At 37.3% G+C, this 67,687-nt stretch overlaps 1 protein-coding gene and 1 long non-coding RNA gene across 3 annotated transcripts; one reads left to right on the forward strand and one right to left on the reverse strand.

Moving 5' to 3' along the window:
- Positions 1 to 13,135: 13,135 nt before the first annotated feature.
- Positions 13,136 to 50,784, reverse strand: LOC124170193. 2 transcript variants are annotated; one of them, XM_046548891.1, is made up of 5 exons: positions 50,702 to 50,784; positions 50,367 to 50,527; positions 48,606 to 48,743; positions 40,880 to 41,035; positions 13,136 to 14,416 (listed from the first exon to the last, which is right to left on the reverse strand). In XM_046548891.1, exons 1-5 carry the CDS (start codon positions 50,772 to 50,774, stop codon positions 13,328 to 13,330), a joined length of 1,617 nt encoding a protein of 538 aa, XP_046404847.1. In that variant the 5' UTR covers positions 50,775 to 50,784; the 3' UTR covers positions 13,136 to 13,327. The 2 variants fall into 2 exon arrangements, with proteins under 2 accessions (XP_046404847.1, XP_046404848.1); XM_046548892.1 differs by lacking the exon at positions 50,702 to 50,784 and having other exon boundaries at positions 50,367 to 50,695.
- Positions 50,785 to 54,337: 3,553 nt separating this feature from the next.
- LOC124170177 lies at positions 54,338 to 58,254 on the forward strand. The gene is made up of 3 exons (XR_006867341.1): positions 54,338 to 54,378; positions 55,049 to 55,120; positions 58,213 to 58,254. It is a non-coding gene; the product is annotated as an uncharacterized LOC124170177 (long non-coding RNA).
- The last annotated feature ends 9,433 nt before the right edge of the window (positions 58,255 to 67,687 follow it).

A 67,687-nucleotide genomic window follows, 5' to 3' on the forward strand; every position in this document is an offset into this window, starting at 1 on the left:
CATTTAAATTTTTGTCGTTGACATTTAAATTGTTGTCGCCATTAAAATTGTTGTCGTTATCATTTAAATTGTTGTCGTTGTCATTTAAATTTTTGTCGTTGTCATTAAAAATTTTGACGGTTTCATTTAAATTGTTGTCATTTTATATTCAATTGTTGTTGTGTTCATTTAAATTCTTGTCGTTGTCTTAGAACTGTTGTCGTTGTCATTTAAATTGTTGTCGTTTCATTTTAATTGTTGTCGTTGTCAATTAAATTGCTGTCGTTGTCATTTAAATTGTTGTCGTTGTCAGTTAAATTGTTGTCGTTGTCATTTAAATACTTGTCGTTGTCATTTAAAGTTTTGTCGTTGTCATTTAAAAATTTGTTCTTCTCATTTAAATTGTTGTCGTTTTCATTTTAACTGTTGTTTTTGTCATTTAAATTGTTGTTCTTGTCATTAAAATTGTTGTCGTTTTCATTTAAATTTATGTCGTTGCCATGTAAATTGTTTTCGTGTTCATTAAAATTGTTGTCGTTGTCATTTAAATTGTTGTCGTTGTCATTAAAATTGTTATCTTTGTCATTAAAATTGTTGTCGTTGTCATTGAAATTGTTGTGTTCGTCATTAACATTGATGTCGCTGTCATTTATGTTGTTGCCTTGTCATTTAAATTGTTGTCGTCATTTTAATTCATGTCGTGGCATTTAAATTGTTGTCGTTGTCATTTAAGTTGTTGTCGTTGTCATTTAAATTGTTGTCGATTTCATTTAAATTGTTGTCGTTTCATTTAAATTATCGTCGTTTTCATTTAAATTGTTGTCGTTGTTGTTTGATTTCTTGTTGTCATTAAAATTATTGTCGTTGTCACTTCAATTGGTTACGTTGTCATTTAACTTGTTGTGGTTGTCAGTTAAATTGTTGTCTTTGTCATTTTAATTTGTCGTTGTCATTTAAATTGTTGTCGTTCTCATTAAAAATGTTGTCGTTGTCATTTAAATTGTTGTCGTTGTCATTAAAATTGTTGTCGTAGTCATTTTAATTGTTGTTGTTGTCATTTAAAATATTGTCGTTGTGATTTAAAATCTTGTCGTTGTCATTTAAATTGTTGTCGCGGTTATTTCAACTATTGTCGTTGTCATTTAAATTGTTGTCGTTGCAATTTAAATTGTTGTCGTTGTCATTTAAGTTGTTGTCGTTCTCATTTGAATTTTTGTCGTTTTCATTTAAATTTTTTTCGTTGTCATTTAAAAATTTGTCGCTGTCATTTAAATTGTTGTCGTTTGCATTTCAATTGTTGTTGTTGTCATTTTAATTGTTGTTCTTGTCATTTAAATTGTTGTCTTTGTCATTTAAAATGTTGTCGTTGTGATTTTAATTGTTGTCGTTGTCATATAAATTGTTTTCGTTGTCGTTAATATTGTGTTCGTTGTCATTTAAATTTTTGTCGTTGTCATCTAAACTATTGTCGCTGTCATTTAAATTGCTGTCGTTGTCATTGAAATTGTTGTCGTTATCATTTAAATTGTTGTCTTTGTCATTGAAATTGTTGTCGTTGTCATTGAAATTGTTGTCGATGTCATTTAAATTGTTGTCGTTGTCATTTAAATGATTTTCGTTATCATTTAAATTCCTGTCGTTGTCATTTGAATTGTTGTCGCTGTCATTTAAATTGTTGTCGTTGTCTTTAAATTATTGTCGCTTCATTAAAATTGTTGTCGTTGTTATTTAAATTGTTGTCGTTGTCATTTAAATTGTATCGTTGTCATTTAAATTGTTGTCGTTGTCATTTAAATTGTTGTCGTTGTCATATAAATTGTCGCTCGCAATAAAATTGTTGCCGTTGCCATTTAAATTGTTGTCGTTGTCAATAAATTTGTGGTCGTAGTTATTTAAATTGTTGTCGTTGTCATTTAAAACATATTCGTTGTCATTTTAATTGTTGTCGTTGTCATTTAAATTGTTGTCGTTGTCATTTCAACTGTTGTCGTTGTCATTTAAATTGTTGTCGTTGCCATTTAAATTGTTGTCGTTGTTATTTAAATTGTTGTCGTTTTCATTTAAATTTTTTTCCTTGTCATTTAAAAATTTGTCGCTGTCATTTAAATTGTATCGTTTGCATTTCAATTGTTGTTGTTGTCATTTAAATATTTGTTCTTGTCATTTAAATTGTTGTCGTTGTCTTTTAAATTGTTGTCCTTGTGATTTAAATTGTTGTCGTTGTCGTATAAATTGTATTCGTTGTCCTTAATTTTGTGTTCGTTGTCATTTAAATTGTTGTCGTTGTCATTTAAATTATTGTCGCTGTCATTTAAATTGTTGTCGTTGTCATTTAAATTGTTGTCGTTATCATTTAAATTGTTGTCGTTTCATTTAAATTATCGTCGTTTTCATTTAAATTGTTGTCGTTGTTGTTTGATTTCTTGTTGTCATTAAAATTATTGTCGTTGTCACTTCAATTGGTTACGTTGTCATTTAACTTGTTGTGGTTGTCAGTTAAATTGTTGTCTTTGTCATTTTAATTTGTCGTTGTCATTTAAATTGTTGTCGTTCTCATTAAAAATGTTGTCGTTGTCATTTAAATTGTTGTCGTTGTCATTAAAATTGTTGTCGTAGTCATTTTAATTGTTGTTGTTGTCATTTAAAATATTGTCGTTGTCATTTAAAATCTTGTCGTTGTCATTTAAATTGTTGTCGCGGTCATTTCAACTATTGTCGTTGTCATTTAAATTGTTGTCGTTGCAATTTAAATTGTTGTCGTTGTCATTTAAGTTGTTGTCGTTCTCATTTAAATTTTTGTCGTTTTCATTTAAATTTTTTTCGTTGTCATTTAAAAATTTGTCGCTGTCATTTAAATTGTTGTCGTTTGCATTTCAATTGTTGTTGTTGTCATTTTAATTGTTGTTCTTGTCATTTAAATTGTTGTCTTTGTCATTTAAAATGTTGTCGTTGTGATTTTAATTGTTGTCGTTGTCATATAAATTGTTTTCGTTGTCGTTAATATTGTGTTCGTTGTCATTTAAATTTTTGTCGTTGTCATCTAAACTATTGTCGCTGTCATTTAAATTGCTGTCGTTGTCATTGAAATTGTTGTCGTTATCATTTAAATTGTTGTCTTTGTCATTGAAATTGTTGTCGTTGTCATTGAAATTGTTGTCGATGTCATTTAAATTGTTGTCGTTGTCATTTAAATGATTTTCGTTATCATTTAAATTCCTGTCGTTGTCATTTGAATTGTTGTCGCTGTCATTTAAATTGTTGTCGTTGTCTTTTAAATTATTGTCGCTTCATTAAAATTGTTGTCGTTGTTATTTAAATTGTTGTCGTTGTCATTTAAATTGTATCGTTGTCATTTAAATTGTTGTCGTTGTCATTTAAATTGTTGTCGTTGTCATATAAATTGTCGCTCGCAATAAAATTGTTGCCGTTGCCATTTAAATTGTTGTCGTTGTCAATAAATTTGTGGTCGTATTTATTTAAATTGTTGTCGTTGTCATTTAAAACATATTCGTTGTCATTTTAATTGTTGTCGTTGTCATTTAAATTGTTGTCGTTGTCATTTCAACTGTTGTCGTTGTCATTTAAATTGTTGTCGTTGCCATTTAAATTGTTGTCGTTGTTATTTAAATTGTCGTTTTCATTTAAATTTTTTTCCTTGTCATTTAAAAATTTGTCGCTGTCATTTAAATTGTATCGTTTGCATTTCAATTGTTGTTGTTGTCATTTAAATATTTGTTCTTGTCATTTAAATTGTTGTCGTTGTCTTTTAAATTGTTGTCCTTGTGATTTAAATTGTTGTCGTTGTCGTATAAATTGTATTCGTTGTCCTTAATTTTGTGTTCGTTGTCATTTAAATTGTTGTCGTTGTCATTTAAATTATTGTCGCTGTCATTTAAATTGTTGTCGTTGTCATTTAAATTGTTGTCGTTATCATTTAAATTGTTGTCTTTGTCATTGAAATTTTTGTCGTTTTCATTTAAATTGTTGTCGTTGCCATTTTATTTGTTGTCGTTGTCATTTAAATTGTTGTCGTTCTCATTTAAATTGTTGTCGTTTTCATTTAATTTTTGTGGTTGTCATTTAAAAATTTATTTCTATCATTTAAATTGTTGTCGTTTTCATTTCATTTGTTGTTGTTTTCATTTAAATTGTTGTTCCCTTCATTTAAATTTGTGTCGTTTTCATTTAAATTGTTGTCGTTGACAGTTAAAATGTTGTCGTGTTCATTTTAATTGTTGTCGTTATCAATAGAAATGGTTATTCTTGTCATTTAAATATTTGTCGTTGTCATTTAAATTGTATAGTCTTTTTCATTTAAATTGTTGTCGTTGTCATTTAAATTTTGTCGTCGTATATCAATTGTTGTCGTTGTCATTTAAATTGTCGTCGTTGTCATTAAATTGTTATCGTTGTCATTTAAATTGTTGTCGTTGTCATTTTATCTGTTGTCGTTGTCATTTAAATTGTTGTCCTTGTCATTTTAATTGTTGTCTTTGTCATTTACATTGTTGTCGTTGTCATTTAAATTGTTGTCGTTGTCATTTAAATGATTGTCGTTGTCATTTAAATTGTTGTCGTTGTCATTTAAATGATTATCGTTGTCATTTAAATTGTTGTCGTTGTCATTTAAATTGTTTTCCTTGTCACTTTAATTGTTGTCTTTGTCATTTACATTGTTGTCGTTGTCATTTAAATTGTTGTCGTTGTCATTTAAATTTTTGTCGTAGACATTTAAATTGTTGTCGTTGTCATTTAAATTGATGTCGTTGTCATTTAAATTTTGTCGGTGTCATTTGAATTTTGTCGTTGTCATTTTAATATTGTCGTTTTCATTTATATTGTTGTCGTTGTCATTTAAATTGTTGTCGTTTTAAAATTGTTGTCATTTTCATTTAAATTGTTGTTCTTTTCATTTAATTCTAATTCTTGTCATTTAAATTGTTGTTCTTTACAAGGACAACTATTTAAATAACAACGACAAAAATCTAAATGAAAAGGACAACAATTTAAATGAAAACTAACACAATTTAAATGACAACGACAACTATTTAAATGACAACGACGACAATTTAAATGACAACGACAACAATTTAAATGACCAGGACAACAATTTAAATGAAAAGAACAACTATTAAAATGACAAGAATAACAATTTAAATGACTAGAACAACAATTTAAATGACAACGACAACAATTTAAAAATGACAATTTCAATGACAACGACAAACAATTTAAATGACAACGACAACAATTTAAATGACAACGACAACAATTTGAATGACAACGACAATAATTTAAATGACAACGAGAACAATTTAAATGACAAAGACAACAATTTATATGACAACGACAACAATTTAAATGACAACGACAATCATTTAAATAACAACGACAACACTTTAAATGACAACGATAACAATTTTAATGAGAACGACAACAATTTAAATGACAACGAAACAAATTTAAATGACAAAGACAACAATTTAAATGACAACGACAACAATTTAAATGGCAACGACAACAATTTAAATGAAACGACAACAATTTAAACGACCACGACAACAATTAAATGACAACGACAACAATTTAAATGAAACGACAACAATTTAAATGACAACAACAATTAAATGACAACGACAATCATTTAAATAACAACGACAACAATTTCAATGACAACGACAACAATTTAAATGACAACGACATTAATTTAAATGACAAAGACAACAATTTAAATGACAAGAACAACAATTTAAATGACAAGGACTACAATTTAAATGACAACGACAGCAATTTAAATGACAACGACAACAATTTCAATGACAACGACAACTATTTAAATTACAAGGGCAACAATTTTATTGAGAACGACAACAATTTAAATGACAACGAAACAAATTTAAATGCACAGACAACAATTTAAATGACAACGGCAACAATTTAAATGACAACGACAACAATTTAAATGACAACGACAACAATTTCAATGACAACGACAACAATTTAAATGAAACGACAACAATTTAAATGACAATGACAACAATTTTAAAACGACAACAATTTAAATGACAACGACAACAATATACATGACAACGACAACAATTTAAATAACAACGACAACTATTGAAATGACAACGCCAACAATTTAAATGACAACGACAACAATTTAAATGACAACGACAACAATTGTAATGACAACGATAACAATTTTAATGACAACGACAACTATTTAAATATCAAGGACAACAATTTAAATGACAAGAACAACAATTTAAATGAAAAGAATAACAATTCAAATGAGAAGAACAACAATTTGAATTACATTGACAACAATTTTAAAACGACAACAATTTAAATGACAATGACAACAATATAAATGACAACGACAACAATAAAATGACAACGACAACAATTTAAATGACAACATTTTTTTTCAACGGATACACTAGTATTTTAACCAAAGCCATTTTTTTTAATTTTCATTTTACATGCATTCCTACCGTATCATGTCTATTTAAGAGCCACCAATGTGCTGATAACTGTCGATTCATTGTATTAATTAAGAAATAAAAATCAAAATTATACATTTACAGCTTCCTTTTCTTGACTCTTTAAAAATCAAACATATAGATGACATTATGATTTAAATCACCTGATTTAAAAAAATCAAGTGATTTAAATCGTGATTCTATTTAAATTTTATCAATCAACCCTGGCATCAGGACCAATAAATATATTATTATGTATTATTATATTATAATGGTGAACACATCTCTGAATTGGTAGTGGTTTCATTGAATGAGCGTTAGTTCGGCTGTAATTAATTAATTTTCACACGTTACTTTTAACAAGCCTTATATTTTTCCAAAATAGTATCTTCCCCTACAGATGAGTTAGTTGGTATAATGGTTAGTGTCATCGATTTCCACCCATAATACCGGGGTTTGAGGCATTTTTACAGCAGCATATTTTGCAGTCTTCATTTATATCATAAGGTGACAAGAATTTAATTAATTTTAATGTTTTAAATAAAGCAAAACTAATGAAAATTGAGAATTTTGTAAATGCAAAAAAGAGCTTTGATTGAAGTAATCTGAGTTTTTTTTACTACACATTGCATACACGCTCACGAGAATTGTCGGAGCCTGCAGTGATCGCCAGCAAGCCGACCTCGGCAGACCGTCCCTGGCGTTACAATCAGTTAAAGGAGTAGGTTTTAAAAGTTTGTTACGATGTTGTCAATAGTTTTCATTCATATGTTCATGTTTCTACCATGTTAATGGACGACAAGTAACAATTCAATTGCTATATAATAATAAAACAAATCATATATGTTTCCCTCATCATCATCATTAGTCAACAATCCCAAGGTTGGTTTGACGCAGCTCTCCATTTCTCTCTCCTATCCGCTAATCTCTTCATAGCTACACATTTATTCTCTTTTACATCCTTTATAACCTGCCCTATATAAGTCACTCGGGGCCGTCCCTTGCCCTTTTTCCCTTTCACTAGTCCTTCAACGATCGTCTTCATCAAACCATCGTGCCTCAAAATGTGGCCAACTAAGTTGTCCCTTCTTCTGCTTAATGTTTTTAGGAGGCTTCTCTTTTCTCCCACTCTCCTTAGCACTTCCTGGTTACTCACACGGTCAATCCATTTTATCTTCATCATTCTTTGATAGCACCACATTTCGAATGCTTCCACTCATGACTTCTCTGCTGCTGTCAACGTCCAAGCCATGATACACTAAACCTGTGAAGATACCGTGACTTGGCGATGAGAGGCCGCCAACAATTATGCCTCACATCACCCGAAGGAGAGGGCAGCAGCTCTTCTTCACATGTGCGAAGGTGGAGATCACGATGGTCAGCACAGCGACACTCATTGCACTTCAGCCGTGGTAACATTTACTTTAATGGCTATAGTACTGCGATGTAGAAGGCAAGGGGAAACCACCACATTATTATCCCGAGGAGGCGCAGCTACTCCAACTTTAAATTGCCTGACATATGTTTCCCTACTCTTCATTAAATGTTCCAGAACTTAAGTTAAAATGTACAAATTATTTATAATATACGTACACGTACTTTGTATAGTGATATATATAGTTTAGAAAATGAAGCACTTTGGCTTTCAAGTTTTTCAAACTGCATCAATTTATTTATTATATTTTGTTAATATTATTATGATATTTTGACAGTAATTAGGGAATAGACCAAGGATCAAAATCTATGGTTCCCACCCTACCTCAAAGGTTGGATTTTTAAAATTACATTTGGCGGTAGGAATCGATGGATAAACTAATTCCTAGCAAAAAATGTTCGGACTATATATTTTTCAATTTCTTCGTGATTGAAAGTTAGTTTTTCCTCAGAAAAATCAACATTTTTAATTGCTTTTTCCCAAATAACCTGATAAAGACGCATTTATCAAAAAAATGAAAATTATAAAATTATAGCTGTTAATGCAATAGAGAAAATTCTTTTTTCCTGTTCCCTTGACGACCAATATGAACCGAGATACGGCTTCTTAATGGATAGATTTTGTTTGCCAAATGCTAAATTTTAGAGATTCAATGTTAGATAGCGGGAAAACGATGCAATTATGATATCATTTTTTAATCTTTTTAAAAAAACCTTTCTTTAGAATCGCAAAAAATGTCTTTAGCATGAAATTTGAGTGAGTTGTGATAGAAATAAGCTCAGTTCTTACTTTTCTATACAAAAACATCAGTGTTATAACCACACAAACTAAAATTGATGTTTTCCCTTAGCTATTCTATTTTATTCAGCCAAATCTATTGACCGTGATTACTATCCTCTTACATTATTTTTAAAACTCTTTACCTTTGTGGTCTAGATATATGTCTCTATGTCATTAAATTCAAACCGTTATGCAACGTGGACCCTCTACGTGAAATTACGAAATAAAAGTAATGAACTTAAAATTTTAATCTGGAGTATCTTTAAACAGCCTTAAAATTTTTCAAGGAAAAAATATATTCAGTGATTCAATTAATTGCTGTTATTCTATGAAAGTATCATACAGTCTAATAAATGGCTAACTCTAAAAAATAAATGAAAAAATATTTTCAGCGCATCGTCAAAACGCCATGTGATCAGCACAACCTTTTACTAATATTTTACTATGTGTGGACTTTTACTATTCACTATGTGCGGACATTCTCCTTTTAAAAAATATGTGAGTCGTCACAGGAATTGGCTTTTGTGGTAACAGGTGTCAAAATACATTAACACCACTCTATAGTGAACCTCTTTACATCATAAACCTCCATAATTCATACCACCCTTACCGTCCCGTCAGATTTACATGTAAATTTATGGGCAAACCTCTTTGCAGTGAACCTCTTTATATCGTAAAACCTCCACTTATCATACCAAGGAGACACCCCGGAAACTGCCTTACTATCTCCGCAAATCATACCAAGACAAGTAGAGACCATTAATGCAGCCACGATTACGTATTAGGGCAATTCCACGCAAATGTCATACTGACTGGTTAAATAAAAAAAGTGGTTGGAGTCTCTGATATGGACAAACATTTGTGCTTTAAAGTCTAGACTTTCGTTATTAAGTGCTGACACTAGCATGAGTCACGTGTGTCTCTGATAAGAGAAATTTTTTTATGTGCTAACCACAGTTTTTAGCCACATACTAATTTTAATGAGTCATCTACGCGCAAAAAACATCTGTTTCGCTAATATATTTTTATGGCCTCTGTATTAATAATTTTTTTCTATTTTGAGGTTCGTTCATTATTTTGAATGATTTTAAGGGTTTTTGCACAAATTTGTTTTGTATATTTTGAATTAAAGAAGTTATTTTGTAAATTTTTTTGGCAATGAATAAATTTATACCAGAAGGGAATCACACAAGTCAGTCCGTGACATTTCTGGTCAGTCCGTGACGATGCTTTTCTAGAGGAATTACTCCTCTGTATAATCAGTTATTGTAATGGGCTTTGCAGCATTATGAAATTTGCATTTGATGTTTTGAGATGTATTTTACTGAAACTCTGATCACTCTTTGTTTCAGAGCAACCCTTAGAAGTTTTACTCTGAGCTGAAAGTTCGTTTCATTTTTGTCAGTCCGTGACAGTGAATTTTAAGTCACGTAAGTCCTGTATTTTTCAAGACAAAGTAGTGTATTAACCAAAGTTAACTTCACACCATTGTGCAGTAATTTGGAAGTTGAAAAAGTTTTGTATGTCAGACCGTTCGCCTTACGTGCGTTCTTAAAAGTTCAAAAACGCATTGTGACGGTCAGTCCGTGACGCGTGGAATCGCCCATATGGAATGTCATATTCAGCCATAAATGTTTCACACTTATTTTTTTTTCTTATAAACCTTTATTATGCTGTAATTTTCACGTTGACCATCGGTTGTGGCCATTTTGTTCCATATGAGAGCATACCTAAGAGTGAATAAGAAAAAACGTATCCAACTGTCCTAATCATTTTAAGTTCCTGTTGAATTGAGAGAGATCACATCGTTTTCATTTGAATCATGGTAAAAATCATGCGATAGCACTCACTTTCTGTAATTATTAAATAATAAATATATGTTAAACAATGCATGCATATTTTTTTAAACACATAAATATAAAAGTTTAAAAGACAGTAGAGCCTTTCATATCTGAAGTACATGTATAAAAAAATGGTGCCCATCACTGAAACCTCTCTATAGTGAACCTCCTTACATAAAATTGCCCAAATTTTGGTCCCCTCCATTAAGATGTAAAGAGATTTATTAGCCGTATATTAACCTTGGATATAAAAACATTTTTCTGCATAATCTACTCACCAAACTTTTTTTAAGGCCATGAGAAAGTTTATGCAATAAACAATCCAGCTGTGAAATTTATTTGCGGTAGGGGAATACAGGATTGGAATTAAAAGTAATCAAATTCTGATATTTTAAACCCTTTTTATTGCAATAAAGGATTGTTCATTACAAAAAATATTAAAGTACAAAAATAAGGTAAACTCTTAATTTTTAACAATTAGAGAGATTCCAAAGTCGTTAATTGAAGGAAACTTTTGATCCTTGTTATAAAAAAATTGAACTCTTTGGGTACAAAACATAAGATGATATATGACGATTTGGTTAAAGGTAAAATTGATTATTGTTGACAATGATATTGCAACTTCATTTATCGTTTGCTTAGCAGTCCGTCTTGCTGGCAAAGCCGAAAGGACACACGTCCCTCACTCCGCAAGAATTTGCTTACAACTGTTTTCACATCAACATTACTGGGTCTCAATGATTACACTCGCTTAACATATCAAACAACGGACTGGCTTGCTCTGGCTGGATCACAGACACAGTCAAATAACTGACGCAGAAAAACCTTTAAAAAACAAGAGGGTTTCACTAAAAAAAATGTTACATTATTTACCTTCATGGTGAAACAAAACCCAGCACTATAACACAAACTTTTTATTATTAGCTGTCAAGACTCCAAATCCCATTTTTCTAAGAAACTGTCCTAATCTGGCCACAACAGTGATTTTAATATGTATTAAACTTTTACATGTACATGACAAAAGTGTAAAATTGGATATTTTAGAAATGCAAATGCAATCTTGCACGTAACACCAAAATTTTAAATGAAATATTAAAATATTCTTATTTTTTATCGACTGTTTTAAATTCCGACTTCTTCCTTGATAATCTTCCTCCAACCCCCCCCATTAACCTCGTCACCACCTGACCAACTATCTGCCCCCCCCAGATTTTATACTTAGTGCTTTAATCCTCCAATTCAACCTGCCCAAACCCCATCGCTTGCCACTATTGTTGGGTATATAAGGCTGGACGTCGTACCCTATTGCTCTGTTGGACTTGATAATGGCGGTAAAGACATCGAAACTAGTTGATGGCTAACAAAAAAAGTTCGTGGAATAGTACTGGGCTTTTGTTTCACCATTAACACATCATCGTTCCACCAAGTAACATCCAAATCAGTTGATTTTATCATTTACCTTGATCTATTCAGGTAGTCGATCGACCCTTCAAAAGATGAGAATAATTATTTGGTACAACTGATCACCAACTGCCGCATAAACTTTTACATAATATAACTGCATGCAGGTATAATTTACGTGTTGCAAACTGTAAAAAAATAAGCTCTCTTCCAATGGACTGTACAATAATTTCCAAGCATCCAGAGAAACAATGAAAAAAATTATATCAATTCATAAAAAAAGAAGTATTTAGTCACTAAATTCTCTATAAATCTCAGGCAATATATTTATAGGTGATTTTTTCAGAGATTATTCGTGCAATTCTTGAAAAGGGGTGATGCATATCAGTAATCAGAGTCAAAAAAGCCCAAGAAAAGTCGGCACAATGACAGCATGCAGAATATGCCAACAACGCAACGCAACCTTCAGTTAACAAGACTTAACTCGACACTTTTTTCATGGATTTACACGGAGATGATTACAAACGTTCCTCATTTCAGAATATATTAATATATATAGTGCGATAAAATAAACTTTTCCTTTAAACAGAAAATATAAATATTTCCAAAATTACAGATTGACGTATCGATCGCTCCGTCACCTGTACACGAAGAAACTGAACAGTCAGTCATGTACTTGTTCCGGTTCAGGGTTCCCACTCTAACTATATTATAAAATTCACGGTTTTTTCCAGGTTTTCACGGTCTAAATATCATCAAATTCATGGTCTGTTGATAAGCCATTTTAGGCAGAAATATTGTTGACGTAACAATCACCACCCGCACGTTAACTAAAAATTTATCAACCGCAACAGGCACCGTGAATTCAAATGTAGAAATGAAAGTGCTATTTCTCATGACGTCGCCTATCGATATCAAAATTTAGGTGAAGCTTAAGGTGGTGAGTGGCAAAATGGAGGGAGCAGTGAGGTAGGGAAGTAAAGAAGTGTCTGATTTTTCGCTAATGAACACTTTGTTTGCCGGCCTTCCAATCACAAGGCTCAAGATCAATGTGTCTCGTCATGGCACACAAGGCACCAATAATTACACTTCCAATGTACGTGTGGAGATAAATGTGTGGACAGTGTCTGTATGTGGCTCGGCCTTGAAACGTGATTGAAACATCTTTTTTTTTCTTTTGATAATTCAATTGTAGTTCTTTTTCTATGAGTTTGAGAGATTTTTAAGGTTTTACGACGAAATTCACGGCTATATCCAGGTTTTTCACGAAAATCACGGCTTATTCACGGTTTTAAGGTTTTCACGGTTAAGTTGGAACCCTGCGATTACACGTGCCAACAATTATTGCATCCAAGGCACGAGCAAAACGTGAGATTTGGTTAGAAAATCTGCGGTAACTTCACGGTTTAAGACTCCTCCTTGTGGAGCCTACTGACGTGCATCGCGAGGGCACCCTTTACTCTAAAACTTGCGGCGCACAAATTGCAGGGAAAGGGACATTTCCTCTTGTGGTTTTTCATGTGGGCCTTCAGCAAGTACGGAAACGGGAACGTCCGGTCGCAAATGGAACACTTTTTCGTCGGATCCTCCCGTTTCGGACGACACGTCGTCCCGTGCCACGCCTGAGCCCACTTCTCTTCAAAGCCAACGTCTCCACCATCTGGACAGCGTCCACCACTCCGCCTCTTCTTGCGGTTCGAACTGTGCGAAGCTGTCACATCTCCGGAATCCCCGACGTCACCATCGTCAACAGGATTCACGCCAATCGAATTGTCACCACCGAAACTGTTCGACGCGGCCATCTTCCGGCTGGACCCCTCTTCATTTCTGAGTTCTTGCTTGACGGCGAGCCTTCCTGATGCCGTTTTCCGTCCAATCCGCATCCTATCACACGATGGGCCACCCTGCCCACTTCCCGGACTCTCAGCGGAACGAGAACTCAAAGCGCTGCGTTCATCGTCCTCCGGTTCCACCTTTATCCTCTTCCTCTTGAAGTGTGAACCGTGCCCTTCCCCTCCCAACACAACCCCGAAACGTTTCCCTCCGGTAACGGCTACTCCGCTCACCCCCGACTCGCTGCGATTCTTCAAAACGTCCTTCAGCATAATACAGCACTCCTTCAGCACTATTTCCCGTGCAAACGCCTCCTTCTTGATGCGCAAACTTTGAGGAACCTCCAAGCTTGTGCCGGACGAGACAGATTTCCGTCTTCCGGCATTTCGACTCACTACGTAACAAGGATTGACGGCACGAGATCTGCGTACCCGTTGATTCTCACCGACATCATCCTTCCCGGTGGAGTCATTCAAAGCCGCCTGCAAGGAATCCTGCTCCGCAACAGAGCTGTAAGGATTGCGGCGAACCCTGGGGATGCTGCGTCGAGACTGGCTCGTCGTAATCCCCTTCTGTTTCGCCATGGGATACGTTAACGAGGTACGTGCACAGCTGTCGGGTTCCGGTACGTCCTCGTTAACTTTGCTGGGTATTTCTCCATCCTAATGGGATGAAAAAAAGAAAGAAATAGAATTATTAATAATAATAATAAACCTAAAACTATCCTTGAAAATGACCACTGTAAGATTTATTATGACCGTTCAATTAATACCGATAAAACAGTCCACAGCAATAGACCTGATCTGGTAGTGCTAGATAAAACTCACAATGAAGCGTACTTGATAGACATTGCCGTACCTAATTCACATAATATCACTACAGACTACACCAACAAAATGGAAAAGTATGAAGATCTTAAAAATAAAATCAAGAGATTGTGGAAATCAGATAAAGTACACATAATACCAATCATAATCTCCGCAACAGGAGTAGTGCCTCATTCAATCCATCAAGGTCTTCAAACTATTGGACTGCCGAAAAACTTGTTTATACACAGTACAAAAAGCAGAAATTTTAAATACTTGTCAGATTGTCAGAAAATTTTTCAACACAGAGTAAAAAGACGAGAGTACTTGGTGATACCCCTACCTTGCCTAAAACCAGCAAAAATGCTGTGAAAATATATTTAAAAAAAATAATAATGATAATAATAATAAAAGGGTAGTTTCCTTCATCAAAGAAAACGAAAGGCATTGATAGCAAATCCTTACCCACCATTAGTGTATTCATAATATACAAATTATTTGGTTTTAGAAATACCGGTTTAGACGAATGTTAATGGTCAATTTTTAACTCATTTGAAAAAGGCCAGATTGGCGCCCATGCGATGCCACTCCACGTGACCTCACAGGGACCTAGTTTCTATACAAGTAGATAGGAGTTTTACATCGTCTGAGGTTACCAATGCATGCATGAGGCACAGAGCTCAGGGAAACATGTCTTAATAATCACCTAATAAAACTGGCTTAGGTCAGAAAGTTTCCTTCAATTGATAGGATATTAATAATCCTAATTTAAGCCAATTGCTACCAGCTAGCAGGGTATTCTTCAACCTGCTAGCATCCTGCGTTGTATCAGCCCTCAAAGCCTCACCCCAAGGTCACCTCACACTTTATTGTTATACTATCCACTAGAAGATAGGACTTTTTTTAAAAGGACTTCGTAAATGCATTCAGCGTCACCCGAGGCTGTGAAAAATGTTTTTCACTAAATTGTTATAATTCTTCAATATGATAATAAATTAACTAAACTTGCAGATTTATTAATCAAATTAATATTTTAATAAACTGGTGTTGCATTATAAATACAGTGAGTCCTCGTTCTACGTCACCCCGTTTAACGTCATTTCGCAATAACGTCACGAAAATTTTGAGACTGTCATTCGTTTATCGCACCTTCGCTTCGCGATAACGACAAGGCTTTTAAATTTCGTGCGAGAAAAAAATGCGAAGTGCCGGGCGTTGCAGGTTGTTCGTTTTGTGGGCGGTAATACAGTCAGTCTAAACAAAGTGTAAAACAGTGTGTTTATTGTGAATTGTGATTACGGTTTTAGCAAATTTTCTGCTAAATGAATTCTTAGGTAGGTGCGCAAGGTTTTACTTGACATAATGGTTTTCAGGAACCTAACAAGTGATTTCAAGGAATTTTTCCGTGTAGCACTCGGAGTTTTTGTCGTCACTTTTTTCGCCGTGTTCACAATAATTTTGGTTCCTGCAACTGCGACGATGTTTCAGCAATGATAATGCCCAGGCGACACTCGCCCAGGTGACCACTGTAGCGAAGCCGAAAAGCAAATGCGGGAAGAATCAAAAATGGAGAAGGATTTACGTCAGTGCTGCTATTGTCGTCGATGAAGACAGGAACTCGTATTTATGTCATAGCATGGCATTCCCATCGTAAAAAATGCCCCAGATATGATACGCTAAAATTTTTTCGTGTAGGAATTGTGAGGTCTAGGAGCCGATATTCACTTTTTACATTGTTTCTTATGGGATATTATGTTTCGATTAACGTCATTTTGTTTATCGTCGCATTTTTCAGGAACGGTGAGTGACGTTAAACGAGGACTCACTGTATTCTTTAGTCTTCTTTCTACCATTTCAAAGTTTTTTAAGCCTATATACAAGAGAGTCCACCTAATTGGGGCAGCCGCTTAGTTGGGGCAAAGTGCACAAGTCCTAATATGTCCCACTTAACCGGAATCTACTGTATTATATTATTGTATTATGCTATGTATACAGGGTGTGTCCTGAAAGTAGTAGGACTGAGTCGAGAACAAAAAATGTACTTCTCATATAGGTACATCGCTTCAAAAATCTTCAAAGTAGCCCCCTTGGGCATCGACACAACGCTGCCAGCGAGTTTTCCACGCAGCATACGCTTCATGGAAGGCTGACTCCGGGATGTCCTTTACAGCACGCGTCACGGCCTTTTGGAGAGCTTCCACCGACCCGTGGTGACGCCCTTTCAGGGGCTCTTGAGCTTGGGGAAGAGAAAGAAGTCCGGGGGGGCGATATTCGGGCTGTAGGGTGGGTTGCCACGCCGTGTTTCGCCAGGTAGTCAATGACAATGAACGTGGTGTGGGCCGGCGCATTATCATGATGAAGGATCCACGAAGCGGCGATGGCTGGTCGGACGCGGAAGATGCATTTTCGCAGTCTTTCCAGTACTTGCACGTAAAAAGCTGCATTAACGGTTTGCCCTGGTGGCACAAACTCACTGTGGATGACACCTTTCGAATCGAAGAAGCACATGAGCATGGATTTTTGCTTCGATTTGGACATGCGAGCTTTTTTGGGTTTCGGCGATGTCGCTGTGTGCCATTCTGGACTTTGCCGCTTCGTTTCTGGGTCGTATTCAAACGTTGAGCGGTTGATCTGCTCATGGCACTATTCCCATAAGCTGCCTTGATGAGTTCATGGGTCTCCTTGCCGCTTTTCTCAAATTTAATGCAGAATTTCACTGCGTAACGCTGCTCCACTAAATGTTCCATGACGCACCGTGACGAGGTCACTTGACAGAGGTCTGGAAGAAATACGATTCACACTCCGCAAGAGCTCAGAGCCGACTGCCGCGCGTTCGCAGCGCTTTGTGAGAGACCCTTCCACCACTTACAACCCAGAAAACTCCCGTCCGACCGTCCGCGTGTGCGGGAAAAAATCAGTCCTACTACTTTCAGGACACAACCTGTATATTCACAACTTCCCTCATCTTTACTCTTGTATCCAGAGTCTTATCCCTTATGTCCAGAGTAGGGGCTGATGCAACCACCAAGGACACGAAAACATTTCAGAATGCATACCCCCTAGGATACACAGCTGAACATATACGCAGCTTAGTGTTTCCCAAACTTTTTCGAGCCACCAATGGATCCATAAATCTATACTCAACGCCCCCGCTAATCGGTATCTTTAAAATAATAATCAGAATCGCATACTAATCAACCAAATCAGGAGCATTGTAATAGTTAAATTAAAAACAAAGACTAATTAAATGTTTATTAAGGCAATGGATATATAGTTTTTTAAATCATATATGCAAATGATTTAAAAAACTAAATAATTAATAACATAAAATAAATAATTTTAAGAAGGCTTTTCTAGAATTTAACCTTTTCGCTATCTCGATGGATTCAGATATAAGACGCGGATGATGTTCTTCTGTCTTTGCCAATACCCGTGTAGTGTAAAACATTATTTTATGCCCAGGGCTGGAGGCATAATATTCAGCGACAGCTGATGCATCCCACTGATGTAGTTTCAACGCTCTTTCATGCTCTTTAAGCCTTTGGGAGATTGAACGCTTGCTCTGTCCCACGTAGCTTCTGCCGCAGCAGCAGGGAACCTCATACACTCATTGAAGGGGAGGATGGCTATCCTTCAGTGAAGGTAGGATATTTTGAATTTTCTTCACCGTGCAGAAGCGAGTCTTAATGTTGCCTTTTTGAAAGATCCTAGCGATTCTATCGGTGACCCCGGAGATGTATGGAAGTTTCGCGTATGTTAACGATGTTTCTGGATGACAATACTTACGAGAAACTAAATAAAGACCCGACAGCCAGAATCGAGCGCAAAGTGAGAGAATTCATCTAGAGGTCTTCAATTCCCGAGGAAAATCATTGGAAATTAATGCCCTCCGCATCCAGAGCTCCACGCTTATATGGTCTACCAAAAATCCATAAGGAAGGTACACCTTTGAGACCTATTGTAAATACGATTGGTTCGCCGACGTATAAGTTAGCCCGATATCTCTCAAGAGGCATCCAGGATTTCGTCGGCAGAACGGACTCCTTCATTAAAAATTCGGCGCATTTTATAGAGATCCTGAAAGACCTTCGAGTGACCGAAAGAGATATTTTAGTCAGCTTTGATGTCACGTCGCTGTTCACCAAAGTTCCTGTCCCTGATTCAGTGGAAATTTTAAAAACTCTTACAGATGATGGACTACCAGAGGACTACCCAAAATTGGTTGAATTCTGCCTTCGAAACAATTATTTCCTATACAACAGGGAAATATATATACAATGGGTTCCCCGCTTTCTCCTGTGATAGCCAATTTATATATGGAGTTTTTTGAGAAGGCACTTGAGACGAATGAAGAGAAACCATCATGCTGGTTGAGATATGTGGATGATACTTTTGTGATCTGGCCACATGGGAAAGAAAAACTTGAGGCATTCCACGTACATCTAAATACAGTACGTCCAGACATAAAATTGACAAAAGAACTTGAAGAAGGAGGTTGTCTCCCTTTCCTAGATGTCCTGGTTAAAAGAAAAATGGATGGAAGCCTAGGCCATTCAGTGTACAGAAAGAAGACCCACACCGACAGGTGTTTGAATTCAACATCGCATCACCACCCACAACAAAAGGCCTGCATCATTAAAACGCTAACCCACCGAGCCAAAATCGTTTGCGATGCTGAGCATATCAGTGATGAAATGCAACACCTTATGTGGGCACTGAAAGGTAATGGTTACAGTGTTTCTTTCATAAAAAGAGCGATGAGAGAAAGACACCCGCCTCAAGATGACGACCACTAAGGGAAGAAGCCATTAACACACACGAAACTTCCATACATCTCTGGGGTCACCGATAGAATCACTAGGATCCTTCAAAAAGGCAACATTAAGACCCGCTTCTGCACGGTGAAGATAATTCAGAATATCCTACCTTCACCGAAGGATAGCCATCCTCCCCTTCAATGAGTGTATGAGGTTCCCTGCTGCTGCGGCAGAAGCTACGTGGGACAGGGCAAGCGTTCGATCTCCCAAAGGCTTAAGGAGCATGAAAGAGCATTAAAACTTCATCAGTGGGATGCTTCAGCTCTCGCTGAATATTATGCCTCAAGCCCTGGGCATAAAATAATGTTTAACGCTGCACGTATTGGTGATGGTATTGGCGAAGATGGAAGAATATCATCCGCGTCTTATATGTGAATCCATCGAGATAGCGAAAAGACCTAATAACTTTAACAGGGAGGATGGATATAACCTCAGCCATATATGGAGATGGTTCCTAGCCCAATATAATGACCAACGGCTATCGCCTAAAATTCAAATCCAGGACAACAATGGGTAACGAAAAACATACATAAGCTCGGGATGAGAATAAATTCCTTCCATTCTCTTGATAACGCTCCCAGTAGGAGGAGTGAAACGTTGAGTGAAAATGTTACGTACGTAGCAATACCCGAGAACCACCACCAACAGAGATAAAAGAAGCTGTGAAAATCTTCAGAAAAAAAAAAAGCTAAGTATGAATGCAGGGAAAAGCCTGTGAAACATCATTCTGGATCCCGCTGCCGCAAAATGAGGTGACTTCGGGGCAAAGATGTGTGCGCTGCAATCTGCTAGCAGGTAGCAGAGTACCCTGCTAGCAGGTAGCGCTTGGCTTAAATAAGGATTATTAATACCTTATCAAACGAAGAAATTTTCCGACCTTAGCCAGTTTTAATAGGTGATTATTAAGAGATGTTTCCCTGAGCTCTGTGCCCCATGCATGCATTGGTAATCTCAGACAATGTAAAACTCCTATCTACTCGTATAGATACTAGGTCCCTGTGACGTTACGTGGAGTGGCATCGCATGGGCACCAATCTGGCCTTTTTCAAATGATAAAATTGACCATTGCCATTTCGTCTAAACCGGTATTTCAAAAACCAAATAATTTGTGTATTTTGAATACACTAATGTTGGGTAACGAATCGGCAATCAATGCCTTTCGTTTTCTTTGATGAAGGAAACTACCCTAATAGGGATCTGCTAGTACTAAAAAATTTTCAGTCGATTCGAGTACATAGTTGGTTTTCGTCTCGAGTGTTTTGAGTAGCATTGCTAGAGTCAAATTGAATTGAGTAATTTCTGTTACAGCACCTGACCAAAGCACTAATCAGGAATGGCTACGACCGGAAAATGGTCCTCAAAAGGGCCGCTAAGGTCAAAAAGATGCACTCACGACCATCTGAGGAACGCCAGGCCACAGAGGAGGAGGAATTGACCAAACCTGCAGCACGGCTTACAATTCCATTCATAGCAGGAGTGTCAGAGTGTATTGCTAGGATACTAAGGAAGCATGACGTGGTCACAAGGTTCAATTGCGTGACCAAGATACAAAACATTGTACCTGGACCAAAAGATCGTATCCCGCAGGCACTATGCGAAGGCGTGTACACAGTGCCATGCTCCTGCGGAAAATCATATGTTGGCGAAACATGCCGAGGAATGGCGACAAGGATGAAGGAGCATGTGAGGGCTACCAATAAAAAACAACTGCACTTGTCAGCCATTGCAGAGCATGTTTGGAGTGAGGCCGGCCATAACATTGAATTTGAAAAAGCGAAGATAGTGGCAAAAGAGAGTCGCTACTACCCAAGGCAAATTAGGGAAGCGATTGAAATCCACAAAAGGCAAAATATTAACAGGGACAACGGCTACCCAATCAGCAACGTTTGGAAGAGAGTTCTGACCAATCAGCGCACAGGAGGAGATCGGCTAGTGCTATATAAGACGGCAAAAAATGAACACTTCTCACCTTCGACCTGAAGACGGAAGCAGGATGGCTTCCGAAACTGTAGTCAACTATAAACGACAGACGCGGCTGGAGAACCCGGAAATTAGCAGTCATCGTGAACGACGCCGCGGAAACCTACGCACTAATGTTACAGAGCTGTTGAGGCCAGAAAGCCAGTGGTTAACAAACATATATATAACCTTCATTACTATTCTACAAATGCCTTTACTTAGGGCTTTTCCAAGCCTTTTGTATACACATATTAATTTAATTTTCAACATATTACTTCGAATTCATTTAAATTTTGCTTTAACTGTTTAAGATAAATTTATTTCCATTCATCTCCTAATGCTGACACGATAGGGTAGTTTCCTTCATTAAAGAAAACAAAAGACATTGACTAAGATTAACAATGCATGCATGAGGTACAGAGCTCAGGGAAACATGTCTTAATAATCACCTATTAAAATTGCCTATTGTTGGTAAGTTTCCTTCGTTTGATAGGGTATTAATAATACTTATTTAATACAAGCACTACCAGCAAGCAGGGTACTCTGCTACCTGCTAGCATCCTGCGTCGTATCAGCGCTCAAAGCCTCGCCCCAAGGTCACCCCACACGCTGACAGCGGGAACCAGAAATACGTCAAACGGACTTTTCCCATCGTTCCTACTTAGCTGTAGCATTCTCACGCGCTTGAAATTTTTAACTTTTCGTTTAATCGCGAAAAATAGATATTGTTGTTCGAAAATCTAAGAGCATGAAATGCGCACTCCAGGAGTAATAATCATTCGATTTAGGCAATAAAAAATAATGTGAAACCACTAGAGATGTGCGAATAGTATCCGCGAATACTCGAATACCTCGAATACTAGAAAGTATTCGATATTCGAGATCTCGAATAGTTATGCCAAAGGTGCCGTCTCGAATACCTCGAATACTTTGAATTTCGCGTCATACACTGTCGCTCGCGCGTCGTTCGTAGCTGACTCGGAAAAATGGAGAGAACTCTATTCTTTTAATGCATGCAGCGCCGTTTTAGGCAAGTTGACGAACTACATCAAATTTGCGGGTTAGAGCGGCGAAAAGATTTGGACGTGGGGAACCGAAATTGATCGGGTAAAAAAATCCGAAAATCCCAGGTGTCCCCCATCAGGAGAACCTCAGTGCCGTGGGATAGCAACATTGTCGTATTTCCCACGATCTGCTATCCCCCTCCATTCGGCATTCGCCTCAGCCACTCTCATGATTTCCGCTTCTCCAAAATCAAAAAAAAGGTCCCAGCTCGTGCAGGGATCGTATTACGAAGACCTTAGCTTCGAAAAAATATCAAGTTACCGGAAAATAATAGAATCGCGTTTCACCCTTCACTTTTTCACGCATCCATCTTTTGATAAAAAAAAGACGAGGTGTTTACCATGTGCACTTTGTGGCTAATAACTACAGGCACTTTTGAATCTTCCCCAGGAGATGAAACCACCATAGGGAGAGACTCAGTGCCGTGAGATAGTGACATTGGCGCATTTCCCACGATCCGCTATTCCCCTCCATTCAGCGTTCGCCCCACCCCCTCCGACGATTTCCTCTTCTCCGAAATCAAAAAAAAAGTCCCGGCTCGCGCAGGGATAGTATTACGAAGACCTTAGCTTCGAAAATAATATCAAGTTACGCGAGAAAAATAAAATTGGTCTCGCGCCTACCCCCTTTTCTCACCCACTGACCTTTTTCTACTTACCTGCTTCGAATTTCCCCCTTTCTGGAGGTCAACTGCTGCATGAGTCATCTACTAGCCCGAAAGGTGTCTAACAATGACTTTCGGCAATTATTATTACACCTTCATTGGATTGAAATATTAGTAATGTGCGCGTAATTTAAAAAAGAATAAGACCAAACACGACATATTTCTGACTTTAAGCATTTTACGCAAGAAAATAAATGCCGGAAAGATGAAGAAATACGACGGAGGCTTAGCATTTTGGCGTAATACTCAAATAGGGCGCTTTCCTATTATTTTTTATTGCCTAAATCGAAATATTAATACTCCTGGAGTACGTATTTAACGCTTTTAGATTTTTATAAGACGATATCTATTTTTCGCGATTAAATTAAAAGTGAAAATTTTCAAGTGCGCGAGTAAGTATGATTGCCGGGAAAAACTCCGCGTGACGTCGTTCTGCTTCCCGCTGCCGCGAGTGAGGTGACCTTGAGGTGAGGCTCTGAGCGCTAATACAACGCAGGATGCTAGCAGGTAGCCGAGTACCATGCTAGCAGGTAGCCCTTGGCTTAAATAAGGATTATTAATACCTTATCAAACGAAGAAAACTTTCCGAACTTAGTCAGTTTTAATAAGTGATTATTAACACATGTTTCCCTGAGCTCTGTGCCTCACGCATGCATTGGTAACCTCAGACGATGTAAAACTGCTATCCTCTCGTGTATAAACAAGGTCCCTGTGATGTCACGCGGAGTGGCATCGCATGGGAGCCAATCTGGCCTTTTTCAAATGAGAATAAAATTGACCATTGCCATTAATCTAAAGCGGTACTTCTAGAACCAAATAATATGTATATTATGAATACATCAATGGTGGTTAACGAATCACAATCAATGCCTTTCGTTTTCTTTAATGAAGGAAACTACCCTATTGTTTACATAAAATTAAAATATTCCATTAATCAGCTAAATTCCTGTTTGAATCCTTTAAAGGCAATCACAATTACTCGCCAAAATCTCGGGTTTCCTGCTGCATAGGCGACCTAGTCAAACATTTTCACATTCATCGTTTAGTATTCGAGGTATTCGAAATTCGAGGTATTCGAATATTCGAGCAATGATTTGATATTCGAATTCGATATTCGAATTCGAGAAATCTACTATTCGACCCATCCCTAGAAACCACCCTATTAGGGATGTGCAAGTACTTGAAAATTCAAATCGAGAGGAGTAGTTGGTACTCGACTCGAGTGATTCGAGTAGCATTACAAATGTCGAGACGAGTAGTTTCCGTTAAAGAGCTGTCGTGGCCAGTTAGTACAGATCTCTGCGGACAGGAGGCGCTATCACGAACCATTATTACAATGATGCAAATATTTTTACTCAGGCCTTTTTTTTTGCAGTTTGAATACATTTACATATATTAATTTAATTGACCACATATTACTACAGGTTAATTCATTTCCAATGCTTTTAAAACTTTAAATAATTAATTTGATTGATTTAAAGAGCTCGTTGAATTGCACCTTGGCGGATTTGTCAGGGGCCGTATGATGGCATGTAGAAATGGTCTGTGCATAGCACGAAAGACATGCTAGTGTTCATGTAAGTGTTTAACTATATTAATAATGGTGCTTTAATAGATACAGGGTTGCCACTCTAACTAAATTATAAAATTCACGTTTTTTTCCAGGTTTTCACGGTGTAAATGTCATCAAATTCACGGTTTGAAGGTAAGGCATTTAAGGCAGAAATATTGATCACCTGCCAATCATCGGCCGCATGTTAATTAAAAATATAACAAATGCAACAGATGCCGTGAATAGGGTAGTTTCCTTCATCAAAGAAAGCGAAAGTCATTGATTGCGATTCGTTACCCACCATTAGTGTATTCATAATATACAAATTATTTGGTTTTTGAAATACCGGTTTAGACGAATGGCAAGGGTCAAATTTTATCCTCATTTGAAAAAGGCCAGATTGGCGCCCATGCGATGCCACTCCACGTTACGTCACAGGGACCTAGTTTCTATATGAGAAGATGGGAGTTATACATCCTTTGAGGTTACCAATGCATGCATGAGGTGCGTAGCTCAGGGAAACATGTCTTAATAATCACTTATTATAACTGGCTAAGGTCGGAAAGTTTTCTTCGTTTGATAAGGTATTAATAAACCTTTTTTTAAGCCAAGCGCTACCAGCCAGCAAGGTACTCAGCTACCCGCTAGCATCCTGCGTCCTATCAGCGCTCAGAGCCTCGATCAAGGTCACCTCACAAGGCGGGAGGGGGAACCAGAAATACGTCGCACGGACTTTTTCCCATCATTCCTACTTACGCGTCGCGTTTTTGCGTGCTTGAAGTTTTTCACTTTTCATTTAATCGCGAAAAATAGATATCGTCATTTAAAAATCTAAAAGCGTGAAACACGTACTCCAGGAGTAATAATCTTTCGATTTAGGCAATAGAAAAATAACGTGAAACCACCCTATTAGGGATGTGCAAGTACTTGAAAATTCAAATCGAGTGGAGTAGTTGGTACTCGACTCGTGTGATTCGAGTAGCATTACAAATGTCGAGACGAGTAGTTTCGGTTAAGGAGCTGTCGTGGCCAGTTAGAACAGATCTCTGCGGACAGGAGGCGCTATCATGAAACATTATTACAATGATGCAAATATTTATACTCAGGCCTTTCTTTTGCAGATTGAATACATTTACATATATTAATTTAATTGACCACATATTACTACAGGTTAATTCATTTCAACAGTGCTTTTAAAACTTAAAATAATTAATTTGATTAATTTAAAGAGCTCGTTGAATTGCACCTTGGCGGATTTGTCAGGGGCCGTATGATGGCATGTAGAAATGGTCTGTGCATAGCACGAAAGACATGCTAGTGTTCATGTAAGTGTTTAACTATATTAATAATGGTGCTTTAATAGATACAGGGTTGCCACTCTAACTAAATTATAAAATTCACGTTTTTTTCCAGGTTTTCACGGTGTAAATGTCATCAAATTCACGGTTTGAAGGTAAGGCATTTAAGGCAGAAATATTGATCACCTGCCAATCATCGGCCGCATGTTAATTAAAAATATAACAAATGCAACAGATGCCGTGAATAGGGTAGTTTCCTTCATCAAAGAAAGCGAAAGTCATTGATTGCGATTCGTTACCCACCATTAGTGTATTCATAATATACAAATTATTTGGTTTTTGAAATACCGGTTTAGACGAATGGCAAGGGTCAAATTTTATCCTCATTTGAAAAAGGCCAGATTGGCGCCCATGCGATGCCACTCCACGTTACGTCACAGGGACCTAGTTTCTATATGAGAAGATGGGAGTTATACATCCTTTGAGGTTACCAATGCATGCATGAGGTGCGTAGCTCAGGGAAACATGTCTTAATAATCACTTATTATAACTGGCTAAGGTCGGAAAGTTTTCTTCGTTTGATAGGGCATTAATAAACCTTTTTTTAAGCCAAGCGCTACCAGCCAGCAAGGTACTCAGCTACCCGCTAGCATCCTGCGTCCTATCAGCGCTCAGAGCCTCGATCAAGGTCACCTCACAAGGCGGGAGGGGGAACCAGAAATACGTCGCACGGACTTTTTCCCATCATTCCTACTTACGCGTCGCGTTTTTGCGTGCTTGAAGTTTTTCACTTTTCATTTAATCGCGAAAAATAGATATCGTCATTTAAAAATCTAAAAGCGTGAAACACGTATTCCAGGAGTAATAATCTTTCGATTTAGGCAATAAAAAAATAATAGGAAACCACCCTATTTTAATGCATAAATGAAAGTGCTCTCATGACGTCACCTATAGTTGGCAAAATTCATGTCCCGCTAAAAGTGTGTGAGTGGAAAATTGGAGAGAGCAGGGAAGTGAAGAAGTAGTGTGTCTGATTATTTTTGCCAGGGTTAACGTCTTCCAATCGCAGGCTCAACCCTATTAGTACCAGCCTTTTTTTACCAGGTATGCGGGAAAAATGCCAGGGCTTTTTTGATGAATTTGCACGATTTTACTTTAAAAAATTTTAAAAAATTCTAATATGAATGTGTTGAAGCTAATTTTTTAAATTTAAAATTCTAATACTTACGTCATTGATTAAAAAGTTCACCTATATGTTGTTCTCTCTTCTGTAAAACTTGTGAAAAATATTTAATTTTTAAATTAATTTAAATACACCCGGCCTAAAGATCGGCCCGTGGCATTCTTCGCACATACCCTTCGGACTGATAGATCGGCCGGCTGGCACTTTAGGGGTTAAGGTGAATGTGCTATCATGGTGCACGGACCAATTAATTATTCCGCATCAAATACACGCGTGCAGATAATTTCTGGACAGTGTCTGCACGTGACTCGGCCTTGAAACATGATCCGAACATAGATTTTTCTTTAAATATGTCTATCGTTGTTCTACGATCAAGTTTGAGAGATTTTTAAGGTTTTAATGACGAAATTCACGGCTATTTCCAGGTTTTTTCACAGTAGACGAAATCCACGGCTAATTCACGGTTTTAAGGTTTTCACGGTTGAGTGGGAACCCTTGAATAGCGATGTGCGAGTAGTGCTTTTTGATCGAGTTGAAAACTACTCGCGAGTATCGAGTCGAGTTTGGTCATTTCTGAATCTGGCAATAAGACAAAGTACATATACACCAACTTAGACCATTTTCCAATCCGCGTAGTTCCAATTTAAAACACTCATACAGTAGATTCCGTTAAATGGATTAAAGTAAAGTTAAATAATTAAATGCAATATAATGGATTAAAGTTAAGAAGAATGTTTATAACGCAACATAAGTTTATTAATCTATTAATTTGATTAATAAATCAGCGAGTTTAGTTAATATAGTATTATTTTTAACAATTATAAGAATTTAGTTAAAAATATTTTTCACAGCCTCGGGCGACACTGAATGAATATCTTTTAATAATTCCTATTACAGAAAAGTCCTATCCTATTTGCTAATATTATCACAACAACAGCTTTCAAAATAGGGCAAGAATAGGAACATTTTTGAAAAATAGGAGTAAATCAAAGGAGGAAAATATAAAAAACTACCTGGCTGGGTAGTTGACCTTCTTCCATTGTTCTTCTATGTTGTGAAAGAGGGTGTGTACAAAGGGTTTGTACGAAATTTAAAAAAACCTTTGGATACTAACAAATTTTTTTTAATTCCGGGGTCAACTGGGACGGTTGGAAATCTAGGGGAAAAACTCAGGTGTGTCGGGAAAGGGAGGGGGCCGACTGAAAATGGCTTTAAACACTTCATGGGAGAATCTTTATTCCATGCGTGCCTATGTTCATGAAATTGTATAGCCAGTAATGCAATGTCTTATTTCAATAATAATAAGAACTTCCACCATATCGTGCCCAACATCATACAAGATGATGTATCGCAGGTTGCAGCAACTAGGAATATTATATAGGAACACCTCCCCCTCCTAACCCTAGCTGTAAGTGCTTTTTTGAGGCAGGTAATTGTTCCAATCAATAATTATGCCGAAACTGAACTTTGATCAAGATATCAAGATACATTCTAGAGTTCGCAATTGATATTTTAAGGTTGAAATAAAAAAAAGGTTGTCGATACACCTTAAAAAAATCACATTAGAGAATTTTTTTAAAGTGCTGCATGTAATTGAAATACCTTTGAGATTTAACACTAGTATCATTACATTTAGGTGTCGATACAAGAGGATTAAGACCCTGCTACTAGCAGAAACTACCCTGAAAATGTCTACGCAGGCGAAAAATCCAGATCAGCTGATTTATAAATTAGATATGGCGCTGAATATACAGTGGAACTTGGTTAGTACGTTTCTGAAGGGACCACCAAAAATGAACGTACTAACCAGGAAAACGTGCTAACGAGGAAAGTAAATAATAGCAGTCGGGGTTATTGCAATCAGTGAAAAAGTCGTCATAATTACAATTACTATCGGTAGTTCTCATAGGATCGCCTTCCTGAACTCTTTTCACATTTAAAATCACGAAAATGAGCGCTACCATGAAAAACAATACCATGTGAATAAAAATCGAAAATTTTCATGGACATCCCGGAGACGATTTCATGATTACGGCGTCTATCTCCCGTGATTTATCCTATATATACAGTAGAATCCTGATTTAAGGTTTTTCAGGGGGGACAAAATTTAAAACACTAAACAGGGTTCCCACTCTACCTGAACAATGAAATTCACGGCTTTTTCCAGGTTTTCACGGTTATTTTTCACGTTTTCCCGGTTTTTTAAGGTTTTCACGGTCTCAATTTTGCTAAATTCACGGTCCGTTAATAAGCCAACAATAAGAAAATCACTGGCCGTATATCAACAGAAAATTAACGTACGCGAAAAATGCCGTGAATGTTAACGCCGCAATGAAAAGTGATATCTGTTATGACGTGATCTATCGTTTGCAAAATTCAGGGCCGACTAAAGGACCAGCCCAACCGCGCTCTTGCCCGGACGCCGAATACCCTTCGGACCTTCTTCCGTCCGGACACTCGAGGTCCTTCTTTAATTCCTCGCTGAGAGATTGTTTTTTGCGCAGGTTGTTATTACTGCACAGTAACCGAATTTCCCCCACCCCAATATTTCTTATTTGACGGAAAATATTTTATTTAAATTGTTTATAAAATATAATAAATTGATTCTTTCTTATTCAGCGGAAAATATTTTATGAAAATTGTTAATAGAACATAATAAATCGAAAAACAATTTCATACACCGTATTAGCACGAATCTAAGACGAACACGATTCTAAGACTACCCTCCTTTTTTGGAACTCCACTAGGGGACAATTTTTCTTTATTAATAACGATACGATTATAAAATGAATGCCGGAAAACGATCGATGCTTAATTTTTTTTGCTAGATTTCCTATGTCCCAGGAAACGCAGGATTTTGGCGAGTAATTAAGAAATTCATTAAAGGTTTCAAAACAATATTTTAGATAATAACAGGAATAGTAGTACTTTATCAAGATACATACGTCATATTGTTGATTCGACCCATATCTCTTTCAAAATTCTGAATGTTTGCTCTCCACTCGGCATTTACACTGCTATTATGGATTTCAGTCAGATGTAAAAATTCTTATCCATCAAACACCATTTCCAGTACACGTATTCACGAGAGCAATGTGCATGTTGTGCCTAAAACAACCGCATTCGCCGGTGCAGTGACTGGTTGTGAGATGGATCACAAAGGCCAAAAATAGTCAATTACTTGAATTGTTCCTGTCTAATGAATATATTTTTAATACAATTGAGGTAGTGTGTAAAGCGTGAACAATGTTGCGTTAATCGTCAGCGGCACGCCCACCTGGATCTTTGCCTTCATATCTCTACTTGTTTTCTCCAGGTAGCTCACTCTACCCCCACCCCTACCGTCATGTGCTAGCGGACAACCCAAGGCGCTCTGCAATATTCACGCGCATCTAGCCCGGATTCTTTTCTTCGTGTTCAATTATTTTCAGTCCATCTCTTAAAGTTCTCAATAGTTTCTTCGGAGGGGCCATGGTCGGAAGACGACTAAAATTAAACTAGTGAAAATGACTTTATTAAACCCACATGGAAAACACTCGGTGGTTCGAATTCCAGCCACCCCGGAAAGTAGGGAACCACTCGTACGAGGTGAAGTTCGGAACTGATGCTATCGCGTACGGGGGTACGCAGAGCACACTGCAGAGGGCGAAGCGTGACCATAGGACTGCGCCATGAAATTGAGGGTGTTGAATAAACCTTAAAATTTTTCGACACAATGGCCATCTAGATTTAGTTTCAAAAGTGGCCGCTGCAGCCAGTGGGAAGGCTAATTGGGTGGAAGGGGGACTAAGCAGTGACCAAGGGAGGGGAAACCAAGCCATTTGAGGTAAGTAAACAAGCTGATGAGAAGTGGTGTCATATTTCAGGAGGGGGAGAGAAAAGGCCTGCGCTGGGGAAAGATGTTTTTTTCTTCAGGCAACATTCGTTCCCACGCTTTTCTGACCCATACGACCGCATGCGACGATGCTCGCCACAATGAATAGAAGTGCGCTAGCTACGAACGAAGATGAAAATTTCTGGGAAGGTATTATTATCAAGATTGAGATATTTTTAAGGTTTTAAGACGAAATTCACGGCTATTTCCCGGTTTTTTCACGGTAGAGGAAATTCACGGCTAATTCACGGTTTTAAGGTTTTCACGGTTGAGTGGGAACCCTGCTAAATGCGGACAAACACTAAATGAGGACCTGCCATTTTTTTCAGGTTTTAGGGTCTGTAATGATTGGATTGGCTTTTTATGAATAAAAAATATTATTTTAAGTAACTGAAAGGTGCTGAATGCAGCAAAAAATTCTTTAATGAAATGTTCTCTGCCCTATGAAGGTTGGATAATACTTTTCAGGAATCGGCTAAAAAAATGGGTAGTAAAAATAAGTAATGAGAGGATGACAATTGTTTTAATGAAATATTTTAAGAAAATTCTAATAAACATCAACTTAAAAGCATTCCCACACGGAGTATTATTGTGGACATTAGTGATTCCATTTTTATGCACATTTCAGTGATCTCGATGAAATTTAGAATTTTTTCTGTAAAAGTGACCTGTAGGTGACTATAGCATTTCTAATATAATAAGAAAAGGTGTAAGTAGGTACTTGAAAAATCATGAGGAATGAGTGAAATAAAGGGGCAGCAGAGGATCGCTAATCCCGAATTCCCAACTACCGAATATCTAGTAAAACGGAGGTTTTCTGGAATTTTGCCAACTTAACGTTTTCTGTTGCCTCGGCGAAACAAGGGATTTATGAGCCTTTAAATAGCCTCCTATGCACACATTTTGGATTTCGAGGTCATCCAAAAAAGTAGAATCTTATTTCTAGTATGCGTACAAGTCGATGGTGATTTAACACGATGATAACACCAGATTCGTTGTCATATATCCACGGCCTTATGCAGGTCGAATGGAGCTGGGAGAAGTTGCTTACGCGGCGCGCTGATCACCTTGACTCCGACTCACCTTGTTTCTCGGCAAGTTTTAGTAAAATTTGGTTGGACCTTGAATGACGATTAGCTAAACTCTGTTTAGTGAAAAGGATTAATCTTCAACAGAACTGGATTTCATCCGAAAAATTGTCAGTGCCTCTGGAGTTTGGCAATTTCGTCAGGGTTATGATGTCGAAGTCAACCACCAAGGGATACCTGCCGGATTTTCGTATTTTTCCGCGCTCATCTATTCTACCGTGAGTATGCGGTGATTTTTTTCCAGCATGAGTGATTTATTTTGAGTCATGGACCGTGATAGTTCGTCAAAACTCCGATTGTCATTATCTTTTGACATTAATTAGCACCAGATAGATATTTTTGAATCGACATCGATATCAACCAGCCGCATTTCGATAAATTGGCTCCGGGATATCTAACCTACGATGTAAAATAATGTTGTTCCGTAGGGAAAGAATGCTATTACTCACGGTCATGACAGGGGAAAGTCTTCCTCTGTTCTTTCGCTGTTCCTCCGTGGAAACTGACCTTGGAATGGATTATAGAAAGAATCTTCTAGTGAACTGCGCAATTGATATTGGGACTCCTCCTTTGAAAAGAGAAAGTAGCCGACTGAAAAAATATTGGGCTAATAATCGACTGCCTGTAGGTAGTAGAGTTGAAAGGGGCATAAGCCATCAATTGAAAACATGACAAGAAAACCATTATTGTAGCGGCCCTCGGAGCATAACTCGTGTCATCAGTCGTCATGTATCGTCGAAGTCAAGTTCAAGAAGTGAAGGATAAGGTAGTTTGAGGTTATTAAGGGATGACTTTGCTCCATTAGATCGGATCTGATACAAAAGTGCCTGGTGTTTGGATCAGAAGGGGAGCGAAACATTATGAGAAGACAAATCACCCAGCTTGCGAGTTGAAGGCCGCAGCGCTGCGCTCGCGGAAGAAAGCAGTTGAAGAAGCGTTCCCCGGTAGATTCTATCGACTCTTGGTAAACTTTCATGAGACTGTTCTTGTTGATGAGCATAAATTCGAAGATTTGGATGAACCTTCATGAAAAAACGTTAAATCGGGCAAAAAAATCTTGAGCGGGACAAATTTTTACGACCATAAATGCGGAAAAACGCAAAATGCGGAAACACTAAATACGGATAATTTTTACATTGTCCTAATAGGGAATGAATCGGGACCCAAAAAAATAAACGCTAAATGCGGAAAAACATTAAATGCAAAGACGTTAAATCCGGATCCGACTGTATTTACAGAACGAGGACGAGTGAAGCTCAGACAAGCGAAGACAAGTCATATTTCTTTCTCACAGCGTACTCGGAGAATATAACAACAACCCGGAGTAAGTCAACTGGTTTTTTAAACAACATAAAAATTGGACAAACTTATATTGACTTTCAAATTACGGCAACAGCCGTAGACATTCGCTTCTGGAATGATACCATTTCGATTGTAAAATCGATCGATATATCGACTGATGACACGCAAGATTATTAGATTACGGCGTAATTACAAGAAAATTTTATATTAAACACTTGAAATTTACTTTCAAAATTTGTCTAATGTCCTCTGCTCTCGTTCCGAGATCAAGTATTTTTAAGCTAAGCTTCGCGTGGAGATCCAGAGGATCGTCTGCTCCCGCAACAGTAGTCAAGTAAATACGCACGACGTCGAATTTATGGAGCAGTACTGCTTTAGATAATGTGGGAATTGTCTAATACCGTTAAGACTCATTTCTTCATCATGATAACTCGTGCAATAGCAACAATTGCCCACTCACGAACTTTGTGCGCAGCAGTGGGCACTCCAAAGCGTTCCAAAGGCAACAGAAAGTGAGGAGCTCGGGGGGCTTCTTATTGGCTGTAGTTTTTCATAGTCAAACATTCCCGAACAATGGCCGCATTTTATAATTCAGCACGTCACAAGAATTCAGAAATGCATTTGGATAAATTACGGTAGAAGAAAGAGATGTGGAATGAATGGAAGAATGTTAATGGCTAATAATAATAATAAATTAAATCATGAATTCAGACGTTTGCGACCCTTAAGAAGACACTAGAGAACGAATTGCGGGTTGCGTCACGGCAAGGAATTGAGCGTACTAACCAGGAAAGCGCAATTTTTTCAAACGTACTAACCAAATTCTTTTACCTGTATTTTGTTCGGATGGTACCGGGACCGAGAGAAATCGCCGTACTAAGGAGGAACGTACTAACCAAGTTCCACTGTAATGAGTACATATGTATCAAGGTTTCAAGGTTTTCACGGTTGAGTGAGAATGCTGGACAGTGTTGTGGCGGATACTGGGAAACAAGCATAACACTTTCAAAACACTTTCTACCCTGCTTTTGTAACCCCAAACCTCCCCCAAGAAATTCCTGGCAACCCCTCTGCAATCACTGCATTCTACATTGTTCAAACGCATTGTTCACGTACTATGAAGAGCCCATCAATGACAACTGGACCAACGTTCAATCACTTTGAATGAACCGATTGCAAACTGGCAATCACTCAGTGGCGTAGTGAGGGGGAAGATACAGGGGGGGTCCGGACCCCCCCCCAAAATATATATTTTTTTTTTTATTTCTTTCCTTCATAAAAGAAAACAAATTACAGTAGAACTTGTTTAGTACGTTTCTGAAGGGACCACAAAAATGAACGTACTAACCAGGAAAACGTGCTAAAGAGGAAAGTAAATATTAGCAGTCGGGGCAATTGCAATCTATGGAAAAGTCATCAATATTACAATTACTATCAGTAGTTCTCATAGGATCACCTTCCTGAACTCTTTTCACCTCAAAAAATCAAGAAAATGAGTGCTACATTGAAAAATAATACCATTAGAATAAAAATCACAATGTTTCATAGATTTCCCGAAGACAATTCCATGTAAAACGGCGTCTATCTCGCATGATTTATCCTATATATATTTATGGAAAGATGACAAGTAAAGCCAAGTCATTTCTTCTTCCTTACAGCGTACTCGTTGAATATAATAACAACCCTCAGTATGTCAACTGGTTGTTTTTAAACATTATAGAAATTGGACAAAATTATAGCCATACACATTCGCTTCTGGAAATACACCATAGCGACTTTTATATCGATCCATATATCGATTAATAACACGCAAGATTATTAGATTACGATGTAATTACAAGAGGGTTTTATATTATAGTGTTGAAATTTACTTTCAAAATTTGGAATTGGATAAGACTCATTTCTTCATCATGATAAGTCGTGCAATAGCAACAATTGCCCACTCGCGAAATTTGTGCGCAGCAGTGAGCACTCCAAAGGCAACAGAAGAAGAGGAGCTCGGGGTGGGGAAAATTGGGGCTTCTCATTGGCTGCAGTTTTGCATAGTCAGACATTCCTGATAAATGGCCGCATTTTATTATGTATCACGTCACAAGAATTGAGAAATGCATTTCGATAAATCAAAGTCGAAGAAAGAGGTGGAACGAATGCAAGAATAATAATATGGCTAAAGAACGATGGCTAATAATAATGCATTGAATCATGAATTCGGAGGTTTACAACCCTTAAGAAGATACTAGAGAACAAATTGCGGGTTGCGTCACGGAAAGCAATTGAGCGTACTAACCAGGAAAGTGCATTTTTTTCAAACGTACTGACCAAATACTTTTACCTGTATTTTGTTCCAATGGTACTGGGACCGAGAGAAATCGCCGTACTAAGGAGGAAAACGTACTAAGGAGGAACGTACTAACCAAGTTCTGCTGTATTTTAAAATCATGAATTTACGCAAGAAGTTGTTTTGATTATGAAAAGTGTTAACACATTATGGTCCGCACACGTATTTTTACGTGTTTCCGCCGCCAACGCTTATGTGCCGATCACGCGTTTTTACGTGTTTACGTTTTCATGCAGTGCAGTCTCCTGCTGACCTCTACGGATTTATTTGGAGCTACAGTAAATTCCGGTTATTACGCGCCTCACTTTACCGCGGTTTCGGATATACCGCGGGTCTCACCATGTCCCCCGAAATGATTACATTGACCTTTTTTTTGAGGTAGGTAACTTTGTGGCGAATTTTATCTCGGCGTGACTACCGACGCGTCGCAACGGCGCTACTTCAAGCGACTGTATTAACGCGGTTGGCGACGTATTCCATACATTGTTTCGTAGCCATAAAAAAAACTCGGTAATTCCTGATCAGTCATTGTGTCTTGTGAAGTCGAGCTGAAAAGTGTGTTGCACGGCTATAATAATTTTCGAGATTCAGGGAGATTGAGATAATTCTCTTTCGTACGTTCGCACCGCGGCGCTCAAACCAAGGTAGGTACTCAATGCCCACAGGCTTCGAGCATTTAATGATGAATGAGCTGTTTTACCTTTGTCTTAGGCTTAATATGAATATGAAAATTACTTTTTTACGAAAATTTTCATTGATTTTAGGGTTAAAACGATGTCTGCCAAAAGGAAAACTTACACAATTAAAGAAAAGTTGGGCATAATCGACAGAGTGAAGCGCGGTGATTCAAAATCAAGTTTATTCAGGGAGTTTGGTGTTCCTGAAGGAACTATTCGTGGTTGGATGAAATAAGAAGATAAATTACGATCATTTGTTGATCAAGTGGATGACGAAATAGGACTTGATAGAAAAAAGGCCAGATTGAGTGCTGCTGGTGATGTGGATGAATGTTTGTTTACGTGGTTTGTTCAGAAGCGCAGTGAAGGTGTTCCATTATCCGGTCCACTTTTACAAGCACAGGCAATTAAATTAAATAAACAAATAGGTGGTGCTCATGATTTTGTTGCTTCTGCTGGCTGGCTATCGAGGTGGAAAATTCGCCACGGGATAGCGCAAGTTAACATGGAAGGAGAATCTCGTTCCAGTGACTGTGAAGCAGCTAGAGAATTCTGCGGGACTTTACGCAAGATGATTGATGAGGGTGAGTACAATGAAGAGCAACTGTATAACTGCGATGAAACCGCTCTCTACTACAGATTGCTTCCAACAAAATCACTTGATATTAAGAAGTCGGCAAATAAATCCGGAATAAAAATGAGAAAAGAAAGAGTGACTTTATTACTATGCGTGAACAAATCAGGAAGTCACAAGTTAAAACCTGTGTGTATTGGTAAAAATCGAAGTCCGCGGTGCTTCAAGCACGTTAATATGACAGCACTACCCATAAATTACAAAAAAAGTCAGAATGCCTGGATGACTCGAGACATTTTTTATCTTGGTTCAATGAAGATTTTGTTCCATCGGTTAAGAGCCACTTAAGATCAAAAAAGTTAGAAGAGAAGGCACTATGTACTTCTGTTAGATAACTGTCCGGCACATCCGTCTTCTGAGCTTTTGATATCGAGGGATGGTAAAATAGTGGCTTCGTTTTTACAAAAAAATACGACAGCTCTTATTCAGCCCATGGATCAAGGGATAATCAAAGCATTGAAAGCCCACTATCGGCGGGAATTGCTCACTAGTGTCATAAATTCAGAACTGCAGGTACAAGAATATCTGAAAACAGTCGCCCTGAAGAATATGGCTTATAATATTGGATTGGCATGGAAGAAAATAACTTCAGCTACAATCCTAAATTGCTGGTCAAAGTGCGAGTATACAGCGGGCGATGGCATGGAAGACGAAGACGAGTTTTTGGGTTTCACGGAAGAGGACGCACGTGAAGCTTCAGATGTTCTTTCTAATAAACTATTTGTGAGTGATCTCGAGGCCTGGGTTCGCGAAGACGAGGAAACTCCTGTATCTGCTTATAAGAGTGACGAAGAAATTGTGGCTGCAGTCCAGAGCCGCGTAAAAACAGCTGCATCATCGGAAGATGAGAGCGAGAATGAAGAAGACGAATGTGAGGTCGAGATGCCGAAAATTGGCCATTTATTACATAATATAAGTGAATTGATGAATTGGTTGGAGGGACAAAGTGATTGCGATAGTATTCATCTGTTGCACTTGCAAAGCATAAAAAATTACGTGACAAAGAAACGCCATCAACTATCGCGGCAAAAGAAAATATCCGAGTATTTTAGGAAATCCCGTTAAAGTAGAGCGTCTAAATCATAAAATAAATAATTTAATAATGTATTACGCAAATATATTGGCTATAAAAATTACCATTAAGGATTTTTTTATTGCTTCCCACGCAGTTTCCCGTTATAACGCGGTTGTCCGATAACGCGGGTGTAAACTATGTCCCCCTAGACCCGCGTTATAACCGAATTTTACTGTATTTCGACCTAGTTCTGGTTTGTGCGTCTTTAGGTAGCTTTACTGTTTGTTTTTGTGAAAGTTTTTCTTATTGACATCTTTTTTTATCGACGTTATAATAGTTTGAACATATATTGAGGCCTATGGCATATAATATGACCGGCCCCAATGGCTAGTCTAGTTTAAAGGGTGCCGGACCAAGAGGTGTTAAAATTAGTTTTGAACCTTCCACTTTCAAAACATTTTCTACCCTGAAGACTGGAAAAGTATAGGAGAAATAAAAAGAAGGATAGGAATGGCGAAAGAAGTTTTCAAGAAGAAGAAGAAGAAGAAGAGAGCCTTGTGTGACAAGGCACTGGAATTGAAATTGAGGAAGATATTGGTGAAATGCTGTGTTTGGAGTGTGTGTTTATGTATGGATGTGAGACTTGGACGATGGGGAAGAGAGAGAGAGGGACAGGATTGGGGCGTTTGAGATGTGGGTTTGGAGGAAGATGGAGGGAATACGGTGGACGGATCGAGTTAGGAATGAGCAAATGTTAAATACAGTGCAACCTCGATATAATGACACCCCACGGTGCACTAATAAACACTCGCTATAGCGAATTGTCGCTTTACCGGAGGTGGAGCAAATAATAGCCAATATACCTGTTGCGAACAGATATACAGGAACAGGAGTGGGTCGGCGACAGATAAACATCTATCCGATAAACGTAAGCATAAATCCAGACGAAAGGCGATGTTTTTTTGCATCACTAAATTTCCTTACTCAAATAACGACTAACTATTCAAACAATTTATAAGCGCCGCACTGAATAAAAATCGTGCAAAGCATTGTTTCGTCAATCATTATATTTATCGAACGACAGTTTACCACATAAATTTGAGACTGAGCACTCCATTAACTTCATTTCTAACAGATCGCTAGCAATTACAGAGGTTAAGGAGTCTTGATGAAAGTCTTCCGGCGGTGAAACCCTCGCTATGGCGAGAGCCAACACCGAAAGGGTCTCGTAAAAACGAATTTTTTAACACGCTTATTATAGGGTCAATTAACGGTGCATTGGCTATCTCTCGTAATAGCGGGACTGTAGCCCGTACTCGCTTTAACGAGGTTCCACTGTAGGATAGATGAGGAGAGAACGTTGATGGACAAAATAAATCAAAGGAAGGGAAACTGGCTGGGACAATAGGGTGGTTTCCTATTATTTTTTTATAGCCCAAATCGAAAGATTATTACTCCTGGAGTACGTATTTCACGCTTTTAGATTTTTAAATGACGATATCTATTTTTCGCGATTAAATGAAAAGTGAAAATTTTCAAGCGCGCGAAAACGCGACGCTTAAGTATGAATGTCGGGAAGTCTCTCCGCGTGACGTATTTCTGGTTCCCCCTCCCGCCCTGCGAGGTGACCTTGAGGCGAGTTGAGCGCTGATACGACGCAGGCTGCTAGTGGGTAGCTGAGTACCCTGCTGACTGGTAGCGCTTGGCTTAAATAAGGATTATTAATAACTTATCAAACGAGGAAAACTTTCCGACCTTAGCCAGTTTTAATAAGTGATTGTTAAGACATGTTTCCCTGAGCTCTGCGCCTCATGCATGCAATGGTAACCTCAGACGACGTATAACTCCTATCTTCTCGTATAGAAACTAGGTCCCTGTGACTTCACGTAGAGTGGCATTGCATGGGCGTAAATCTGGCCCTTTTCAAATGAGGATAAAAATGGACCATTGCCATTCGTCTAACCCGGTATTTCTAAAACAAAATAATTTGTATATTATGAATACACTAATGGTGGGTAACGAATCGCAATCAATGCCTTTCGTTTTCTTTGATGAAGGAAACCACCCTATTGATGAAATGGAATGGAATTTTGAAAGTAGCTTTGGAGGGAACGGTGGAAGGGGTCAGAAGAAGGAGAGGGCTGAAGTTTATCAATCCTCCATATTATTTCTACTGTATAGATACCTTTTTCTCAACTTATACGCAACCGAACTCCACAAATGAGGTACCAAAATGCACAGAATTCATCAGAGAACATGCGACGGCATATCTTACTTCATAATAATTGCTATTGTTTCCTAAAATTGGTTCTTAAATAATTAAAAAAACACAAATTTAAAAAAAAAAAAACTGTAAATATTCCTGATGTTAACGGCACACAACATGATACATTTGTTCATTTGCAACAATATCTCGCATTCTTTAATTAACTTTTATCAAAATGCAGCTGATGGCTGATTCCACATTCAAGTCTCCTGTTGATACATAACTACGAGTCATCATGTGCGCTAAACAGAGGATAGTGTAATTACTTCCAATGTTGTGTTTAAAGGGGTCCTCTGACCTCAATTTGTACATGAACATTCCAATTAAATTTGTAAATAAGACCCTGCCTTTTTTTCTACATTTTAAAATTAGAAACGTGCCTATCCCTCTGTGGAGCTGCATTGAAAAGAGCGGGGGAAGCCCGCGCTGGGAGCGGGCGCAGCACACTCGTAACGTTAAAATTGGAAGATATGGAGAACACCACAAGATGATGATGCTTTCGTAACCTCCCTGCCAAGAAATTCCTGGCAAAACCCTCTGCAATCACTGCATTACACATTGTTCAAACACACAGATTGTTCACATACCGAGATGACTGCATCAACGACAACTGGCTTCATGTCAACGACGTCTTCCAAGGGCTCCTCCTTCACGCGACAAGCGACGTCATCGGATAGTTTGAACGGGAAGTCGTCCATAATTAGCATGGGACTATCAAGTGTTGCGTCGTCATCTGGGCGATCCTGAAATCAGCAAGATGGCAATGAAATTGAAAAAAAAAATAAACCAATTTCCACAATTTTAAGTGACTACAGGGGTAGGTTATGGATAAAATTAGCTGAAAATTAAAATTAAAAGCACTTTAAAAAAATCAGCTTCATGGCTTTGGGGAATTTATTTAAAAAATAAAATTTAAAAAAATCAACAAAACAAATGAAAAAAGAAGTTAAAATATTAAGAGATTTCAAACACCTATTTTTTTAATTGGCTAAAATCAAAAGATTATTACACCTATTATATGTATTTCACGCTTTTAGATTTTCAAATGACGATATCTATTTTTTTTGTGGTTAAATGAAAAGTGAAAATTTTCAAGCACACAAAAATGTGACGTCCAAGTGTGAATGCTGGGAAAAGTCTGTGTGATGTCATTCTGGTTCCGCCTGCCGTCGTGTGAGGCCACCTTGGTGCGAGGCTGTGATGATCCATGGACCGAGATTCAGCGCCTCCAGTGTATTTACAATCTCCTTGTGATTATGGGATCCCCCTCGCTGGTATCTCTATCTTGTCGTGATGAGGGGGCTTGCGTGCCTAAGTGAACCTGAGAGCTATGCCGGCGGGAGCAAAAGCTCCTGGTAGGGCCACCCAAGCCGGACAGGTCAAAGGGGATAGGCCCGACAAAAAGAGATACCCTGGTCCTCCAGGTTGGGGGTTGGGCGTGGGGCTAACAATCCCACACCGTAAAAAAAATGTTCTGTTACGAAACCCATAAAGAAGCCTCGGAATACGGACGGATTTAAGGATAATGACACTGGCAAACGATCAGGAACTCGAAAACGGAATACAACATTGACCTTAGCTACATGGAATGTAAGGACCATGTTGAAGGCTGGAAAAAAGGCAGAGATCGCTGAAGAAGTATTGAAATATGGGATAGATGTAGTGGCGTTACAAGAAATAAGATGGAATGGAAATGGAAGAGTGGATAAAAAGGACTACTCAATGTTCTATCTTTATCCTTATCTTTAGGGTTTATCTTTAATAACAAAATGAAGCAAAGCTGCTTAGGGTATGAACCTCTGGGGGATAGAATGTGCAAGATAAGGCTCAAAGGACGTTTTAGAAACTTATCTATCATCTCAGCGTATGCACCCACAGAAGATGCTAATGATGATGAGAAGAATGCCTTCTATGATCAACTGGATAGAGAATGCAGCAAGATACCTAAATATGATATGTTGATTCTCCTAGGAGGTTTCAATGCAAAAATAGGAAGAGAGGACTTCTTGCAGCATGTAGCTGGAAAACACTCTTTACATAATGAAACAAATGGAAACGGAATGATGCTAAGCCAGCTGGCAGAAGCTAAAGGGCTAATAATCAAAAGTACCTGTTTTGCTCACAAAGATATTCATAAGGGAACATGGAAAATGGCAGGTACAGGAGTGGTCAACCAAATTGATCACGTTCTGGTTTCCAGAAGACATGCATCTTCAGTCATTGACATAAGGTCTGCAAGAGGCCCAAACTGTGATTCAGACCATTATTTGGTAAAGGCCAAGCTCAGGGAAAGAATTGCGAACGTGGGACGTATTAAAGGACCCAAGAGGATACAGTGGAGAGTGGAAAAGTTCAGACAACCAGCAGCTGTAGCCCAATATCAGGAAATCCTGGGTAAGAAACTAGAAGAAGGACCAGAGAACCTGAGTGTAAATGACTCGATAGAGAGAAAATGGCTTAATATAAAGAAGGCTATGGCAGAGGCTGCAAAGGAGACCATAGGAGAAAGAAAGAGAACAAGGAATGAAGAATGGTTTGATAATGAGTGCAGAAAAGCTATAGAAAGGAAGAATATGGATCGAAGGAACACCATCCAGAAAGAGACAAGACAAAATGTAGAAAGATATAAAGAAAGCAGAAGACAAGCAAATAAAATACTACGAAAAAAGAAAAAAAAATACTTAAAAGGGTTTGTGGAGAAGATTGAGGAATTGAACACACAAAATAAAAGTAGAAAGTTATACCAGGCAATCAAACGGATGACGAATAAATTTCAACCAAGAACAAACGCATGTAAGGATAAGAATGGGAGGTTGGTTAGAACAGAAGAAGAAGTAATGGGAAGATGGGCCGAGTACTTTAAGGAATTGCTGAATGTCAATGAGATAGATGAGGAGGATGGAGAAATGTTGGACATGAGGGTGGACACCAGTATTAGTAGGCCATCAATTGAGGAGGTGGAGGAGTCGTTAAAACGGCAGCGGAATGGGAGAGCTCCAGGGGAAGATGAAATTGTACCGGAGTTAATCAAGTATGGAAGAAAAAATTTAACAAAGAACCTACATATACTGGTATGTGAAATATGGGAGAAAGAAGAGATGCCTGAGAAATGGTAGATTGGTTTAATTTGCCCTATATTCAAGAAGGGAGATAAATTGCAATGCAGCAACTATAGGGGAATCACATTACTAAATGTCACTTATAAGATACTTTCTTGTATACTGCAGAGGAGACTTAACACGTATGCTGAAGTAATCCTTGGTGAATACCAATGTGGCTTCAGGCCGGGAAGAGGAACAACCGACCAAATCTTTGTAATGAGACAATGCATGGAGAAATGTTATGAGTACAACATTGACCTACATATGCTTTTCATTGATTTCCAGCAAGCTTTTGATAGTGTCAATAGAAGAAAAATGTTGAAGGCATTGGAGGGATTTGGAATACCAAAAAAACTAATTAAGTTGGTAAATATGACAATGGAAGGATCTCAAGCTAAGGCCTATATTGGGGGCAAGACTAGTGAAGCCTTTAAGATAACAACTGGAGTAAGACAAGGAGATTCTCTATCAGCATAACTATTTAATCTGTGTCTACATGAAGCCATGAGAGAACTGGGGTTAGAGGGGACAATTGTGCATAAATCTACTCAGGCATGTGCCTATGCCGACGATATAGTTCTAATGGCACGGAATATGGATTCTCTGAAAGAAATATTCAAAATCTTAGAACAGAAGAGTAAGAATATAGGGCTCAGAATCAATGAGAGAAAAACGAAATACATGAGAATGTCGACCACGGAAGACAGAAGATGGACTCTGCAAATACTCTATCCATGCGGCGGAAAGAAAAAAAAATTAATAATATGGAGATCCGAACGTATGACCTTTGTATCAGCAGCTCTGTACGCTCACTACTTGACCACCGCAACTGTTGGGTTTAGTGGTCGTAGTTACCAGTTTAAATCTAATTATGTAGAAAAACTTTACTGGTATGTGCTTGAAAAACTGAAATTATTCAAGGTCCACACAATTTAACATTTATGAATTTTGATTTATAGCCGGATAATGCGATGAATACAATATGTATATTAGAGATTCTTTCCGGGCATTTTTATATTATTCTACGTCACTATTCTTGTGAAATTATTTATTTTTCTTATGTGAGTGATTTTCAAATTATGACTGCATGATGTTATTTCTTTCCACATTATAGAAGTGCCAAGAATGGAAAAATTATTCTTATACATAAATCCCTAAACGAATGCTCTAAATTGATGTAATAAAAACAACATCTACGGAAGTGCTGAAAAATTTGGCACCCATTTTGTCATTACCCTGGGTGTTTGTCGCCCTGGCCGTAAGAAACCCATAACAAGCTTACTTGAGAAGCGACTTCCTTATTTCTTCCTTTCACCTTATCTCAATGACTTGTAATGTGCTAGCTGGGTACATGGGTATTAAGTTTTACAGTAAGTTGCCTAATGACTAAAATGAAAAATTCATGGTGAAGCAAAACACAGTACTATTCCACAAACTTCTATTTTAGCTGTCAACTAGTTTCGACGTTTACACCGTCATTATCAAGACTAACTAAGCAATAGCGTACAACGTCCATCCTTATTTATCCAACAATAGTGTGTTTCCACGAATTTTCCATGTTTTCAAGAATAAAATTACGCAAATTCTGTTAGAAAAAAAACATATCACCCAATACAAGAATATCTAGACGATAATATTTCAGTAATTATGTAGATGTTCACACATTTTTTAAGACAATACACTAATATTACCTACTGTTCTTTTGTTGTTAAAACTTGTGCGTTTTATATAATCTGTATATTAATTCTTGTATTACCTTTGTGACGAATGACCAACTTATTGCATCTTAAGACACGACAATCGTGTCATGTGACAATAAACCAAACATTATTATTATAATTATAGTTATTGCGAAACATTTTAACTTCAGCTTTTTACAGCAAGTTAGTTCAATTAGGTGATGATTTGAAATTAGCCACTACAATCTTCTGGGCCTCAAAAGATGTGTGGCAAGTTGGAGGGCGTGATTTTTACTGATTATGTTTCATTCATATGGCCAATATTAATATCCCCAGCAGTATGTTAGATTTATCATTGTTTTCCTTGTTTGTTGCTACGTTGTTGCTATGTGTAAACTAGTGATGGGCAAAGTCTATCATTTTGGTGATTCAATCATTTTGACTCGAGTCACATAAATGATTCAATCATTATGATCGAAAAGACTCAAAGGAATCAACATTGAAAGACTCAATCAATGGATGTAATAATAACTTTGAATGATCGAATAAATACTGCCTCATCTGCTAAGAGCATTGGTAACACAGATTACTATCCATATTATCATCTCCTACACTATTTTGATTGTGAATTCCTAGATGAGTAAATGAGATTACAAAAATGAAATAAGTAGTTTCATGAAAATATTTGGGAAGGCAAAACTGCCACAGTTTCTTAACACTAATAGAATAATTTCTAACTATACATCTCAAACTATAACACAAAATACAACACACACTATGCGTGAATCTGATCTGCCGGATAATTTTATGAACGGCACAATAAAATGTTAACAGCTGCAACTTCTACTTCTTAACATTCTCCTATAAGAGTCATCTTAATATTATCCTTTTACGTGTAGTGGTGTTATTAATACTAACAACTGCTGGAAAATATATTAGCAAAAGATTACACAGGTATTCAGTTCTTTATAACATACTATTTATTTTTCTCACAACTATTTCTGCCCCGACGAAAAGAGATCAAGCATCGATCGTTCCAGATTTTGAAGTAAACCGGAAACCGGGATGATTGATATGAAACCGGAAGTCGGAGTGATTGATGATCAACTTGTTTAACACTAGAATGCCGGGAAATTGACATACCCCAAGAATGCCGGGAGGGTGTCATTTTGACACCCATGTACTTATAACCATGTTATGTAGCAGATATTTTTTTAATAGTTGCTAGTGATAAAGCGTCATCTTTATTGCAATATTTGTTTTTGGTTCCTTAATATTTTCAAAAAAATTATGTTTTTTAAGAGAATTCCTCTAGAGTAAAAAAATATTACGCAAAAAATTCTGTTATCTTGGACTGCGGAATCTTTTTTTGGAACTGGTTTTCATCTTCAAATGTGGAAATTTGATTGCAATGTGGAAAATTGAAAGCAATAAAATCAATTACGACTATTTAACTACAAAATCGTATAGAAGAAAACACAAACACTTGGTAAAAAATAATCGAATACTTTTTTGTACAGACAGCTCGATCTAAATTGCAGCTTCTTTGCATTTCTGGCACTTTCGCACTGTTTTCGCCATACATACTGACTTTTTACACAGCTAACAAAAACCAACATTTCTATATTTGTTGCATTTTATCTTTACTTGACAGATTCGAGGCCGTTTTGGTTCATTTGGTCCGTTGGGCGATTTCTTAGAGTTTTCACTAATGACAACATGAGCTTAGAGCAAGAACACATTTTGTCGGTTTGCCCCGATAAACGGTTAGTGTAACATAACCGTTTTTGTACAATTTATTTGAATACAACTCTTCCTGAGAAGCTTTTATTCCTGCAGAGATATCCTTCTTTTTCTTATGTATGGTACCCAAAAGGCTTGTACCCATTCTTTCAAGCAAAACCAAGCAAAGTGATATGAAATTGGCCAGTTGTGATATTTCTGCCTTTGGTCAAGTAGGGCCGCATAAGTTTAAATGCAACATGATCTGTAAAGCAATTGTCAGCTTGACGAGAGTCGTCCTTGCCAAGGTAATGAAATTCGTTAATCAAATAATTACTATCCTTATCCATTAGAAGCCAGAATTTTTGCCCATATTTATCAGGCTTTGATGCCATGAATTGTGTGAATGGGCATCTAGCTTTGTTTGGAAACAGCTGTTTGTCAAAGGTTATGTGTGGCCCAGGCTATGGTTCCACAGCATGGCCATCTGCTTCTCATGTAGGATCCTGGACGAGAAGGCATCGTCACGCCTTCTCGTTCTCGTTTGAAGCCTGGCCAGCGCCCCTTCCACGTGGGCGCACAACCTCACGACTATGCATAAATTTCTTCTGCCCAGTAGCCAGTGCTGATCCAGGTTCGTCTAAAACACACTGAGGAACACATTGCTAATACTGCACATAGCAGATACAAATACTCAATCATGTGTAACTGCTAAGGTGTTCATTTTTCGTAACTGAAGTACTACAATACCCTAACCATAGCCTGGACCACACATAACCATTGACGAACAGCTGTTTCCAAACAAAGCTAGATGCCCATTCACGCAATTCATGGCATCAAAGACAGGTACATATATCATTTAGTATTGCAATATTTTTCTCTGGCGTAACACATGTATACGGTGCCATTATCAAGACCAAACTGCCGATGCAAGTCGAGAAGAACGTCTCGACTGATCGTGACACGCCAGCGAGCCAGTCTGTCTAAACTCCGCGCCAGGCAGCCGAATACAAAGGCTTGGCAGAAGCCAACTGCATTGTTGCGCGCGCCACTACACTTATGTTTCACGGCAAATAAGTGTCGTCGCGGTAAAATTTGGCTGGTTTCAAGGAATATTATTCACAAATAGAGCAGAATACACTTAACTCTACTCTAATCTACTCACAAGCTAATAAATTTTCGAAAAATGATAAGCTGATACCTAATATTTTATGCTAAATTAAGTCTAACATAAACAATCATTAAGGTAATATATTATTCTAGAATACTAATTTGGCTAGTAATAATCAAAACTGCATCCCAGGAAACACCTAAACCGAACGAAGAAATGATAAAATATACTGGGTGTCAAAATGACACCCTCTGGCATTCAAGGTAAATTTGAATTTTGAGATGGAAAAAAGACAGGGGGGTATCCATAACACTGTCATCTTATTAAGCCCTAAAAATGATTAAATAAGTCACGAAATATTTTATTCTACAACACTCTTTAAAGGCCAGCTTTGAAAAAAATGTTCGCGTAGGGTGTCAAAATGACACCCTTCGGCATTCTAGTGTTAAGGAAATGAACCACGAGTCATTTGATTCACCTAGTGATTCTATCTTTTTGATCGAATCGTTCACGATCGACCCATCGCTAGTGTAGACATGCCTTGTTTCGTGCGTTATAAGTAAAGTACGTGATAAAAGAAAGAATGAATGCTCTGCTATCCGTGCAATTAACTGATAAGGAAGAAATTAGTTAATAATTGCAACAATTGGCAAGATGAATAAGTCATTGGTTTTTAGTCAGGACTATTATATGAGCTTACCACAATGCCATGGTAAACCAAGTCTTTCAGGAACTCTATTCTTGACTGTATGCACTTTGTCTTGAACTTCTTGAAGTAGACCAAAGTCCTCATGCATTGATGGCATATTGAAGGTGGTAGACCATCCTCCGGGCTAACCTGAAAGAGAAAGTATCCATGTTAACTCAAGTAATATAGAGATTTGAGTTGATTTGGCGGTATCCTTAGTGAAAAAACTGTTGGATTTTAACTGTCACTGTAGGATTTTAACTGTTACTGTTGGATTTTAACAGTTACTGTAGGATTTTAACTGTCACTGTTGGATTTTAACAGTTACTCTTGGATTTTAACTGTTACTGTTGGATTTTAACTGTCACTGTTGGATTTTAACTGTCACTGTTGGATTTTAACAGTTACTGTTGGATTTTAACTGTTACTGTTGGATTTTAACTGTCACTGTTGGATTTTAACAGTTACTGTAGGATTTTAACTGTTACTGTTGGATTTTCTACAGTTACTGTTGGATTTTCTACAGTAACTGTTGGATTTTAACAGTTACTGTAGGATTTTAACTGTTACTGTTGGATTTTAACAGTTACTGTAGGATTTTAACAGTTACCGTTGGATTTTAACTGTTACTGTTCGATTTTATACAGTTACTGTTGGATTTTATACAGTTACTGTTGGATTTTAACTGTTACTGTTGGATTTTAACTGTCACTGTTGGATTTTAACAGTTACCGTTGGATTTTAAATGTTACTGTTCGATTTTATACAGTTACTGTTGGATTTTATACAGTTACTGTTGGATTTTATACAGTTACTGTTGGATTTTAACAGTTACTGTTGGATTTTAACAATTACTGTTGGACTTCAGCAGTTATTGTTGGGTTTCATCAGTCACTGTTGGATTTTCTACGGTTACAGTTGAGTTTCTACAGTTACTGTTGAATTTTCTACAGTTACTGTTGGATTCAACAGTGGTCCCAATTACCTGTTGAAAATTTCAAGTTTTTTTCAACAGTTTTTTCACTAAGGGTAAAAACGATTGTCTCCAAGCCGTGAGAAAATAACAACACTTCATTCAAGGTTTCAAGAGCACTATAGGAAGATTTTTCGTTGAAATCATATTGTTAACTTTAATAAGGTGCTTAAAATGTTTTGCACAACATTTTAAATCCTTGCTTCAATGTAGAGATTGAAAACTTAAAGGACAGCCAAAATTAATTCCTTCGAGCGGTGTCACAGAGCGTATTTGAAATAATCTCAGAACCTACCGTTAGATCACAAGTTACAAAAACTCTCCATATCTTTTACGAGAGCTAACGAATAACTTTATAATAGGCACACAACAGAAAATAACTACCAAGTCTAATGGAAACCGGTGTGGAGGTATTAAAGACTGAATTTTCCCACGCAAGCATCTTCATATCCCATGACTTCTTCACCCTCTACTTTCGATGGCTATAAAACGTTCTTTAAGAGAAAGAGCCGTTAAAACATAACATTAACATTCTAAATGCATCGTGAATTCTTTTCAAAACGTATGCCTTTAAATTCGTCACATAGAATTCTACTAAGTACTAGTTTTCTCAAGAAATACACCTCTACCTTGACAGGAGTCGCTTGACGGAACACTTTCAAAGAACTTATCTCATGTGGTACGCGAGGCATAGACATATATATCAATGTTCCTCAATAGGGAATATTATCAAATGTAGTAAAACACATGAACTTATTTACTATAAAGAAAAATAGAATACGAAAGGAGTGAATGCTTACCTCTAGCCCTGAAAATTCCTTAATAACTTTCCATACTAAAAGATTATTCGTTCCCGCAGGGTCAAAAACATCGACATATACCTCTTCCGAGCTTCTGCACAGTCGGCACCGTGTATGATTTCCTATACTGACCTTATCAGTCATTGTGTGAAGACACAACTCTGAGAAAACAAATTATTGCATGCTTCAACGAAGCTCATGGGCTTATATCTACTATCAACACCAGCAAGCAACTTAAAAATAACTTGATGGCTAGAATCGCTAGAATAGATATTTTGAGGTAAATTTTCAAACAAAGAAAGAAGAAGAAACTCCTCAAAACAAAGATCTCGTACCGCGAAAACAGATGAGAAAAGTTGAATAACTATATCCGAGTGAAGTCGTCACCAGTGTTTGCTCCACGAACATCAAAAAAGAGGATCCTGAAATTTTTCCGCACTATGTTGTCACCCACTGCGCATTTAAAAGGGTTTACAAAAGTTGCCACTAGCGTCGCTAAGAAACAATGAACCAAGAATCACGGGGAGATGAGATAATCTTCAATGGTATAATTAGGGGTATCATTATTTTTTTTTCCTTTTCTTGACCTTATTTAATATATAATATGGTATTTCCTGGAGTATAGGTCATTTATACAAAAGTTAGCAGCCAACGTTTCGATTTATTTTCTTAAATCATCTTCAGGGCTCTAAACTTTGAACAGATTTATTAATTAATAATTCAATAAATCAAAATTAATGATCAATAAATCTGTTCAAAGTTTAGAGCCCTGAAGATGATTAAAGAAAATAAATCGAAACGTTACCCAGCCAGCACAGATTTGAACTTATCCTTGGAGAAATCAGATATTGTGGGGATAAGCTTATCCTCCATGTGTAATATCCCTTTTTTCCACGATTTCAAGCGTTTGGGCGGTTTGGGGAGGGGATGTCAAAATTGGCCGCATAGCAGCGCTGAAGTCCTCCATTACCGTTAAAGCCATTATAGTGGCTTCGTGTTTACATTTTTGGTGTTGTGTATAGTGGTGTTTGTGAGTAAAAATCGTTGATTATTTTGTGTATACAATAATAGTTAAAGTGATAATGCGACCTAAGCATCGTTTTTGTGTGCCTTAGTTCGATGCAGAGTCCTCTGGATTGTTGATAATACACTACAAAGGGCGTAGTCCAGTACAAGCTCCCAGTGCTCCGAAGCACTGGAAGCGAGTCTTTTCGTGGTCCAGTAGAAGCTACAAAAGCTCCCGTGGCGCTCTCGTACGTCACGCATGACGTCACTATATTCGCTTCTCTCTCGCTACAAACGCTCCCAAGAAATAGGTAGGGCGGCTGGAGCGAACCGGTTTTCAGCGCGAATTTGAACGGGAAGGAAGGCAAAAGAAAATGGTGTTCATAACAATTGTGGACCTGGCCGGCAATAATATGACCATTTGGAGTTGATGGAAGAAGTCGCTAAGAGAGCCTGGATAGTAAATGCTAAAAACAAATGGTTAAAGAACTATTCGGGGGATATTACGGTGAGGCAAATGGCTGTAACTCAATGGCAGAGTCGCCACGGGCCAGATCGGGGAAGAAATTGAGCGGCAAGACCAAGATATCTTATAAAATTTGTTGTTGTGATAATTAATTATATATAATATTATTTAATTATTAGTGGTTTAAGCTTGAGCTAGCGAGAAGGGGAGATAAAAAATGGCTATTCGAAATTAATAAGACATGTAGTGAGTGAACTTTCCGGTCGAAGCATTAATTCCGTCCGTTACATATGAGAATTATGTTAATTTTGTAAGTTATATTGATTTATTTGTTATTTAGATCAATTATTAGTTATTTGAACTTGATATTGCGTGAAATTGAGATAGAATATGACTTCTTAGGTTAGGGTACGTGAACTTCTAGTTAAAGCATTCCGTTTGTTGCTTTTTGGCGGCCAACCTAGGTTTTCTTCAAGCTTTCCCCATGAAGATTGTATTCTCTGTTAAATGATGATATCTTCCTCTAATCTTCAACTGAAGTTTAATCAATTATTGATGTTCGGTTGTATTTTACTTATGTAATTTTCTTAAGGTCAGGTTGACACGCATTGCATTTATGCTTAAGGCTCGTTGTTGACGAGATTGGTTCAAGTGTAGGACTGCTTTTGAGACTGTCATACAATGTCATGAGTGCAATTGATAAATCGTATAAAGGACACTCCACTTAAGGCCTTTTTACACCTACATAAATCCGTACAAGTCTAAATGTATGAACGCGAGAAAGAACACGAAACCGTACGGTTGCGTTGTTGCACGTTAAGTGGTTTCACGTGTAACCTTCTTCCATGGTGTAACCACTCAACTTGTGCAAATGCATGATCGACAAATTTAACCTATTTTAGCTAGGTTCAAACATTCGTACATGTTCCGTTTCGGTCCACAAAAATAATTCACGCAAATAGGCATTAACTTGTACCTGTATCGTTTAAACGCAGGCTTTTAGGCGAGTTAAGTTAATTAGGCTTATTTTTCGTTTAATTGAAATTTCTCTAATAAGGTATTTAATCAGTCTTATCTTCTTTAATATGTATCATATGATCTGCTCTTTATAGTTTAAGTTTATCACCTTGTTGTTAGAGGATTTGCAAACCAGTGGGTAAAATCTTCAGGACAAGCATCGGTCTGCTGTGGTGCCCGATCATGGTATCCAATGAAGATCTAATATTAAATAGATTTCTTGTGGTGTACCCCATGGTCATATTCTTTTTGTCATTTATATTACTGACCTCTCTAACAAGCTAAGTAAAGTACAAGGGGCTATAACAATCCCTAATTCAGACGATCTAATATCCGAGCAGACGATACTAGTAAAACAAACGACTAACAAATGCTACAATCGCTCCAGCCGTGATCCAGTAGGGTAGCACTGGGAGCGATAGGAGCGAAAGTGGACCACGAATCTGTAGCGTCTGTAGCGGGAGCACTTGGGAGCATTGGGAGCGTGTACTGGACTACGCCCAAAGTTGAGTCGTCGCATCCTACCATCTTTGTTCTCTGCACTTGTTGTTTACATATAGACAGTGAATGTGGCTGGCAGTTGCTCGGCAAGATTTTCCGTTATTTGTAGTAGAAATACGGCACAATAGGTTGTAGTTCGGCTCCTAATTGCTCCATTAGCACCAAGGACGTGTTTAAAAATTTTAGTTTCCCTCAAAATACTGAGAGAAGAGCGAAATGGCTTCAAATACGCCGAAGGGACAAGTGACACCAAACAACGTCTTCCCGCCTACGTGAGGTAAGTTTTTCTGCACTTAATGGTTCCTTTAATACTATTACCTTAAATTTTAATAGTGTTGATCCACGTATTTCAATTATTAGGTTTGAACTGTGCATAAGTTGTAATTTTTAAAAATATGTATTCCGGTTCAGATAATCCGGCGAGGTTCTTGACGAGTGTTTTTGTGCTTCTGTGTTTTCTATTCATCAATGGAATATGTGAAATTTTGTGACTAAAATATAATATTTAGTCTGGGTTGCAGAGATGATTGATGTAGTTCTTTACTACGTACCAGAAAGTGTAACAATAACTATTAGTGCTGCTAGTTTTGTATTCAATAAAAATATTTGTTTTTGTCAATGCCGGTATGAAGTAATCTTACGGTCATTTACATCAATGAAGGAAATTACGTTTTTGACTAGAATCTGCATATCCGGATACATATTAGTGGACGAAACTCCGCTTTTCATTGCTTTATTTGTGTGTTGTTCATGAGAAGAATTACTATTATATTTCGAAGTAGTGTGAATGCTTAATTTTAGGATGCAATTAAAATCTCGACGAGTCGCTTTTGCGACTAATCTTCTCCTTGACTCATTCCGAATTTTTAATTCCAGTTTTGTTTGAAGAGGATTACATTCCTAGGGCTGGTTAAAACGGAAAAATACATCAACACCGAACTTTTGTCGTGGCCCAGTGCTTATACTGCTGTCTGCTCCTGTGTACTTGAAGTTTCAACATCTTTGGCCGAATATTTACTTGTGGTACGTATTCGAGCTTAGTAACTAATTGTAAAATATGGAAATATATAATTAATTAGGTTTTTCTGAAATGGCTTCAGTGATTATCAAAGAGGACGGTACCATTTATGCCTAATTATTGAGAGTTATTAAAAAAATATGGCTATGGATAACTAGGAGTTTTTGATTATTTCTTCGTACACCATTTCAATTTCAATGCGTTATTGTCAGTGTGTATATTATTCATGTACATTTCTCTAGAACTTATTGTTTTACTTTTATATTTACTTTTATTAAGCCTGTGCATTTAATTGTGCTTTTATAAATCTTATATAAATAGTGATTGTTAAGAGTGGAGTGGAAGCTTATTGTTAATGTGTAGATATAACTTATTCAAGACCTGATGCGGTATTGTGTGAAAATAATACGGTTTTAATGATATCTTGGAGATATCATGATTTCTGTTGCAATAAAAACTTCTTTAAATGCATTTCTTAGTGATATGTTGCGATAAACCTAGGATATTGTACTCCTAAATCCATTTATGGTGTTTATCCTTAGCCGTAGGGGGACTTTCTGCCATTTCCTTTTGCGTTGATTCTATATTCTAGTGATTAGTAATGTTTACCATTGGAATAAATTAATAAATTTGATTTGCATTATCACTTGCATGTTGCTGCTGCTGTTCAAGCAGGTTCCAAGGGTGTCATTTGGCAAGGGAGCAACATAGGAAGAACTAGTGCAAGATGCTAAAATTACTGATTGGGTAAGTTCTACATTTTACACGAAATACCCTGACATTGAACGTTCAACTATCCTTTCTCACCAGTATGTATGAATAGGGTACCACATTGCCATTTATTTGTTTCTTAAGGGTTGAGGTTAGTGTCTGTAGCTTTGAATATATTTGTTGAAGGTAATTCATTAGGGTTCCTAGAGGAAAATGGTGCACTGCAAAGTAAAAGCCAAAAACCTCATAATGAAAGTGGCGTATAAATATTAGACACATTGGTTCTCTTTGAGTTCGAACTTAACTTTAATTGTAGTATAAGCTTTACTTTTTTTATACATCACTGATTGGCTGAATTTTTATCATTTTAAGCTTGGCATCATTCTCTTCCAAAGATATTATGGCTTCATCGATAAACATGCAGAAGATAATTCATATTTAAATGTAATTTTTGGGTTTCTTGTTTAGTTCTCGTATTTGTTGTATAGAACACCAAAGAATCATTTTGTCTTCAGTAGAATACATTATAAGGGCCTACTATACTGTATGGTTGAAGTACAACAGAGTGTTTTAAGCATGCTGTAAAGTTGTAATTCTTACTTTCAATTTTCTACTTCAGCATATGGTTAAAATAATTTTGCAATAGGTCATTGCAACATGGTTGAATTTTTTAATCAATGATATTGTAAACCACATACTATGAAGCCACTGCTTTTTATCCTTCAGTCAAGTTTTAAAGTTCCAGTTACGAAGTACCCCCTTATTTTTGCTGAGGAAATTAGTGTGTATGAAATGTTATTATGTTCATGAGATTAATGCTGAAATCAAATTACAAATAAGTGCAACAGTCGTTCTTAGAGAGGGGGGAATTCAAGCCCAAAACATGTTTAATCAAATTAAATATTGCAAGTAATATGATTCCATACTCAAATCCAAGTCGATATTTGGCCTCACCAACAAGTTGTCTCTTCAGACTCCTCTGTCCTCCATAATGTCAACCTTTTCCCCAACTCATCCCATGTCCTCAACCACTGGGTCATTGCATCTTAGTCTTCCTGGTGGGTGCCTTCCCTCTGGTTGACCTCTCCATACTCCTCACTTCTTCTTACATGACCAAGCCATGCAATTCTCCTACTTCTGATCACAGTGACAATATCTTGTTTTATGAAGTTTCCTGCTCTATGTTTTTCAGTATTCTCCAAACCCCTTCGTCAAACGTTGGACCATATATCCTTCTCAATATTTAATTTCCAACAGTTATTTACTTCTTATAAGGCTGCTTTGTTAGGGTCTTTACCTCAGCCTCATTTAAGAGCACTTGCTGTATTATGATAGTATACATTCTAATTTTTATCTATCTTAAGTTGATATATACCTGGAGTTGGTATATTGAGAAGTTGGATCTATGATAATTTTGATAGGCTCCTGTAGCATCTATTAGCTTAATTTATCCCCATTTGTATCTCTTCATCTATTTCATTTTGGCAGTTAATGGTGACAGAAATGTTAGGCTCTGCCACTCTTCCAATTTTCATATATTTAGTTTTATTTTCAATTACCTGTAATCCTACTTTTATTACTATTCTACTTGGGCTACTGATTTGAGGTTACTTTTACTATAGGCTATTAAGGCTACATCAGCAGCATAGGCCAATGTATTTATTTTTCCTTCGATACTTGCCCTTCTTGGTATAGCTTCAGTTGCTTTCAAAGCTTTTTCTAGTGCCAAGTCTCTTCTTCATAATTGAGAATACTTCTTTTGATGGGTAAGTTTAGTTTTTTTGTGCATAAATGCACTGCAATTCTGAGATTCCTCTTTAGTTTCTTTCCAGAAGTGTGGATTGCTATATCCTTTTGGCAAATTACTACATTATATGTTGTACTTAAAGAAAATATATATATTCCATGACGGTGTTAATGGAGAGTGTAAATGTTGTTCATCTCATTGATTTGAGGGTACCATGAAAATTGACTTGAACTCTTCACTGAACAGTTTTCTGGGGTTGAAATCTGTTCTTCATAATTACTAGTGTCTCTTTCGATAAGCAAGTTTGGTCTTGCTGTGCATAAATTCACTACTATTCTGAGATTCCTCTTATACAGTCAATTTTTTCCATAACTATTGACTACTTAATCCTGGTCTGAATGTTATTATAATGGATGTAATACCGGAGGAAACTGTATGACACATTCCATGATGGTGTTAATGGAGATAGGTAAATGGTGTTCATCGTTATAATGAGGGTCATTAATTGGGGGGTACCTACCTTCACCATTGGCATGAATTCTTTGCTAAACAGTATTCTGGGGTTAAAATATGGGATACGTTTGAGAATACCTATTAAATGTGAAATCTATCAACCTATTCCGCTGTTTGGAATGTTTTAAAATGTAAATATTTTTTAAAGGGGGAGAGGATACGATGGTCGAGATTAGGCAATGGAGTAGTTTAATATGACTGTATGCCTTCAATTTGATAATATTTTTAGATGATCTGATAAATGTTGAAATATTTGTGTCAAGGAGTAATGGCAATGGCGTAACTAGGAATATGCTTTGGGAAGGATAGGATGGCCTGGTGTGGCACCCCCCCCCCCCCCCCATCAGACAACGAATCAGTCCAAGAAAATTTTTGAAGAATAAAATTCCTGGAAATACATTTGAAATCATTTTGGCACTAAAGATTTAACTTTTAGTCGATGCAGTTCAATATATAAAATAATTATAAATAATTTTTTTATTTCTCTCAGGCTTTGGGGAGGGATCTTTCCCTTCCTCCCCCCGTAGTTATGCCACTGAGTAACAGTGTTGTGGAATGTTAATGTCATATTATTCCTTTTTATAATTTTGTATGCTGACAGGAAGATTGCCATCTTGGTAATTAATTTCCCGAAAGTTGTCTGCCAATTGAAATTTAATTTATTAATTTCCTATTGCTCAAACCATGAAATATGATATAGAAACTTAAGTGATTGCATGTTTAATAAACATCTACTCATTATAGAACTTTATCATGACTGTTGATTGTGAGAATTTGATGTATCACTGAGATGCTGTTCATTAAAATTATTTGTGAATTAATGCTTTTGGTGTAATTAACGAAATTTTATTTATATTTTTAATTACAGGTTCATGTACTCGAGTAGTCAATGTCATTGGTGGTAAAGGAACATAGCAAAATTGAGAATAATGCAAGATGTGTGGCAGCTGTCATCACCTGTACATCATTCTCTCCTACTAATTTGAATCCATTTTAATAGAAATGTTACATCTTGTGCACTTAAGATTTATTTTTTATTTTGCAATATGTAAATAATCTTAGTTTCAATGGAATTGTTAAATCATTCTGGAAATCTTAAAATGTAACATTTGTGGTGTGTGTACATTATATACTTTGGAAAAATGTGATTTTTTTCTTTTATATACCTCCTTTGATGACATCTTTTATGATCTGCAACTCTCGTGAAAAGTACATAAACTGCATGGCAGCTTGTGACTTCTGTAGTTTTTCTTGTTTAATTTTGGGGTAGGATAATATTTCCGATTTTTCGGCTCAAAAAATTGACCAGACTTGTCCTCAAATTCCTCGTATAATATCCATTGCGCTGTTTTCATGGAAGTTTACTCGGATATTACATGCGAAATCTCTTCCGATCTGAAGACAACTCAAGAGTCTCTCTCAGCTGATATTGGACTATTCAAAATCTGAAATTATTCCTTTGACGAGAACAAAACGCTATATAGTAGCCCTGGGAGCAGTAATATTAGTTTCGGAAATAATTTACCCTGTTTCAGACAAATATGAGTTTTTCATATCTAGAAAAACGTCCAGTGAAAATAATCAAAACTTGGCTGAAGCGCGATTATTTGTTATTTTTCACGATTTAAAATTTACAAATTGATAGTAAAGTGTTCCCAGTACATCAAGATTGAATATATTATAATTTATAATTACCGAAAATGCGACAGGAATCGCGTATTTATGAAAAAACTGGCATTATATCACTTTCCCCCATAAGACTCTATAGAGACGGAAGAACTAAAATGGCGGACGTCTCAATTCCCATAGTGGAAGTGTATGGAACGACTCGACCCTATGAGGGAGTAGTGTAGAGAACTGCCATCCAGAGGACTCTGGTTCGATGTAGGCTACGACGGTACGTACAGTTGTGGCGATACATCAAAACATCCCGGATTGTCGTGGATATTAATGAAGGAATCATCGACAGTGCTGTGATTTGTTAACAAATGCGAGGTATTAGTGATCGTAATTGCCAAATTCTTGGGTATAACGGTAATGGATTTCGAATTTGTGCTTTTAGAAATCATACGTAAGGTAATTCACCAGTCTCCTCTATAATGTGATGTAAGGAATTGAACAGTAAGATTTATGGTTTACCGATGAAGGTATAAGGACTGCTCCGTGTTCTAGTGTATTGTATATCGTTTCAAGATGAATCATTCATTAAATATATCGTTTTTAGAGCAATAATTTTGTTTATTTTCCACCTTCTTCTAACGGATTTTTTGGTATGTTCCTAAACTTGCGTGAATGTGTAACATAGTGAAAAAAAACCTCATTGTGGAGACTAATGCGGTATTGGCTTTCGATGGTGAATGATTCAGTGCATTATATTCCATCATGTATGTTATTATACAGTATTGTATTGCAGTATCCCATGTAGCATCAAATATCTCAGAGGAATCTCACGAGATATGATCTCATAGGCATACAGACCTCATAGACAGAGTGGTCATATATGCCTCGTGAGATGTCTCTGGCATATTTGATGCTATAAGGGATACCATAATATAATAAAATACAATGATGAAAAGTAATGCATTGAATCTTTCCTCATCGAAAGCCAATTTATGTTATTACGGTTATTACATTATTTTCACGTAGTTCTCATGAATCTCGCGTGGCAGCGCAGCGATCGTACGCGAAACAGCTGCCACCTAGCGGCAATTATACGGCGTAAGGATAGGCATATCTCCAAAAATGCGGAAGTGCATCTCCGATTTATCCCAAAAAACGGCGTGGATTATTCATACTTTATCTCTGCTTTCAGATAGGTTTCGTCACGGCATATATGTATAATATCCTCGTATTTAGGGATAAGGCAAAATCTGTGCTAGTTGGGTAGCTGCTAACTTTTGTATAAATGACCTATACTCCAGGAAATACCATATTATTTATTATATTAGGGGTATCAACAGAAATTTAAATGAATGATGATGCGGCTTATTAATTCATAACTTTTCAATGGTAATCCTCGCAATTAAAAGCACATCGCTGCAAAATATTGGATGCGGTTCGTGATTGCACCCATCACTGCGCTACGGACATTTTTAACGACGCGACGCAAACGAGCCAAGTAAGAACTCCTCCTTTACCTTTGGTAGTACCTTTGGTTTTGCTCATTGTACACTACGAATGTCATATGTTACGATATAGTTTGAAATTTTTATCGCTTTTTTAATTTTTTTTAATTAGCATGTATTTAAACTATTATTATTACTATCATGTCATTAAAATAGAACTTGTTTTCACGCATGCGCGCTGCCAACTGGCATGGCCCGCCATTTTCATATTTTCTCTGTGTTGAAATGCGTTGGTGAGTTGCGGAAAGGGAATTCGTGTGGAACATATAATGTATTTAATATATTGATTATTATTTTAAAATGAGAATTCTGCTGTCGGTAAGGTGTCAGAGCACTCAATGAACCAAATTGTAAAGGCTGGGGGTCTCAATTCGGATAGGAACTGATTATTTTAATTGAACAAACATGTTATTCAGACGATTTTTGGTCGATATTGGGATATGACAGTCAACCACTGTTTTCATCATGAACTTTTTATTCGTGTGTTTTTAATTCAAACGCAAATTAGTTCAGAATCTGTTTAAATAAATGAAAAAAATGGCATGGGCTTTGGTAAAATTATTTGAAATAAAGATAACCATGGTCGTACCCAGCAAGGGACAGCCGCCCCTGGAAGTGTCATTAAAGGAAAATAATATTTTTTCAAGCAAATAATATTAATGAAGAGCTGTTACAGTTTCCTTAAAATGTTGATATTATTCACCTTTTCCATGCTTATCTTACCTTCAACATGAAAAACCATGGCTCTCCCTCCCCCCCCCCCAGTTTTGATCCTGGGTACGCCCTTATTACTAACCCTACCCTAGTCACATTCTGTTGGCCAAAAGTGTCCCCAACGTTTTCCCAACGATGCCTACTACAATATCTATCACAGGTACAGTTTATTCATCATTACATCTGCATCAAAACTGTTGACAATCACATTTTTAAAATGAAAACAAACATTCTGCTACTTAGTAACCGGTATCCATTTACATACATTACCACAGAGTAGATATATACAGAGGGGACATTAGGTTGGAATACCATAGGTTTCTCTGTAATGAAAAATGCGCACGCGGCCATATTGAAAATAAGTAAAATTATGCGGTAAATTCAAGCCAAATAGTGCTAACGACTTACCATGCAGCGAAAAAAGAGGGTTTAAAATTCAAAGTAGCCTAATTATTTCTTTGCTAATAAAGGTAGAGCAAGGAACGCTAAATCGCAGGCACTAATCCGGCAGTTATTATGTAAATAACTGACAGTCTTGTTTTCTAAATTCGACCGACGACATCGAATCACCCATTCCTTGGACCTGCGCCAACACCACAAGTTCTTATTAAACTTTTTCGACAATTTCATTTCTAATGCAAAATAATACTCGAATATTAGTTTAGTTTCTTCGATCAGCAATGTAACTCAGAAAAAATATGAAATTACTTACCTCACAGGGTCTTTAGGGAAACTGAAGAAACTCAACTTTGCTTCCGTCATGCTCGCATTGTTTTTGCAGTTATAATGGCTGAAAACCAAGCAAAACCTTTTCTTCTCGTCTTATTTTCCACGTTTCTTTAAAACACTAGCACACTACGTGAAAGCATTGAAGAGTGGAGGAATAAAAAAATATTTGTGCGACAACACTCCGCGCCAAGCGCGAATGATAGCAACGGTAGCAACCAAATAGCAACTCAAGCCACGTTTCCTTATTTAGAACATGGTGAAATGCGCAATGAGCTGATTACCGCCTTCAGCCGTTTTGTCCTCTCTGTATATCCCTACTCTGTGACATTACACCTACCAAAATAAAACATTGGGCCAATTCAGACTGTGTTACTAGGGTATTGAAAGATTCTTGGTTGAAATGGTCATGAGGATTTTTCCTATAACACTGATTTTTCCTTGAAACTTATGAGACTTTGTCATTCTCACTTGTTTAACTTATTTATTTAATTATTTTAAGTAATCCCCCTTTTTTTAGCTGTTTTGCAATATTTACAGCATCATCTTAATCATAAATCATCAAACACAGTTATCTTGGCAACGGGGAGAGGTGTATTAATTAAGGGGTTTATATCCCCCCCCCCCTAAAGCCTCACAGAAATAAAAACATAATTTAAAACTATTGTCTCTTCTTGACACAGAGTAACTGCATCTGTTTAAAGGTAAATTTTATGTGCCAAAATGATGTTAAATGTCTTTCCAGGCATGATTTTTCAATAATTTACCCTGACCCCCATGGGGGAAAGTCACACCAATGGCGCAGCGAGGAGGGGGGGGTTTGGAGGATAAAATTTTTAAAAGTTGTTTTCCCCATCCAGAAGTAAGAGAAATTTATAAGTTTAATCCATTTTACTTAATTGGATTGATAGTACTAATAGAATAGTGTAAGGTTTAATGAATTATCCCTCAGAAAGCCTTAAAACTCACCATTTTGAACCATTTATCTTAACCCGTTAACGCCTAGCGGTGCCAAATGGTATCGGCTGGTAGTGCAGTGCTAAACATATCTATTTGTCATTCATCGTAATTTATTAGGGTTTTTGAGAGTTTTAAATTGATAAGAATAGGTATTTTTAATAACATTTTTCGAAAAAAATTTTGGTATTTTCAAGCCGTAATTGACGCAATTATAGAGCCGTTTGAAATTTGTGAATTATCAACCAGCCCAAAAAAAATGGAATTTTCAGAACAAGCATTTCGATTTTCCTTACTTATGCCCTATGTACTGTTAATACAAAGGTTTTATTATAAAATTACGGTTGTTATGACAGGTATATCTCATATAAAGTATGGTGATTTGATGTGAGCCTAATATTTGGGATGTAATCATACAAAACATTTTAGTGATACCACATGGTACTGCTATAAGTGGTAACTTACCATTAGGTGTAATTATCAGTGGTAAGAAAATAAATTTTGCACCTAATGACTCTGAATTTCATTGATATTTAGATACATGATCACCACACAAAAATCGCATAAACTTTTTAGTTCAGGCGTTACCGGGTTAAAATTCAAAAATTTATTAACCCGTCAACGCCCACGGGTGCCATATAGCACCGAGTGCAGTGCTGAGCCATTACTTCGGCAATGCATTTAATATGTGAATTTTAGCATAAATTTCTGTGCACATACTTAGTAAAAGGTTTCCTCTATTATTCATTCAGTTTGAATAGGGTAGTTTCCTTCATCAAAGAAAACGAAAGGCATTGATTGCGATTCGTTACCCACCATTAGTGTATTCAGAATACACAAATTATTTCGTTTTAGAAATACCGGTTTAGATGAATGGCAATGGTCCATTTTTATCCTCATTTGAAAAGGGCCAGATTTACACCCATGCAATGCCACTCTACGTGACGTCACAGTGACCTAGTGTCGATACGACAAGATAGGAGTTATACATCGTCTGAGGTTACCAATGCATGAATGAGGCACAGAGCTCAGGGAAACATGTCTTAATAATCACTTATTAAAACTGGCTAAGGTCGGAAAGTTTCATTCATTTGATAAGTTATTAATAATCCTTATTTAAGCCAAGCGCTACCAGCCAGCATGGTACTCTGCTACCTGCTGTAGCATCCTGCGCCGTATCAGCGCTAAGCCTCACCTCGAGGTCACCTCACAGGGTGGCAGCGGGAACCAGAAATACGTCACACGGAGAGATTTCCTGGCATTCATACTTACGCGTCGCATTTTCGCGCGCTTGAAAATTTTCACTTTTCCTTCAATCGCAAAAAATAAATATCGTCATTTAAAAATCTAAAAGCGTGAAATACATACTCCAGGAGTAATAATCTTTCGATTTAGGCAATAAAAAAATAATAGGAAACCACCCTATTGTGTTCTTTGTGTTAAGTTATTATGTATCATATTTTTTAAATGTGAAATGTGTGTGAATTTAAAAAAAACTTTGGGCACTGACGGGTTTCGAACCTACCTACGTGGGTATTCCATACCCCCACACACCCCGGTATTAGTCACACCTAAACCCCCCCCGCCAGCCTTAATAGGGTGGTTTCCTATTATTTTTTTATTGCCTAAATCGAAAGATTATTACTCCTGGAGTACGTATTTCACGTTTTTAGATTTTTAAATGACGATATCTATTTTTCGCGATAAAATGAAAAGTGAAAAATTTCAAGCGCGTAAGTATGAATTATGGGAAAAAGTCCGTGCGACGCATTTCTGGTTCCCCCTCCCGCCTTGTGAGGTGACCTTGATCGAGGCTCTGAGCGCTGATAGGATGTAGGATGCTAGCGGGTAGCTGAGTACATACCTTGCTGGCTGGTAGCGCTTGGCTTAAAAAAGGTTTATTAATACCTTATCAAAGGAAGAAAACTTTCCGACCTTAGCCAGTTTTAATACGTGATTATTAAGACATGTTTCCCTGAGCTCTGTGCCTCATGCATGCATTGGTAACCTCAGACGATGTATAACTCCTATCTGCTCGAATAGAAACTAGGTCCCTGTGACGTCACGTGGAGTGGAATCGCATGGGTGCCAATCTGTCCTTTTTCAAATGAGGATAAAATTGACCATTTCCATTCGTCTAAACTGGTATTTCTAAAACCAAATAATTTGTATATTATGAATACACTAATGGTGGGTAACGAATCGCAATCAATGCTTTTCGTTTTCTTAGATGAAGGAAACTACCCTATTCCTTGCTCCACCCTTGACCCCCAAAATCCCCTCCAAACCATATTTGTAGTTAATGCTACCGCATCTTAGCACAGTAGAACCACAGAATAGGGACCTTGATATATGGAGACCAACTTATAAAAAAAATATTGGGGGGGCCCAAACCGGGGATCTTGTCCCGGGAAATTTTATAAGTAGTGAGTTTTAAGTTTTTTAAGCATTTTAGAAGAGTCATATGATCAACATTAGTACCCTGATAACTCGAATCTTGACATCTGGACACTCCGGGGAAAATCAACAAGCCTGACACAATTATTTCCTCAAACCCATAACGAATGTTGTCTCGGAGTCTTCTGTGGTGCACAGAATTTGTGGATTTCTCCATTTTTCGGGTTATCGCCGTGAAACAGAACCACAGAACAAAAAATATCCACAAACCCATGACGAATTTTAGGGTCGGCACCACTGTCTAGATAACCATATCATCAAAGATACTGATCTTAAGTTTTTCCATTTTATTTGCTGGTAAAGTGTAAAATCTTACCTCAACGTTCGGTGCCCATATTCACAATACACATGAAATCGCACACATCCAGGGATGGATTCACCCAAAGTTACGCTAAAGGCACATCTCCATGGAGTGCCCCTCCTCACTTGAGCTCCCCCCAATTTTTATGATAAGGCATAGCCACTCGATAGAGGTAAGGTTCGGGAGACAGAAACAAACAGATATATGGCTGACAGCATACATTTATGCTTGGATTTTTACACAGGGAAAACATTGACAATTCAATTTAAAAATACAGCTTGGAGTAAAACTACATGAAACAGTTTAACTTTTACGCAACTAAAACACTTTCAAAAAATAATGTCTAACCTTAATTCATACAACATAAATAGAAGAGTAACTTCAAAATTAAAAACATTACGTACTGCTGCAACTGAATGAACTGCGGTAGCATGAAATTTAGCATAACTTAACTAATTTTATAACACATGAATGAAAGCAGCGGTAAGAATGACATTTCCAATTGAACAAATCCACCATTAGACAAATACGGCCAACTGCATAACTGGTGCGAAGGATTCCGCGGTGCGCTGGTAATTAAGGCTGCATTCTCCGGGTTTCACCGCGTCGTTGTTGCGTTGGGGACAACAGTTTCTCCTGCATTCCAGCAGGCGTCTTCAGGTTGAAGGCATTATGCTTGCATTTTAACTTAGGGAAAACGTTAACAATTCAATCAAAGAAAAACAGCTTGGAGTAAAACTACATGAAACAGTTTAGCTTTGACGCAACCAAAACACTTTCCAAAAATAATGTCTCACCTTAATTCATACAACAAAAAAGAACAGTAACTTCAAAAGTAAAGCCTCCAGGCATTCCAGCAGGCGTCTTCAACCGGAAGACGCCTGCTGGAACGCAGGAGAAACTGTTGTCCCCAACGCAACCACGACACGTTGAAAACTGAAAAATGCAGCCTACATTAACCGCATATCTTCCTGCAATATCTTCCAGAGAAATTGAAGTGCAGATTAAAAACATGAATGAAGACATAACGGGGCCTGCCTCAACCACAACGGGAACTAGTTCAAAAGTGATGCACAATAATTTTAAGTATGGCAGAAGGAACCCATGTAACAATGAGCCTGCTGACGGCGGTGCACTTCGAGGCCCCTCCAGTACAGATCATCGCCGATTCATCATCGGCAGGACATGAGCGGGGAAGATATTTTTCCGTCGACCCCCGGCATTAGGGTGTCCCAAAAAAAAACATTTTTATGAAATTTCAAAATCGTCAATCGGATTTCGGTGACCCTCGGGTATAAAAGAATAGGCAAAAAAAATCGAAAAATTTTTAACCCCTCAATCGCGGCGGGCATTTATTTAAAACCCATCCCAGCGGCCGGATGAGATTAAAATGACTTCACCTTATTGGCATACTATCATTCAATAATTTATATCTTTCATAATATACGATCAGTATCATTGAAAATTTTTGTAAACTTGCATAATATAGTGTGCTACTGTATAATAATTTTTCGAGCGATTTGAATGCATATAGGCGTTGGGTTTTTTGACCGAAGTCGTCAAAGCACTGGTTTAAAGCAGAATTTCATCGAATCATTTTAAAAATTCCTGAAGGCATAAAGCCGTTATGAATAAAATGAATATGTTATTGGAGAGGGAAAGCATTTCTTCAAAAGATAGAATAATTTGTTTTAATCTAAAATACAATATCTGGCGGAGAAAAAATATTATATACATTAGGTCAGGAAGCGTACTGGGTACGCATGACGGCATTGAGGGGTTAATAATTAGTTAGCGAGAGGCACCCAAATACCAACACCCTTAATTTGTCATACGATTTCGTGAAAACTACTAAAATAAGGGTAATCAGGGTACCTACGTAATGACCCGGCTAATCCCGGAATTCAATATAGTAGTCTAACTAACGTCAATTAAGAAAAGAAATATTTGCTGCAGATTGTTTCCCAATTTCGAAAAGTGATAAATGAAGGTATGAAGAAAGAGCTAGAACAACTGAAACCTGGCTTTGTGGAATAATTTTCTCAGTAGGTTAACGAATTTGT

This window comes from Ischnura elegans, chromosome 13, assembly GCF_921293095.1.
Source record: "Ischnura elegans chromosome 13, ioIscEleg1.1, whole genome shotgun sequence".
NCBI classification, from domain to species: Eukaryota; Metazoa; Arthropoda; class Insecta; order Odonata; family Coenagrionidae; genus Ischnura; species Ischnura elegans.

Excerpts from the sequence above, each read along its gene's own strand:
- LOC124170193 (XM_046548891.1), bottom strand. The coding sequence starts at position 50,774 with ATGTTCGTGGAGCAAACACTGGTGACGACTTCACTCGGATATAGTTAT. Across the intron at positions 41,036-48,605 it reads TGGTTTACCATGGCATTGTG|GATCGCCCAGATGACGACGC; the intron begins GTAAGCTCATAT and ends TGCTGATTTCAG. Across the intron at positions 14,417-40,879 it reads TCGTTGATGCAGTCATCTCG|GATGGAGAAATACCCAGCAA; the intron begins GTATGTGAACAA and ends TCATCCCATTAG.